Source organism: Mixophyes fleayi, unplaced genomic scaffold (genome assembly GCF_038048845.1).
Source record: "Mixophyes fleayi isolate aMixFle1 unplaced genomic scaffold, aMixFle1.hap1 Scaffold_29, whole genome shotgun sequence".
NCBI classification, from domain to species: domain Eukaryota; kingdom Metazoa; phylum Chordata; class Amphibia; order Anura; family Limnodynastidae; genus Mixophyes; species Mixophyes fleayi.
This window is the reverse complement of record NW_027446953.1, coordinates 362,967-435,055: the sequence shown is the minus strand read 5'-3', so window position 1 is coordinate 435,055 and position 72,089 is coordinate 362,967.

The window sequence follows — 72,089 nt, the reverse complement described above, 5'->3', positions numbered from 1 at the left end:
ACATGGTACAATTATTTATATTATTTCTTATACTGTATTTCATACATTGAAGGATGTTGACCAAGAACCAAACAATTATCAACAAAGTTATTCTCCTGGGATTTTCCAATGATCCAAAGATAAACACTGCACTATTTGTGCTATTTTTTCTTATCTACACCATAACTGTTACTGGAAATGGTCTTATAATGTGTATGTTCTTAATCAACCCTCAGTTACATACCCCTATGTACTTCTTTCTCTGTATGTTATCCATTCTGGACTTGTGTTATTCATCAACTGTTGTACCCAGGTTATTAGCGGACCTCTTTTCTACTGACAGGACAATCACCTCCATTCCATGTGTTATTCAGATATATGTCATTCTTCTTGTGGAGGGATCTGAGTGTCTTCTACTTGCCCTCATGGCTTATGATCGCTATGTTGCTATCTGTCAACCACTCTATTACTCTGCTCTTATGCATTTGAGCATTTGTTATAAACTGGCAACACTGATATTGATTGCAAGCTTTATGATGTGTGTTGTTCCATCATTTTTCTTGCAGATTACTATATGCTACGACCAGATCAACCATTTCATGTGTGAGTTGTTGGCTGTACTAAAGCTATCATGTACCGATATTTCATCACAAGAACTTGTGGTTTTCTCCATCAGTTTTATGTCTCTTCTCCTCCCTCTTATGTTTATTATAGTGTCCTATGTTTGTATTATATCTTCTGTGTTAAAGATTCGCTCTGCAGGAAGGTCTAAGGCTTTCTCCACGTGCACTTCCCATCTAGCTGTGGTGGCTCTGTACTTTGGGACAGTGATGCTTATGTACTTTGGGCCCTCATCTCAGTACTCCACCAATCAGGAGAAATATAGTTCCATCTTTTATGTTATTATATCTCCAATGCTGAACCCTCTAATCTACAGTCTGAATAACAGGGAAGTTAAAGAAACATTTAAGAAAGTGTTGTCAAAAATGCACTCAAATGTTTAAACCATTATGGCAAATCAAGAAACATTCAGTGCATCTGACCTGACTCCTGTAGAGAAATGTGTGTGTTGTGATTTATATCCTCCTAAATCACCATAATTTTACTCTGTGCTGTGCAATAATCAGACAAATTAGAAATATTGATCATCCATGGCTGATCGGACAATGAAGATGCAAAGAATGTCAAAAAAGGTGATTACTGATATTATTTGGATTACCTTTCAACCACGTAAGTTAAGCTCATGCCTTTTTCAGACAGGGTATAAATTAAATAAACCTTTGAGCACTACACAAATGTGATTGTTCAAAAATAAAGTGTAGCTTTGTGCCATGTAAAAGTGCATTTGACATCAGAATGTTCATCAGTTATACTGGTTCATTACATCGCTACTCTGTACTTTATCTAGCTATTATTCTGAGATTTCCTGATGGCCTCGATTCAGTTCATCGCATTATAGAACGGACACATGCAGCTCTGTCCTCCATCATGTAATCACATAAGTGAACTGGCCTCTCTCTCTCAAAAGATCAGAACACCCATCTCCCGAAATACTCTGTACTGCTGAACATTCTGATGATTGCGTTAACTGCAGATATTCTACTCCCTCCTACTACATTCAGGAAATGAGGATTTAACAAATAAGTGCTCTTATTTTTGTAAGCACAATTTTTTTTCAGATATTTTTTCCTATAGCAACAGCATCCCATCACTACCTGACTTAATGTGCACAAAGCAGAAATTATATATGAAACAACAAAGGAATATATATTTTAAAAAGAAAACCTAATTGACAATATTTTTACTTTAATTAGAATTTCCGTTACACATCATAAGATTGGGAATGAAATGTAGCGTTTAATCTGAATTGTGTATTTTTAAACATATTTTTATTTAAGGACCACTAATCCCCCACACTTTTCAGGTAGGAACCATGAAGTTAAAATCCCTTCTTTACTGCAGCTTTAAAGTGTCAGAGTTTAGCATAAAAAAGTGTTACTTACTCCATTACATCACAGGAATGAAAGAGAGTAGTGTGGACATATTTAGTTAAGTCTTTGACTTAACTCAGTCCTGTTAATTTAGATTTATCACCAGTTTTATCTATGGGGGAATAAATATATGCATTAAAGATTTTGAGTGGGAGATATAGGGAATGTCCTGGAAAAATCAGTATACATAGAAACCTTAAATCGACTACTACTTTTAGCCGACCTCTTTCATTAATTCAAACCTTTCCTTTTTTCTCCAAAAAAAAGGATTTCAGTTTAGCCTAATTTATATCTTACATTAAACATGAAAGTCGATGATGTTTTATTACATGTGTCACTTTTCTGTGTTTAAATGATTTAGAAAAACATTGGTGGAAGTGAGCCATGAAATGTACTTTTGCATAAAAGTGCAACTGAAAGGTGCAAAATGTTCAATATTGAAAGTATAGGATGAGATCCCACTTCTAACACCATAACAGTGATGGAAATATCAGGTCCTTTGCAGGGAAAAAATAGCTACATGCCCTCCAACAAAGGAAAAGATTTACGAAAATCCACCATCTCTATTTTGGTTAATTTAATAATCAGTATGTATGTATAATCACACTCTCTCACTAATAAATTTATTATTTCCAAACAGGATTTAAGATTTATGCTGGATTTCAAGGATTTTTGGCCAAAATTCATCCAAATTCATGTGACTTTTAAAGACCTATACAGAATATAGAGGGCATTTTTTTGACCAGTATAAAATACAGAGTCATTCTACTAGGCAGTATGCAATACAGAGAACCTGCTTGTGACCCAAATACAGATGTGAATGTGATAAAAGATAAGCTGAAGGATCTACAAAACAGATCTAGGACACACAGATACAGTTAACAATGCAAAACTAAATGAATATGTGACTGCAATATTTATAAGGATGTGTCCATCATCACTATATCAAGATCTCCTGATAGACTCATGATGAAACTCCCAGACATAACCTACTTACAGTCCATCTTTTCCACACAAAATAAAAATTGATCGAGGCAGCCAAACAATCAATTACTTTAGCTGAAACTTTGATGGACCCCTGAATATACCATAATATATCACCTGCTACGTTGGCAGAAGGAAGACTTTTCTGGCCTTTAACCACAGCTTTGAGTGAAGACAATATTCTATACAGATTGGGCATCCTGGTCATAATCCACCAAAATGGTATACTTACCACAAAACTCTCTCCAGAAGAAGAATTGAGAAATCTCAAGGATTGGAATGGACACTAGATGGTAAAAAACCTTAACCATATTTGTTAAAGTAAAATCAGATTTTGTTTGGTTTTTCTCTTCTTACTTACAGGTTTTCTGACATGTCATAATATAAATTAGACCTCACCAAACTGAGTAAATGAATCTAAAAGGCGTGACAATCTATTAAAAGTTACATAGTGCCTGATCCAAGTCTGAACACAACTTGCACGTAAGCTGCATTTAAAGAATGAGCACAGAGCTAAAACAGTATTCAAATCCAAGCCTATCTCAAGATACAGTTACATAAGATTCTGGGTGGAAGTATTGGCTGCCTACACAGTATTTGCCATATGTAGAGACACAGAACAAACTGCAGTATACGCACAACCTTATGTACAATAAAAGGTCAAATCAGAACATATAAACATTTTTTTTGATCATAAAATAAAACAACAACTATAAACATTCTAATCATGTATATAAATATTAAATTTCAAATATAGATTTTAAGAATTGTTTACATTTATTACATAACTAAAGATGCTTTCAATAAGTACTGTATATACACTGCATTTAAGTGTCTATCCTACTTGCGTACTTGCTCTGTGACAGCTAGTGGTACATACGTGGTACATACGTGTATCTTTTAAAGCAAATACTATGCTGTGTCAGTCATCACTATCAGTTGGTATTTACATCTGCCCTGTAGTGGGTTTAAATGATACAGCTGAAAATAAATGTACCCACGTGAAACCCAGTATTTGAATCAGCCGCATCTGCCTCATAAAGCCCTTTCTTTAAATGGCCTACGTTAGTCTGCCCCTTTCTTCCCCTGTTCCTCTTTCAAGTCCAAGAAAGTCATAAGTGTCATTTACATTCAGACATGAAACGCATGCAATTAAATTCACTGGCGTGAAGCCTACTTCTAGGATGTAGTCATGTTTTCAACGATAAAAAAATGTTGTCAATTAAAACGCAGACACAAAAATGGTTAATGTAACACTGTCAACACAAGAAAAATGGCGTCATATAAAATGGTGACACGTTAATAATGTCGACTAATCAGTAATGTCGACAAATGCAAAAATGCCGACATCTGAAATGGTGGCACATTATAATGTAATCCCACTAAAAATCCGACAACCAGGTTTATTCTTATCACTGTAAAGTAATTGACATCCAAAGAATAGAGATTAGTTTAGTACATCTGTTAAATTGTTTTAACTCTAAAAGCCTGTAAACAATGTAAAGTTTTATCATGTGGACTACCAGTAATCTCTATGACACCCAATATTGATTTATTTGTTAAGTATTGTTATCTCCCATTCTGAGAATAGCTCATACACTATGACCCCCTAAAGATAATATGCAAATATTTAAACCATCATATCAGTGTAAATGGATTTGCATAATATTGTTAAATTTTCGCAACTCACATCAGCCCTAATAAAATCCCTTTGTACCATTTCTCCAAACTGATTGAGCCTGTTGGTTGTCGTGATGTTGGCTTTTCCTGACCCAGTTCCTGACAGCTGATTTTCGAAAATCTATTCTTTTCAGAGAGTTAAACCCAATTCTTTTTCTTATCGTGATAGACTTGTAGGCTTGTAACCCAACTACTTTTTTAAAAGCGATCTTTTTTACAGCTATCATTCTGATTTTATTTTATTAACTAATTCATTTAGACAGGATGTCTAGGGAGCGTAGAAGGTGTGTTCCTCCACAGGAGCAGCCAATGCAATGAATAAATAGACTGACATCTAGGGGTATATTTACTAAACTGCAGGTTTGAAAAAGTGGAGATATCCGAGATGCAGCCAGGACTTTGATAGTAGAAACTTATCAGGGTCCTGCCCATGCCTGCCCATGTCTCCCCCCTCCTGGGTCAAAAAGAGACAGGTGGCTCTCGTGGGCCCCTCCCAACAAATACATCTCCCCCAAGTCACATATCAGCAATATATGCAGGGGTGGCATTTGACCAGCGGGGTTGCCTTCCCCCCTTTCTCTCCAACGTGGACGATCTGCCTTTCTTTGCTCCCCCTAATCCTCCGGAAGGGCAATATACAGACGTCACATTGCACAATCTGCCTCTCTTTGTTTCCCCAAATCCTCAGGAAAGGCAATATACAGACTGCATTATAATTACACCTCACACGTTGAACCTTTTCTTCTTTTGCTTCCCACTCAGCTGGGATAAGTGGCACTACAAGTCTCAGCAACAAGCACACTGCTGCTCCATATACTGTCCCGGACAGAACTACTCAGCAAACAACTTGCTTTACCTCCTCATTACCCTTGGTCTCCTGGGCACCTAGAGACGGTCAGACATGGTGTCCCAAGGGTGTTACTCCGGCTGGGCACACTGCACTCAGTCCCTGTGTCCTGCAAGCACTTTCTCCATCTGTTGTGCTCGAGCCCCACGTTGGGCGCCATTATGTAACCCCCTGTCACTGTGTGTAGTGTGGGGTGCAAAGGGTACACAGTGCACCTCCTTCTCAAGCCCTGGCTAGCTGATGGGCATGGGTGTAAATGATCAGGGGGTCCCTGCACATGCAGGTGTTTCTTTGTAGTTAGTGGGACACAGGTAATGTCACTTTGGTGCAGTGTAATAGAAGTCACAATAATTTGGGCGCCAGACCATCTCTATAACAAACTGAACTTTTATTTACGCTCTTCCTCCAGCACGATAATCATAATGGTTGCAGAATATATACATCTCCTTACTCTCTCCAGCACAGTTCTTAATGAGAAATACGAATATGGTTGCAAATATCTTATCACTCCTCCTGCACAGTTCTTAATGTTATCCAGATGTTAAATAACATAATTTACATGTCTCTTGCACTCCATACTCACTGCAGATCACCCTTTCTGCAGGGGCACATGCATGGATGCTAATAGGCAGGCAGCTTCTTCTCCATGCAGCTCTGACACACTCTGTGTACCTCTCAACTGCAGCTCATCCCTCCTCTGCGGGGATAATGTCTCCTGTGCTCTGACACGTCACTCTGTGTACTCTCAGCCTCAGGATCTGACACCACAACTACCATGCCTCTTGTAGCAGCCCTCACTCCAGGGCCTCTTCCATGAGCATTGTCCCCCTCTCTCTTGGGTTCACTATAGTGGCATGGAGTTCTCCCCCTCATCCAGGGCACACATTCCTTGCCCTGGCTCAGTCACCACGCTCAGACAGCCAGGCAATGCTGGGGGAGCCTGGAGCTTCCACCCCACTCTCCCAGGTCCCCAGCTACATCTCTCCTCTCTCCTATCTCCTCTCTGTCTCCTCTCCCCTCCTGTCTCCTCTCTGTCTCCAGGCTGGGCTGGGTTATCCCCATGGTAACCTGTTTATGTAACTTTCCATAAACTATTAGCTTACCCTCTAGGTGACCCCTCCTGAATTCACTGAGGTAAAGGTTTAACTAAAACACCACTAGGGGGGTGTTACACTCATATTATACATCTGTCACTATATCCCCCTCATATTATACATCTGTCACTATATCCCCCTCATATTATACATGTCACTATATCCCTCATATTATACATCTGTCACATCGCACATTCTTTCTCTTTGTGTACTCTGTAGGATTATTTACAATTGTATTAATTCCTCAATATCTGCCTCCACTGCATATTAGCGACAAGTAAACTTTAAAGGCAGTTAAAAAACAGAGGCAACTTACATAAAAAAGGGCATTAGCTGTGTTAAGGCTTCTTTGTTAGGTTTTGCAGCAAAATCTGGCACCGTCTGTATGACTTTGTTCATGACATTTCTTAAGTAGTTCTGAAGTTGTTTCCGCCGTTCCTCCACAAACTTTGCATCCTGGAGAAAAAAATAAATATATATATATATATATATATTAAACATAGAGTAATATGTAGCCATGCACAAGTAGATTGATTATCCATGTTTAATAGCAGTACATTAACTCTCTAACTCTGAAGATGAGGTCAGTTGTCCTCAAGATGACCATAATCAGTATGAAAGCATTTCAGAGGGTCCACTAGGCTTGGTTAGTTCTTGCTCTTTGACTACTGTACATAGAGCTGCAAAATTAAGTGAACTCAATACGGCAGATACGTCAATGTGATATTTAAACAAACTAAAATGGCAGTTAGTGAGCAAACCTGTTGGTATTGCTTTACTATGAGCACAGTTGCATAGAGCAAAACATGTCATTTTTTCCAAATTGTCCAGTGATGTCAGTAAGCTTTTCCTTAAATATAAACTGTTGTAATCCTCTTGGTTACTTTGGCCTGTACATGTAGATTATGCTTATAAAAACATTAATTAATAATTCCATACATACATTTCACTTAAACAGAGACAAGCAACTGTATTTTGTTACTTCACAATTAGATTTTTTTCAACAAGGCAACTGTCTTGAGGCTACCGAACTTGGCTTAAATATTTCACTATCTTGATGCCCCTATGGGAGTAAAGTAAACTTTTCCTGGGAGTGTGTAGCAGAATAACTGTGATCTTTTGTACATATTCATTTAGTATGGGATTTGTGGGAATTTACAGGGGGAAAAAGCAGATCGCCGAGTACATCGAAAAGTCCCTGAAACGACAAAAAAAGAGATAAGATATAGATTATATACTATTTATTTATTAACCAAATACACTATTGGTTGCGAGAGAGAGGAGAGAGATAGAGAGCACCAGCATACTCCATGACACTTCATTATGATTGGGGACAAGGTAAATGTACTGAGAATTGAGAATTACCTCAGAATATAACTATAAAACAGAAAAGAGCTCAGTCAGGGGGTAATATCATACTTGCCTACTCTCCCGGAATTCCCAGGAGGCTCCTGAATTTCTGGGAGTCCTCACAGACTCCCGGAAGAATAGGCAAAACTCACGCATTTGCCAAAATTCATGGCAGTGAATGGAGGGGAGGGGGGCCTTAATCACAACCTTAAGCTCAGCACCTCCATTCAATGCCGTGAATTTCGGCTTTTTATAGTGGGGGCAGGGAGCTATAGTGATGCGACAATGTCACAACGTCACCACGCCCTCCTCCTACCCCATGTCACATGACCATACTTACCAACTTTCTGTTGGTGAAATCCGGGAGCCTGCAGAGGAGGTGGGCGTAACGGGGGGCGGGGCTCCAAATGGTGTCATTTTGGACCCGCCCATATGACGTGATGACGCAAAATGCGTCATTTGACAGCGGGGGGCGGGGCCAAACGCCGCGATTCACCGGGAATCGCGGCGTTAGGGACTTAATTCTGCCCACTTCACTAGGAAGTGGGCAGAATTATCCAGATGCGGGGGATTGCCACACTCGCCCGGGAGACTCTCGCAAAATGCGGGAGTCTCCCGGATATTTCGGGAGAGTTGGCAAGTATGCACATGACCTCTCCCCCGGATCTTACAAGTTGTCATGTATGGGTAATATACTGAATTGCCTCAGAGTATAGCTGTATAATACAGGGGAGAGCTCATCTTGAGTCCATTTATGGGGTTGCTCCTCAGCCAAGGTAGTGGGCTCCCTCACAATTTTGCCTAAGAACACACGCCACCAAAACTATCATCCACGCACTTATCATCTCCCGCCCCATTTATTGTGACCGCCTCCTCACTGGCCTCCCCCACTCCCGTCTCTCCCCCCTCCGCTCTATACTCAATGCGGTCGCAAGACTCATCTTCCTCTCACGCCACTCCTCCTCTGCCTCCCCTCTCTGCCTTGCCTTACATTGGCTCCCCTACCCCTACAGAATCCTTTTCAAACTCCTCACCACCACTTACAAGGCTCTCTGCAACTCTACTGCCCCTTGTATCTCTAACCTCCTCTCCATTCACACTCCTGCCCGCTCCCTGCGCTCGGCCAACGACCGCCGCCTCTCCTCCATTATTATCACCTCTTCCCACTCCAGAATCCAAGACTTTTCCCATGCAGCCCCCCTTCACTGGAACGACCTCCCTCGTTCCATCCGTCTCTCTCCTACTCTGTGCTCCTTCAAACGTGCACTCAAAACTCACCTCTTCCTCAAAGACAACCAACCATCTACTTAACCCCCATCTCCTTCCTTTAGCTCGTCCTCCCTTCTCTCCTCTTGCCTCAACTGGCTCCTCTTGTGCCTGGTCTGTTTACCCTCCCTTAGGATGTAAGCTCGTATGAGCAGGGCCCCCTCCCCTCCTGTCTCCATACCTGTTCTTCCGCTCCGTCTTTACTGCATATGACTAGCCGGAGTTTCTGAAGTATTGGTACTTTTTGTTCATTGTTCTGTATGGTTTCACCCTGTATAGTCTACTGTTAGTACTGTGTGCGGCGCTGCGGATACCTTGTGGCCTAACAAATAAATGATAATAATAATAATGAATAAAAAATGGTTCCAAAACATCCTCCAAGAACAACTTCTCCCAACCATCCAAGAACAGTTTGGTGATGAACAATGCCTTTTCCAGCATGATGGAGCACCTTGCCATAAGGGATCAAAACATCGAAATTTTGGGTCAGTGGCCAGGAAACTTCCCAGACCTTAACCCCATTGAGAACTTGCGGTCAATCCTCAAGAGGTGGGTGGACAAACAAAATACCACAAGTTCTGACAAACTCTAAGCATTGATGAGGCAAGAATGGGCGGCCATCAGTCAGTATGTGGCCCAGAAGTTGATTGACAGCATGCCAGGACGAATTGCAGAGGTCTTGAAAAAGAAGGGTCAACACTGCAAATATTGACTCTTTGCATAAACTTAATGTAGTTGTCAATAAAAGCCTTTGACACTTATGACATGCTTGTAATGTTACTTCAGTATACCATAGCAACATCTGACAAAAATGTCTAAAAACACTGAAGCAGCAAACTATGTGAAAACCAATACTTGTGTCATTCTCAAAACTTTTGGCCATGACTGTAATGAGAAGACTCTCTGTATTGTGCATCTCCCAAACTCACTACATTGTTAAAGTAAGATTATACCTGATCTGACAGTACTTGGGTCATTCCTGTCTGCACCCACTCATTGGAAAAACAGAGCAGCAGGAAATGAATGGATAAAAATGCTGTACATTTATAAAAACATCCTACCCCCAATGTTTCCGCCTTCAGCCACGAGACTTTGATGATGTAATTGAAATACTCAACATTACACATCACTAGATTGTCACCATCAGGCAATCTCACACCTGTAAATAAATCACATATTCCTATTATCTCTCAAATTGCCGTCCCGTCTCTCCAAGCTTCTTGAGAGAATTACACAAACTCTTTCTTTCCTCACACAACCTATCGCACCCCCTTCAGTCAGGATTATTGTTGGGAGAGGAGCGCTATGCTCTGTCTCCGTTCGTCCCTGGTGGTCTAGAGACAGGAAGTGGGGCCTTGTCGAATTCCAACCGCACAGCGCTAATGCGCATGCGCTACGTAGAAGCTGCGTGTGTGTGTGTGTCCGGCTGGGTGTAATGGCAGCAGCATGTAAGAAGTTATGTATGTGCCAGTAATATAACAATCTGCACGTATGTGCCTCAGCCTCCCAAGTACTATATGTGCTGAATAAATGTACTACACTGCTGTGTAGTACAAACCTCCACTGAAAATGCCTATCTATAAAACCTGTGTCCTATAAGATCTACTGAATACTGTCTTATACAAGACTATTGCTCAAGCCTGTACGGTATATACCCTGTATGCTGTGCAACAGTTACTTCCCTGTATCCTGTTATACTAAACCAATGTTCCTGGTAAAGTTACTGACGTGTGGATTCACCTCCTTCTCACATCCCGCTGAAACCTGTTATAGACACCTGCCAATAGGTTATCCCAATAATTTTGTTATCAACACTCTGCAGAGACTGCACTGTAAGGTTGTCAATAATTTGATCACTGCTTAATCTAGAGGCCTTTCCTCACTTCTACTTCTCCTGGACCTCTCTGCTGCATTTTACACTGTCGACCACTCTTATACATCCGCTACAATCCCCAGGTCTTCAGGTCCTATCCTAGTTCTCATCCTACTTACCAAATTGCTCTTTCAGTGTTTGTTTCTCTGGATCCACCTCCTCTCCACTTCCTCTGTTGGTTGGAGACCACAAGGGTCAGTGCTAAGCAATCTACTATTCTCTATACCACTTCTCTTGGAAACTAATAATCCTTTTGGTGTATCACCTATGCAGCAGCTCATAAATGAGAAGGGGCATGTGCATGGCTTATTGGGCCTTAACACATACTCCCATGGTGTATCCTGCACTTTAGATGCTCTTGGTGACCCCCAGTCTCCTCCCCCGAAAATATCCCTTCAATGTCATGTGTAGGTAATGCTGGTACATGCGGCATTGAAGGAGCATCTATCCCAACTGTCTTGGAATCAGAACAAAAGTCCTAATCAGCAGGACAGTTCCCACACACCAGGACTGTCCTACCTAACTTGGGACACTTGGAAGATATACTGGTTGAATGTGATGGACTTCATGTCTTCTTACCTCCTAAAGTGTGAGACCATCCTAACTACTAGTCTTCACTGTCCATCACCTGCTCCATTCCCAGATCAGTGAGTTCAGGATATCTCAGTATTTAGCTGGTCTAATCGGAAATCAGATCTAGATCTTGCTCATCATACTGAATACACAGGCGTGTACCTCAAACACACATTATCAGAACAGGCTTAGTGACTCAGTCTATCTAGACATTGTACATAATACATTTTTTTTACATAAAATAAAATTATATAGGAATGTTTGACCAGCTAATCTAGCAACAATGGTGTTTGCCTTGTATCCAGGGTAAAGAACAGGTATTTCCAGGTGTGTTAATTCCATACACATATTGGCATTTATTGGAGGCAGACGCAGGCTCGGCTGACTGATAACACACAGTTGTTAAGGTTGAAAATTGACATGTTCATTAAGTTCAACCTTTTATGAAAGTGTCATTGTTCTTGTGCTGATATCATCCGGCTGCTCCTTCAGGACAGGCAGGAACTGAGTCATACTATACGGGTCTGAACTTACAGGGTGCAGCTTATAGAACAGTAGTGACCTCATAACGCAATGGTGCAAAGGTCAAACAACTGAGATGCATGGAAAATATTCTTCTGATTTATGGTTAAAAAGTAACATTATGCTCCGAAATTCTGTTTTTTTCGTAAAAATTATTTTGCTAAACATTTTATGGTAGTTTAAAGAGCAAGTAAAACCACTTTTTGACATTAATATATGCATATATTAAAGTCTGTGTATTAATGAGCTTAGTAACTGGTGTTTATACCTATATGTCCAGGGCTGCCATCAGAACATGTGGGGACCAGTACAAAGGAAACAGGCATGGCCCCCCCATGCTCGGCCCCCATCGGAGCCACGTGCATGGAGCAAACGCATGCTATGCCCCTCCCATGTCGGTGGACTATGTTGTTCTCTCCTATCTGTTATTGCAGCCTTCACAACTTGCTGGTTTCTTGTCTGGATCCTGGAATGTTGGGGCCTGTTTCAAAAATGTATAGATGCATGAATTATGGAGAGCCAAGAATTAAGTTAACACAGTACATAACACAAATCACGCAGTTTATAATATATAATATATACAGCCAATCCTAAAGGGACAAACATTACCTGTACAATGAGAATGAAAAAACATCTCAAGAACAACCTCAGCAAACCCACCTCACTCATTCCAGAATACCCCCACATGCTCCTTACTTGCTCCAAAATGCACCCATATGCCTTCACCTCTTCCCACATGGCTCTTAGCTGTGTCACAGACCTCCACACATGCCCTTTGCATGACCGTCAGTGCTCCCCACATGCCACCCAGACCTCCACACATGCCCGTTTCACACCATCAGATCTCTCCACATGCCAGCTGTCAGTGGTTTGGGCAGTCTTTTTCTATCCATAAGAACATCCACTATCCAGTAGAACAATGAATAACAATGCTTGTAAATCACCTTATTATCATTAAGGGAATATGAATGAAACTTATAGAGAGAGTATATCATTTAATAGTTTCTTTAATCCTCACCTCAAAAGGCCACTTTTACAGTAAGAGCAGAAACAGCAAACATTAGGGTAAAACAGAGGCGATTTTACGTAATATTGCTCTTTTTTCTGAATAGAAAATGTCTCTCACACTAACGTTCCTTGGCTGACTCACATTCTCTCAGGATCGCTCTAGTTTTGCTTTTATAACTTCCTCTCGGCTGTTGGTGGTGTACTGGGAGCGGGTCCGGCTGTTGGTGGTGTACTGGGAGCGGGTCCGGCTGTCGATGGTGTAGGGGGAGCAAGCATGGCTGTTGGTGGTGTAGGTGGAATAGGGCCGGCTGTTGGTGGTGTAGGTCGAATAGGGCCGGCTGTTGGTGGTGTAGGGAGGGCTGACTCGGCTGTTGGTGGTGTATTGGGAGCAGGTCCGGCTGTTGATGGTGTAGGGGGAGCAGGCACGGCTGTTGGTGGTGTAAGCAGAACAGGGCCGGCTGTTGGTGGTGTAAGCGGAACAGGGCCGGCTGTTGGTGGTGTAGAGGGGGCTGACCCGGCTGTTGGTGGTGTATTGGGAGCAGGTCCGGCTGTCAATGCTGTAGGGGGAGCAGGCACGGGTGTTGGTGGTGTAGGCAGAGCGGGCCTGGCTGTTAGTGGTGTCGGGGGAGCTGGCCCAACTGCTGGTGGTGTAAGCGGAGAGGGTTCGGCTGTGAGTGGTATCAGCAAGAACTCGAGATGCTCACTTCAGCCTGGGAGCATCGCCAGGCAGTGGGCCCCCTGATGGCTACAGGCTGTATGTCCACCATTCTCATAAACCCCTCTGCAGAAGGTTTCCATGGTAGGAGGGCGGAGTTTCTAAAGCTAAACAGGCAGAGAGTGACTGACAGACCTGCAGACCGCAGTATGGTAGATTTATACAAAGGACAGCTGAAGTGACTGCAGCTTTTTCCATAAAAGTTGGAGAATCTATAATGTTCTTAAATATATTTTCGGATGAAACGACTGAATCATTTTACACCATGTTCGTTTGCAAAGTCTTTATTTAAGATGTAAAAACGCCCTTAAATTCATTTTTCAGGCAGGATTACTTGATTGTTAATTCATTTGGAAAATTAGGTTAAAAAAAACTGTATTACGAGTATTTTCTAAATATATTGTTTTATTGTGGTTAACAAATCACGCCCACTTTTACTCATTAGCATAAAAAAGGTGGATTTGAGAGCAAATGTTGTGATAACATTATAGAGTATGGAAAATAAAGATGGACTTTACTAAAGACAAGACTAGAACATCACCCCCTGGGCCCTAAAGATGTGGGCGGAGCTTCAGCTGTAATGAAGGGGGGGGGGTAATACTTAATTATACAGCTGCAGTGCCCCCTCCTCACCTGCCTGTACCTTACATTCTCCCCCTCACCTGAAATAATACAGTATTAATGGCCACACACTCTTTCTGTTTACAGATAGTCCAGAAGAAATTCTGTTTTAAATGCACCACTTCATGTAAATTCAATAATCTCATTCTGCAAAATTAAATCTTGACAAATTATTCAATAAATATAAAAAATAGATGCTCCTCTTATGTTTATGTATCTGTCATTTATGTATATTATCTGTAAGATGTGAGTCTGGCACTACGGAATCTGTGGTGCCCCCAGATTATCAGTACAATTATCCACTAAGGACATTGATAGATTTGTATTTAAACCACTTCAATGTGTCTGTTTACTAGAGATGTTCACTGACCCTGTGTTTTGGTTTTGGATCTGGATTAAATTCATGTTTTGGTTTTGGCAAAACCGCCTTTGCGTGTTTTGGTTTTGGACCTTTATTTTTTAGAAAAAATAGCTAAAATATGTGTAACACCCCCTTGTGTATTAAGCGTTGTGAGGGTATATATATATATTGAACCACGCAGATGCTTCTCACCTTGGTACTTGGTTTTCAGTGCCTCCACCCGAATCTCTGCTTTCTCTTCTGGGGGGTGTTCCAAAGATACACCAGGGGGAGATTCGGGAAACCCCCTGCCCAGTATTAACACTCTGTGACAAAATGTGTGCTGCAAAAGCCAGCCAGGCACATTTATTTAAATGGAAAATCCTAAATGCAGCTTTGTAATTTTATATAAAAATATACTTTGGTATAATTTGAAATAATAGTGCAAACAATACAATACAGTAATAAAACAGTGTGGATGAAAGTGGCGCACCACTTCTTACTATGCACACCAAGTTAACACAAAAACTTGCAATAAATCAATAACAGCATACAATATAATATAATATATAACAATATAACCATTAACTGTCACAGCTTTATACACATGAAAAATATATCAGATATCTTACTTGCTCCTGATACTGTGAATATCTTGCAGGGTGAATTTATATATTTTCCCTTATAGCCCTACAATGTACTGCCAAACACACACAGCAGTATTCAAACACACCACACAAATAGAGCAGTGCACTGCAAGTTGGGGCCCTTCTGTATGTATGCAGCATGGCATGGAAACATCATGTGTCCAGTTTGCAGATGTTGGAGGTCTTTAAATCACTTGCAGTGAGGTACAGCAGTCACAGTATGCAGACCCTCCTCTAGCAACAACTGTAAAATCCTTTCTAATTTGTATCCTGGGACTTGTAGTTCCACAAGTGCTGATTAGACACACACTTGGTGCATATTTACCTGCCCACCCATCTATCCCTAACTCTTCAGCCCTTGTGGCCAGATATAGTCCAAACCCCACTTGAACAACAACAGATAGATAAAAATAACCAGTAACTTATCTGCACCAGTGTGTCACAGGTCTGAACTTGTAAAATGTCCTTCTTCAGAGATGCATGCAAACCTCCTCCTACAGCTTCAAACTGTGGCTTCCAGCAGGTTCTGTTCAGAACTGCACCCAGCTTTGATATCTCTGCAGACTGCTCTCTCTGCTCAGATCACTCATCCAGTGCCCTTCTCCCTAGGGTCACCTATCTGAACTGGTCACACAGCTCAGTCTCTCCCAGGATGCTCCTCTCTCCCTCTCTCTCTCCGCCCTCAGGTTTCTCAGTCTTCTTAGGCTCCGCCCCCTCTTCATAACAGCTTTCTGGGAGATGTAGTTCCTTCTCCTTGACTGGTAAATAGCTATATGCATCTCTTTTCTTACTGATGCAAGTGTGATTATTAGCCCCTGGGTGCTCAAGTCCAACTGCAGCATCCCCAGGGGTTACATATGCTAAAATCACATAATTTTGCTCTTTTTTTGTTCCTACATTATTATTAACCTCAACAACACTAACTTCCAGTCATTTCCAGTCAATTTTGACCACCTCACAGGTCACAATATTATTTTCATCAACTCTCAGACAAAGACAGCAGCGAGCTGGCTGGATGGTAAGTGAAAGAGCAATGACACAAGCACACGACAGTTCATAGCACATCTAGGAAACTTTGCCACACAGCAGTGGCAGAAAAGAAAAGTGGTGCAAGATGGAATTGTCCATAGAACCTCCCACCCATCCTTATGTAAGATATTTAAAAGGACATGTACAGTTTAACAAAGCAAGTGCTCCAGCGACAAGACGTGCAAATTTTATGGCTGAAGTGCTTGGTTTATTAGGGCCCCCACAAAACAAGCTAACAATGGGCTTAAGGCACCTAAGCAAACAGTGCTGTTAATGAACGCTACTGTGGCAAATGATGCACCAGTGGAAGCAGTTTTTGCCAGTGATAAAAAGAAGGCCATTGTAATGCCTGGGCATAAGACCAAACAATACACCTCTTATGTGTGGAATTATTTTTACACAAATCCTGACAACAGTTGTCTAGTCATTTGTAGCGTTTGTAAAGCCACAGTCAGTAGAGGTAGGGACCTTAGCCATATAAGAACCTCATCCATGTTACACCATTTGAAGCGAGTTCATGGAAATCTTTTGTGAAAATCAGAAACTTATGCTAAAAAATAACAACAAGCAGTCCAGCATCATCTACCTCCCTTCTCTCAGCTAGATCCCAGCACCTGCAATCTACACCCCCAACACCTTCATCATCAATATCCTCACAAGTGATCGGAGTTAGTCCTGCATCCAAGTTGCTAAGGTGAGATGACTCCTCCCCTATCCAGGACTCCTCAGAAGAATCCTTGAGCGTTAGTCCCACTGCTGCTGCTCCTGCTGCTGGGAGTGGATCTTCAACCCAGAAGCAGACCAAGAAGAAGACTACTAGAAGTTTACAACAATTGACTGTTAAACAATCCTTTGCATGAGGAAGCAAGCATGACAGCTGTCAACCAGTCGCACTGCGGATCACAGGCACCATGGCGACTATACTAGTATTAGATCTGCGTCCAATATCCACCATTAATGCAGCAGTAATAAGACAGTTAATTGAAGTCTTGTGGTTCCGTTACCAAATTCCATCTCAACACCATTTTACTAGACAAGCAATTCCTCACCTCTACCAGGAGGTTAAAATTATTGGGCTACAAGATGCCATTCTATCCACTGTACACTTTACCACAGATATGGGGACAAGCGGAACTGGGCAAACTAAAGATTATATGATTGTGACAGCTCACTGGGTTGGTAAATCGCCTTCAGCAGCAGGAACAGCAGCAGCATCTAACAAACAACTCCAGATGAGATGTCATTGCAACATGGCTTATACTGCTTGGACTCTCCTGAGGATATGTGATTTCTGATAATGCCACCAATATTGTTAGAGCATTACAGCTGGGGGGAATTCCATCACAGTCCCTGTTTTCTTCACACAATCCACTGGGTGGTACAAAACTTTTAAAAAAATGACAGTGACATGCAGGAGATGCTGTCTGTGTCCTGAAATATTTAGGGTCATTTTCGGAAAATGCAGCAGCTGCAAGAAGAAAATAATTTAGGGGCAATGTACTTTAGACCACCACAGTGGAGAATACTTTCCGTGTTGTGCAAGGTGCTGAAACCACTTGAAGTAGTCACATGTGAAGAGTGCAGACACTGTTAGCTTGAGTCAAGTGATTCCCCTAATTAGACTTTTTAAAAAGCAGCTACAGAAATTGAAGGAGGAAATGAGACAAAGCAATTCCGCTAACTATGTTGGAGTTGTAGATTAAGTACTATATTCGCTTCGCCAAAATCCAAGAGTTATTAACATCTTGAAATCGGATCATTACATTTTGGCAACTGTGCTTGATCCTTGGTCTAAGAGCTATGTCTTCTCTTTCTTTCCAACTGACCCAGATATCAAGAGATGCAATGAGCTCCTGGTCAGCAAGCTGACAGCTCAAGTGGTACATGACACAATGGCGTCTCCTCCTTCAGTTTGTCTGAAAACTGCCATTAGGAAAAAACATAGCTTTCCCAAAACACCCAGTGGTGATGCAGATGAGTCAGCATAACATTTTGACATTTGATCTGTTCTAAAAGAATTGCCCAGAAATTGTGTAAAATGAACTACACATTCCTTGAGGAAGGCCATTACCTGCAATTACATCAAAGTACACAGACTTCTGTGATGATGGATTTCAGCGGGGATGAATTATTATTGTTTGAGGATGATGTACACACTGATGAAGCTGAATATGATGACAGTGTAGATTACAGGTGCTAAGATCTAGCTGAGAGAAGGGAGCTAGCTGATGCTGGTATGCTTGGTAATATTTTGGGTAGAATGGCATCTTGGCAATTTTATGTTTTTCTACAGTAAACTTTCACCTTTATTAGAGAGGTGTTTTTTTCTTTAAAAAGGTGCAAGCTTTTTATTTACATTTTCGCTTCCCTGACTTAAAACCACTATGCACATAGGCTTTAGCACATGAGGTAGAGGGATTAGTATCATCATGACTGAGACTGGAGAGTGACAGAACAATGTGACTGAAGACTGGAGAGTGACAAGGACACTGCCATCCCTCCTGTTTCTGTATGAGCTAGTTCACAGTAGAATGTCAATGGAGACTTTTGAGAACACTGACAGCCCTCTTATTACAATTTCTGTTTCAGCACTGAACCCTGCCACCTCTCCTGTTTCTGAGTGAGCTATGGTACAGTAAAAAGTGACTGGGGACTTTTGATAACACTGCCAGTCCTTTTATTTGTATTTCAGCAATGACAATTAGCAATGGAGCTGTCATGTTTGTGTATTATCTATATAATACAGTACAATGTGACTGCAGATTTAGAACAAGACTGCCAGCCCTATTATTTCTATTTCAGCAATGACAATTAGCAATGGAGCTCTCTTGTTTCTGTGTGAACTATAACTCAGTAGAATGTCACTGGAGACTTTGAAGAACACTGCTACCCCTTCTCTTTCTATTCTAGCTATGAAGCTGCCCAACTGCACTAGAGACTGACAAGAACCGTGCTTCCCCTTCTGTGTCTCTCTGTGAAATGGCACTGGATCGCCGTGAAGGGCGGTACTTATAGAATCCAAAACTCGCGAGATCCAACGACGTAACGATAATGTTTTGCCTCGTTTTCAATACCGAGGGCACGGGAAAGTACTGATCCGGCTTGGCTCGGCACTCGGATCTGCTAAGTTCGGGTGGGTTCGGTTCTCGGGGAACCGAGCCTGAGCATCTCTACTTGTTAAAGACTTTGGGTCATTGTCCTCTTGGACTATAAATCTTCTCCTGGTATAAGGTTTCTTGGAGATGGCTGAGGGTTTTTCCTCTCTCTTTTCCAGTTCCTGAAGTAGAGAAGCCCCCCATAGGATTATGCCAATAAGATTAATACTTGTAGCTCCTGTATTTAAACAGGTAAGGTTATTCAGATTACAGTATATACGTTATAATACTAGAATTCTCATATCCAGTTACACAAATGAATGGGTGACGTGAGATAATCTTTTGATGCTCATGAAAATGATCCAGAAAGTAATGGGGATGGGGCACCATTCCCTGCACGTATATGGTTGTAGTGTGAGGGTGTAGACGGATAGTGCGCAGCTACGGAATTCTCTTAGTACCAAATAGGTTCAGGGTCTTGTGCATACATTGATAAAGGATAGTGTGACTGGATCACTCATAAATAACTTAACTGGTATGATTTTATTTAAGGGAAATAGCGCAGTGTGCTGATTTATATAAATTGCCAATGGACTTGCATATATCTAATACAATAGGCCTTTGTGGATGGAGGTCTTGTGTGTATTGGGATGTATTTAGTATGGAAGTGTCAATTTGTAAGGTTGCTAGTGGACACCTCCAATTAGGCATATGTGCAAGGGAGTCTGATAGCAGCAAGTGCTAACGAAGTTTTGTGATGAAGTGTCAGATGCCTGCTCAGGACTAAGGCCCAGCAGGAGGTCGTTACTATGGGGCCTTTGTCCAGAGTGAATTTCATAGATAAGCGGAAATTTGGTTAGCTTTGGAATGCATGTAAATCCATGTTTGTGTAAATAGAGTATATCCTGATGCTAAAAAAGCCTTGTCTGAACTGTATAAAAGATGAGCTTTGTGAGCATGTAAGTGTTCTTCTGATTCCAACAATTGACCTGATCACTGGGACCTCTAACCAGTGTGAGCAAATAAACATCTTGCTTCAAAGACCTGCTTGGAAACATCTTCAACATTGCTGTATTCCTGTGACCTGCAGATTAGACCCTAAAACTAATCTGTTCTCCGGCTGTCTGAGGTTTGGACCCAAGCTTTTCCAGTACCACCACTCTGCCCGCTACCCAGCCCAGTGTGATAGGCCAGGGGGGATCCATCCACAGCAACCCTGATCTATCATGAGAGGTCAGGGGTACCAGCCCAGCTACACCAGCAATGAGGTACGCTAGCAGCGTCAACTACCCAGAAGAAACCCAGTTCTGGATGCCGGTATAGGAGTCCAGTGGTGGCAGCTCGTATAAGCCCTTCCTACTGCAGCAAGAGGGCGCATTTGGGATAACTAAAGGGAACGGTGGCAAAGTAAGCCCATCCGGTTCCCAGCAACAACAGACAGGGTGACATAGGCATCCTGCCACAGAGTAGGGTCTTGTGCTATATACTGATCTATAGATCACTCAGGATCATGTTACTGTTTTTGATATGAGGAACTGGCCAGAATAAGTACTTGCTAGCCCATACCCCCAACAATCCCAATTTTCAGCAGTAAAATGGTGGTGACCTACGAAAATATGGGTGCGACCTTGGGTAAATGTGTACAGGTCAGGATGTGGGTTGATCAGGTGAGGTCAGATTTCAGCCAATCGGGAGCTAGTGACAAATTTTTTATTTTTCAAATGTTGGAGAGAGTTAGCCATGAGTCCTAGGTGTTGGGAGGAGCCCCACAAAACTGCAGTAACATATAGGCGTTTATTGAATAACCAATATAAAAGCAATAATGGATTTCATAGCAACCAATCAGATATCAGCTACAGTCTAGTTTCGTTAGACTATTGGAAGCTAATATTTAATTGGATGATATTGGTCACATGTCGTGTACTACCTGAACTATATTTTTTAGGTAAGCCTTGTGGTGTTTGTTTCCCCTTGGCTCTCGCACAGGTTATTACTTCTCAGTACTTTCCTGTTATCTGGAGCCATTTAAAAGAAAATAAAATACAACCAACATTTAAAAATGAATTTATTCACTCTGCCTTCTACCGAAAGAGAGGCTGTGGCATTTTTGCAAAAGACAGGAATACTGCCATTTAGGATGCTGGGTCAAAGAAATCATGAAATACTTTATGGTTTGTGTATTTCCTGGAATGGTAGAAATTCTACTTGTCGAAAGAAGGTCAACATCCACCAGGGAAATTGGTTCACCAACAGTGGTCTGCCATTCGTGACAGCCTATTGCTGTTACGAATGGTAGACGCTTTGTCTATTGCTGGGCCAAGGAATTGACATTGGTTAAGTTGTGCAAAGAGGAATTGGGCAAGAACAAAAATACAACCGTCGACAGAAGCAACTACATGCAAGAAATCTGTGCTGAGTACCTCAATCTACGGCCAAAACAGAAGATTGGAGGCGAAGGATTAATCGTCGAAATCGACGAGAGCTTGTTCACTAAGCGTAAGAACAATGCCGGCGAGTACTTCCTCAGCAGTAGATCTTCAGAGGTCTCTGTCGGGAGACGCACAAGTACTTTTTGGTAAAAGAGAATGATCACAGTGCGGAAACGTTAATGACGGCGATTTTGGACAATATCGAAAGAGGCTCTACAGTTTACTCAGATAGTTGGCGCGCAAGACAGAAGAACTGGAAAAGGTCAAATTTCAACATTTCAAAGTATATCATCGCTACAATTTTGTCAATCCTGATGTCCCTACTGAGTGTCGAACCAATGTGGTGATCCACTAAAATGCGGAATAAACAACATAGAGGAACCAACCGATAAACTGAAACGTTTTTGTGTGATAGTTTACAGACCAATTTGTGACCAAGTTTTAGCAAGTCTTACAGAGAGATTCTCTGAAAATAAACAGTTGGTGCTGGACACCCAGTATTTGGTTCCTAGATTTTTTGAAAATATTCAAAATGATCCAACACTTCTTCAAGAGGGCTCCTGCTTGCTTTCTCCTTATGGAGATTTATGCACCCTTTTCCATCTGATTAAGGGATTTTCACGTACATGTCGCTTGAGTACAGAAGTTCTAATAAGGCTCATTTGTGATGAACGGTCTAATGTTATAGCAAGTTGGTCTCACATTCATGTGCCTGATTCCAGTTGTTCACAGTGCTATTTTTGAGACAAGTGAGTGGAGCAAGTGGGCTTATACTAAACCCGAGAAAAACCCGCAGTATTTGGACTTTATCACGTTATTCTTGTATGAAGATTTGTGTCTCCAGTTAAACAGGTTTATTGAGAGACATACTACATCTCTATCTGTACTAAGTCTGAAAGGAAACCTTTAAATGAGGCCATGTGGAATGTTTCATTATTCACCAGCAATTAGGTGAAAGGTGGCAATATGATATAATAGGATTTATCAATCCATGAATATTCCATACTTGCCAACTCTCCCGGAATGTCCGGGAGACTCCCGAAATTCGGTTCAGTCTCCCGGGAGCTCCCGGGCTCGTTGGCATTTCTCCCGCATCCTGGATTTCACCGAGAATCGCGTCAAATGATGCGATTCTCGGTGATTGACGCCATTTTGGAGGGCTGGAGGGGGCGGGACGAGGCCAATCGTGTCATTTTGGCCCCGCCCCCACGGCGTAAATTATGTTTTCGCGGGGGGCGGGACCAAAATGACACGATTGGCCTCGTCCCGCCCCCTCCCGCCCTCCAGTCACGCCCCCTCTCCCGGAAACTTGTTTCCGAGAGTTGGCAAGTATGGAATATTCTATATCAGTGGCAGAGGTTCATGATATTCAGTTATTTATATGATCCCAGGAATCTCATTGGGATATATGATTTTTATATATGTGGTATCTTATTTTTTTCATGATCTGTTGTACTGTGGCCTGATTAAATTTTATGTCCTATTCTAGGGGTCTATACACAGTTGTTTATATTTATATGCATTAGACATTGTATTATTTTCTTTAAGATTTTATTTATATTATAATATTATTATTCATTTGGTTATGTTTCGATTTTTAATAAATTATGTGTGTTTTTACCATTTCACAAGCTCCTTTTTAGACATTGGCTATCGGTTCAGGCGCTGGTTTTCTTGTTTCTGTTTTTCTTTGAGAGCTCACAGACTCTTTTCTACAGCAGCAGCTTCCGGTTTTTGCCTTTTATGTATTTTCTCTATTTTTTCTCTGTATCATCTGTCAGTGCTTGGGGCTTTTTGTTTTTTTTTATATATTTAATGTATAGTTGGAAAGTAAAACCCTTATATCACTGTCTGAGCTTGAGGACAGAGAGCGGGCACCACTAGATACCCTCACAGCAGTTTCGGGCAGTGAACAGAGGATAGCTGAGTTCTACTTAACCTGGAAGGTCCACTGTCTCCTGGGTGTCCCACAAAGTGCCACACCAGAGACAGATCTAGTAGCTAATAGACTGCCATTCAAAGATCTGGCTCCCGGACTCCTGTGCTGAATTCAGTTTGAAGATGGCTCAAGACCCCATTGACCAAGTCTTGGAACTCAGTCTTGGTGGATGATTTAAAGATAAAATCTCCAAGATTTCGTGGCACCAGGACTGTGAGGACTGGAGGGCTTGTTGGCTGGAAGCCAAACAACCTCCCGTCACTGAAATAAACATAAAGAGTGACTGACCCTTGGGTACAGATAAAGGACCAGTCTGGATTGGGGAAGAAGGATGGCAGCTGGTTTATCCCTTTCCACACAATGTGTCTGTACTGTATAAAAGAATATCTCATAGTCCATGTGATTTATAACCTCACTACCTCCAACTGGTGTTTGTAATGAAACATCAGTTGGAGGCAGCGATGACAGAGCTTTGTACTCTGTCGCCTCTTATATTTACTGTTGTCATAGAGCCGTTGGCAGATATTATTAGATGCAGTCCAAACATCGGGGGTGGATAGGTGCTACGCTACGGAATATGTTGGCGCTATATAAATAAATATTGATGATGATGATGTGTCAAGTGAAGTTTATACACTGATACTGTTTGCAGACAACAACTCTATCCTATCCTTACACCTCTCTCCTAAATTTATATATAAGTTAAATTCATATTGGACATTTACGAATACAAAATAAATTACTCCGAATCTGGAGCTCTCCCTTTACACATTTTTAGATAAGGATAAGCAACTATGATTATTTTTAATTGGTGAACAAAAAAATTAAATATGTGGGGACATTACAACCAGCTATTCCTCTCAGTATAAGAAACATTTTCCTGCACTATTTTCTGAAACGCAAAAGGATCTACATCCTACTGTGTGCGGCGCTGCGGATACCTTGTGGCGCCTAACAAATAAATGATAATAATAATACATGCTTGGAGTGGGTGCATTATCTCCTGGTTTGGTCGCATTGATTCTGTTAAAATGAACATTCTTCCTCGGATTCTGTACCTGTAATAAGACAATCTCCAAATTCCAGAAGACATTCTAAAATGGGAACAAAAGTCTTTAGAGTGGATACATCTCAATTAGGGCTACTGTTGGCTCTTCTGATCCTGTTCCAGCTGGCTCCAAATTAAAATATCTCATTTCCATAGTGTCAATCTTTTGTACACCCAAACTTTCCAGGTCGATTGTTGCATTTGGAGATCATATTATCCCTTTTTATCAGATCTTTATTACGAAATTTAAATTAACTACAAAACCTTCACCAATAAACCTGATATGAGACAACTCTGAATTCCTACCGATTTCCCCCTCTTTATATAACTTGGAGGAAGATCTATGAAGGGCCTAAATCAAGATATGACATTGCATACTATTATAATCCCTGCAAGAAGTGTATAATTTCTATCCATTGTAACCTGCTTTGCACATCTAATACTGAACCATCATTGACACATGAGCTCCACGGGGAAACAGATTTAAGACCACCCCACCGACCCCACTGATAGAATTGTCAAAGTCGAATAATTGGATAAAAGAAAGTATATTGATTAATATTGTTTTACCGTATGATTGCGATCAGTACGCCACGTGTCATGACGCAATCGCATGATAAATAACGCACACATACACTTACACTTACACATTGACTTATATATAGTTCATATTTATAATAGTTCCAATCCACAGTCGTTTATGAACAAATGTAGCAGAGTTTATAGTTAAATATTATAATGTTATATATACTTTAGTGAGATCTAAGGTTTAGGAAACAGGAAACATATGTCTGGTATCATTCTAATCCCCTACTTATCCGAAGACGTCCGGTTCAATCGCCTAAAGGATCGCACCTTGCGTATGCAAGATATGAATTATAGGGAATAAATGATCAGAATGGTATTGTCTGTGTTATGTAAATAGACCAGTTTGAACTAGTTCTTGGCGGGAAGATTAGTATGCATCTTCTGGAGAGCTGACCCCACCCCTTGATGGCATCATTTGAACTGGCCAATGACCTGCATTACACTGGACCTTCCTGAAGCCTGAACCTATGGAAACATGCAAATCATCTGTATTGTTTTCACTGTATCACTGAGTGTATATAAACTCTGGGACCAGCATTCAGTCTCTTTGACCACAGACTTCAGAATTGAATGACTGTAAGCTGGATCCAGCAGTGCGCAGCACCGCGCAGCGTATGTATCGGCGGTACTTATTTATTCAACTGTTATTCTTTTGCTTTTGCCAATAAATAGCTTTGTGCTTTGGAACCACACAAATCGCATAGACAATGATAATTGGTAAATGAAAAAATAACTTTAATAGAACAAAACAGGAATAAAGTAGCCATGGCTTCCATTACAACTTTAATTAAGGAGAATGTGTTAAACATTTATACTAGATAGTACCTTGTTTACATAAGGCCACATAAAAATATTCCCATCCTCCTATCCTTTGTGGCGGTGGGGATGCTGGTTTAGAGGAGATTTTATTTATATTTGGTGACAAGATTCTAAGCCTCTGGAGGGCAATCAATATTATGCTTGAAAAGATTTTTAATGTTAAATTTTAACACCCCCCCCCCCCCATAGTCTGCCCTGTTAAGCTTTCTGATCCCTGACTTTGGGCTAAAGGTAGTTAATTAGCTTCTCATATTTTTCAATCAGCTAAATCATCCATTGCTAAATATTGGAACAACCTTTGCCCTTGCCGCTGGGGAGAAGATCACTTTACAACTACTAGGAAAAGCAGATACATTTGATTCTATTTGGGGGCCTTGTTTATCATGGCTCCGCCCACAATTGCAACCCTGTAATTATTTTGCATTCTTTCAATGAAAGTTCTTCTTTGCGACCTTACTAATCTTTCATAGGAAAATTAAAGAAATAAGGAAGCCCATTTGGGATTTTCTATCACAAGCTACTGGGAACGGTGCACAATTTACATCTTGTTATTGCATGTACAAGGAACTCTTTCCCCCCTTCCCATGCCCTGCACCCCTCGTCTTGTTTTCCTGTTTCTGCCCCTCTCTTTCCTAACTACCTTACCCTTTAATAAAAGTTTAAAAGGTTTCAAAATGACACACTGACAAAGATTTTTTCTGTTTTTAATTCCTTTATTGCCAATGCATTTTATTGATTTAACATTTCCATACTCATTTACATTGATTCTACATGCTGTCATTTTAAAATAAAAAGTTTAAGGAAAAATAAAGTTTTATTATTTTGTAATATTCATTTTTTTTATTCCAATTTCCTCTGTCTCTCCCTTAGAAGATGCCTTTTGAAAGTCAAACACAGAATTGATTAAATAACCCATGCACAGGCTGCCACGGAGGCCAGATTTAAATGCCAGAGAAAATCATTGGTGGGAAATGCGCAATAAATCGTGACAATTCAAAAAAAAAGGTCAATTACAGATTTCTGTGTGAAGAATGAATCATGGATATGAATAAATTCATACAGCACATTAATAAACTCAAAATATGCAGAAACGTTATGATATATTTCACATTGCGATGTGTTTGGGGTTTATTTAGCATTACTGTATTTATTGCAGATATCACAGACTTGATTATTTCTGTTGTCTGATTTGTAAAATGTCGCAAGAGCCCAAGTGCTTTCAGCACTGAGCTGGTTATTACTAGAAGGAGAGCCTGCTCGTTAATTTTTGCGGTCCCCACTCCCTAGGGAATCCAGGCTAGCGTTGAACAGCCTGGGGTTGGTTTGTTACGGCAGGGTAACTCTGCCATGTGTCCCCCTGCTATAGTGCCAACCACCCTGGCTGGTTAGGCTGGCAGCACTAGGGTTAATAGAGCTTAGAGGGGGGACCTCATGCATTTTTTTAAAAAAAATAATATTTTACCACAAAACAACCTCATTCTTTCTGCCAGTGTTTTTCTAACAAGGTCTAAGGGGTCTATTTATCAAGACCCCTCTGAAATAAGGATTTTCTATGGTTGCTTATCACAGCCATAATCTTAATTCGTTGCAATTTGCCTAAAAAATTTCACCAAGCAGCTGAGCTTCATTAATATTCACTAACCTACCTTAATAAAAATATGGGAAAAAATATTTATTTTAATAATAAAAGTATTTTTTCCTGTGGGCACCCCCAGTTAAAGCCACCCTGAGATGTCGCTAGCAATCGGAGGACTGAGGCGGTACAAGCACTGCATGGCAGGAGGCTTCTGGCGATGGCTTCCACCAGCGAGAGGCAGCAATATTAACAGGCCGGGGGCTCTGGTAAATAGAGAGAAGCCTATAACATCCCAACTCGGCATAAAAGAGGCACAGCATGATGCTTGAGAGACTTTTGATTGAACAGTACTGACTAGGCGTTACGATTTCCATTAGACTGGTCAGAAAATGCCACCAAGGACATGCTTGGAACTGTGCTGAAAACTCAGCTGACCTGCTAAAAGCAGAAAGATATTAGGCATGGTCACTGCCTTGATGTCAGAGGTGTGGACAGAGAGCAGCTCAGCTGAATCGACCTCTGGAGAAGCTTTTACTATGTATATTTCTTTGGGAAGGTGCATAGCGGTAGAGTGTGGTGAACCACTGGAACATTTGTTAGGTGTTATAGTCATTCTGTGCATTTCTTAAATAAAGATACTCACCTAGATGTGCAATTTGCCCCTACCCAACGGTGCAGCCCTCAGTTCTATCTGTGGTAGTCCTCACTGCTTGGCATAGGTAAACAGCGACCCAAGACCCATTATCCTGATAAACACACATGCTCGGAAAAGCAGAGATGGGGCCCATGGAGGGGTTAGAAAAGCAAAACTAGGTCCTTCTCAAAATATTGCTATGGTAAAGAGCATCATCATAAGAAACAAAGTAATTATCATATCAAAATGGCCACAAAAAAACAACATATACATATACAGCAACACCAATTAGAACTTCAAAGCAGCAGAGGGGGTGTGATGAGACAAACTGAGACAGCTGCCAAAGGCTGCAGGATTCAGAAGCAGCGTAATGTATGTAATGCCAAAAAAAGTTCTTAAAACAAATTATTTATTAGTGTTTTCTACCTTGTTGGTAAGTCTAATAATAATGATTCACAGTATTTGGTTTTTTTATAATATTCATCAAGTAGAGAAATGGGGCTATATAACAATAGATAAAATTGATAAAATACATTGAAATATTCAAGGGTTAAATTTGTTGATGTACGCTATCTCATTTTGTGCCGATCAGGCAGAGTTTAGGTACTTTGTTTGGCTCCTCACTATACAGATGCCATGACACTCTCCCTGGGTGTTAGTAGTTAAAACAAAACACCAGGCCGGCAATATATGAACTGGGAACATAGTTATTGTAGTTAAAAATATTTAAAAATTTACGCATATTTACTTTTTGTTGAATTATATTACCCTGAGACTTATGACAGTGCCAAGCGGACAAGAAGGCAGGTCAATGTGCACACTTCTTCCTCAGGCAGATAGATGCATGTAATATACATTATATCAAAACCAATTTTTATGTCAGTTTGTGTATGGTATGAAAATAAAAACACCATTTAGTTTATGAAATGCTTAACAGAAGATGGTTTTATCTTACATGACCTCTCTTACCCTTCTCTTACCCTCTTGACATTTAACATAGAATGATTGACACCAGACATAATTGTGGCAAAATAAAGGAGTTTATTTTGGTACCAAAAAAAACTGTATGGTGGAGGACAAAACAGCAGGTAGTGTGGCAAGGCCCAAACTGGATATACCAACACGGATCAAGTACCCTCTGGATATCAAAAACATTTTCACCCTGGAGCACATATCAACCTTCACCGGGTATCAATTATCCCGGGCAATCCAGAATCCGCAACCCCTCTGGGCTGAAAGGAGTGCAACCACAGGCGGACCCACAAGAGTATTTTCTTGTGAAAAAAATAAATAAAATAAACATAAATAAAATATCAAAATAAAATCACTAATTAATTATATTTATGTATGTTTTGGCACAAATATGAATGTAGTAATGTGTTTTGGCATAGTATAGATGATTGTATGGTAAAATAGCTCAATTAAAAAATATGCTAAAGAAAGTCTTCCATCCTCGTCGTCCTGAGTTACCTGCAAAATTTTATTCAAAACGGCCCCAACGGGCTAAAAAAGAAGAATATGTTCAAACAGTTCAAATCCAGTCAAAATCCAATTCTACTCAAAAATGATAGAAGGGCACATGCTTTCACATCTTCTTAACTATAGGGGTATGTGGTAGGCATGCGGTGGCACATGCTTTCACTTCTACGTAACTATAGGGGTATATGGTAGGCTGCAAAAATATAGTGCTATGGATTGTTTCTGGGAGGGGGCCCAAAAACAGTATCCTGCCTAGGGCCTTATGAGGTCTAAATCCGGCTCTGGGACTAATTAGTCCAGGTGTTGATGATACCTTACCTAGGTAATAGATGCATTAGATGGTACAGAGACCTACTTGGTACAGGAGCAGAGTTTTAGTTCCTTGATCTAGAGTTTCACTATGTAAAGAGTGTGTCACCTGCTGGTGTCAGTCCAAGGCTCAGGGTCAGCTCCTGGCCTTAGTATATGAATAGAGTGTCAGCTCCTTGGCTCAGACTCTCTAACAATGAACTGCTGGGCTTAGGATTTGTTTTTTAAACAAATAAACTGTCAGCTACTAGGCTTAGTGCACAGGTAAACCGTCAGCACCAGGCTCTATGGACGCAATAGCTGAGTATCACCGAGCTGTGTCCTCATCTGTCCCCTGGTCATTCTTGGTCTTGCGGAGGTAGCAAGAAGATATACACTCTGAAGAGGGCTGAGGATGACACACACAGCATTGACAGTAAAAGAAGCTTCAGGAGGAGCTGAGGTGCTCAGGAACTGAGCACCCAGTGGAGGAGGAGAGGTCAGGAAGAGCAGAGATCAGGGTGTGTGTGTATTGAAAGGCTGCACCACCTATGGTAATAGAGGAGGCACATGCTGAAAGTATATGGCAATAGGCAGCATGTGGCTAGTTGTGCTCAGTAGTGGGGGCAGACCGTCCAGTACCCTCATCATGCTTAATATGCAAACATGACTGCGTCATTTGTGATTACCAACATTAAGAAAAAAAATGCTAGGAAATCACCTCTGCCGACACAATTCACCTCTCCCCTGCTGGTGCCCAGAGCATCTGCTGTGACTACAGTCATGGCCAAAAGTTTTGAGAATGACACAAGTATTGGTTTTCATAAAGTTTGCTGATCAGTGTTTTTAGACCTTTTTGTCAGGTGTTGCTGTGGTACACTGAAGTAAAATTTCAAGCATTTCATAAATGTCAAAGGCTTTTATTGACAATTACATTAAGTTTATGCAAAGAGTCAAAATTTGCAGGGTTGACCCTTCTTTTTGAAGACCTCTGCAATTCGCCCTTGCATGCTGTCAATCAACTTCTGGGCCACATACTGATTGATGGCCGCGCATTCTTACCTAATCTTGGAGCCCACTCCCTTGGCTGAGAAGCAACTCCACACATGAATGTTCTCAGGATGCTTTACTGTTTAAATCTTCCAGTTTGTTATTCTAACTCAATCAGCATGACAGAGTGATCTCCAGCCTTGTCCTTGTGAACACTCTCACCTGTGTCATTTTGGCCATGACTGTACATCCTCTGACTTCATATAATATAGCTAAAACACTAATGATGTAAATACTATTGGTTGGCCCAGTCAATACACAATCAGCCAATCAGAACAAGCTATCTAATGCTGTTGATAGTCATAATCATTTTGTATCATTGCAAAAGAGGTATCTGCAGATTTATCCACATCTAATTGTGTTGCAATTACATGAATATGCTCTTACTGTTTTCAGCCTACTCTTGCTTGTCTCTGCCTATTCCCAATTCTGCTTCAAAGGGAGCCAGGAGATGCAAGTTAATGATGTGAAAAGAATCTACATTCTGACGTATGTGTACACATTTTTAGTGTACATATGCAGTAAAAATGTGTACACAAAAAACCCCTAGGTATATATCCAGTTCTAAATAAGCGTGGAAGTGTTCGCCAGTTTAATTGAGGAATGGTCGCTTTAAGGAAGCACTGATATTAAGATATCATTAATGCACATAAAAATTAAATAAATCTTTACAGATGTTGATAATTAAGGTTGTGAGTAAGCTGGAATCTTAATATAATTTAGGATATAGCACAGTCGTTCAGAGCCTAACATGACTGATAATAACTCTCATATGATTAAATAGCTACATATATATTAATAATATATAATGTATTACATACAATGTAAAATATTTAACAGATGAAGTCATTTTTATGTTTTCACTACTTTTCTTATCCCCATCAAGAAGAATTGTGCCAGTCTTTCAGTTCTATCAGGGAAGTTTAAGACAATTAGTACCAACAGTCCTTGTTTGTAAGCATCAGTTATTGTATGTACCTGCTGTCATTGAAATACTATTTAAGTGATTAGTATTATTATTATGGTTGATTTGTAAGGCGCCACAATACTCTGCAATGCGGCACAGTTGGGAAAACAGTAAATACATTAAACTAGGACATATAAGGTACACAAAATAAATACAGATGTGTAAACAAAGGGTACAGAGAGCTCTGTTCACAAGAGAAAATACAATGTAGTGTTAAAATGGTAAGACCGAAAGAAGAGGATAAGTGGCTGAAGAGGAGATTGCGATAATGGTGAGGGTGTACCAGTGCGAGTAGTATAGGTGGAGCCGCAGAGGCTCTACTGTAGAGTTCTTTTTCAGTGATCTGTTACAGATTTCAGAGCTGGGGGAGAGGATGATCAAGTGTGGTAGGGAATTGCTTAGGTGGGTATTAGTACGGGAGAAGTCTTGTAGGCTGAAGTGAGAAATGGTTATCAGAGAGGAGATAAAGCAGAGATAAGATCTAAGAAGGCATGAAATAAAATATTTCAAGATGAGATGTATGAGGACTTTGTAGATGATGATAGGTATTTTGAATTGGATCCTTGAGGCTATTGGGAGCAAGTTTAGGGATTAACAGAGTGGTGTGTTGATTGTAGAGCTCCAAGAAAGGAAGATTAGTCTTGCCGCATCATTTAGGGTAGATTGAAGGGGAAACAATAAGTTGATAGGATGAGATTGCAGTAGTGGAAGTTGGAAATGATAATAGAATGAATAAGAATTTTGATTGCAACTTGGGTAACATAAGATTGCTTTCTAGCAAAATCTTGATGGTGCAGGTACCAGGACTGCGAGAGAGACTTGTTGTGAGGAGTAAAGCAGAGGGCAAGGATGACACGGAGGAAGCATGTTTGGGAAACTGAGAATATTGTGGTGTTGTTGGCGGGGAGTAAGATTAGAGGGGATGTGGTGACTCTGGGAAAATGTAAGATGATAAGCTCTGTTTTGTTGAGCTTTAGGTATCTTTGTAACATATATTTAGAAATGGCAGAGAGACAGTCGGTCACGTGAAATAGTAGAGAAGGGGAGAGTTCAGGGGAGGAGAATTGGGTGTCATTAGTGTAGAAGTGGTAATAGTGGCTGAATGAGCAAATTAGTTCATCAAGAGAAGAGGTTTACAATGAGAAAAGTAAAAGGACAAAATATAATAATAATAATAATAATAATAATAATAATAATACTGCGAGTGGAAGGGGAAGATGTACCAGAGGTAGAAACAGTGAAGGAATAGTTGGATAGGCAAGAAGTGAATCAGGAAAGAACTGCGTCATGTAGACCAGTAGAGTGAAGTGTATGCAAGAGGGTGATCAACAGTGTTGAAAGTGGCCCAGAGGTCCAGGAGAATAAGCGCTACTCTAAATAAATAAAAAATGTTGTTGTCCAATTTAGTTCAGCATAAGGTTCCTAATCAAAGAGCAAAACTTTAATTGCAAATGGAAGCAAAAATCAATGCCGCACAGTAACATATGTGGAAGGACAGGTGCTAGGAGAAAACATCAGAAAAGCCACAATAGCTCAAATGTAAGAAGGTTTTGGATCTATAAAATCTTACAAATGATGCACTAACAATTGTGCTAAATCAAGCAGACTTTGAGCACTTTGGCAGTTCCCTCACCTGTTTAAGTATCTAAACACAAGCAGCTCAAGTAGTTTAAAGGCAAGGAAACAGGGGAATTAGTGTGGTATTTGGAGAGAGGGCTGGATCTATAGACAATTTATTTAAGATTGATGAGATGTGCGGATATTTAATGAAAGAGACAGGGCCTATTTAAGGTTTCAGGCTGCCCTATGCTAATATGCTCATAGTGTCCCTCACCTTCCACACTAAGCTAATATGTGGTAGGCAATGATCTCATCTTTATTTTAAAATCCATCTTCCTTCACCCTCTCCACCAATGTTTATGTCCCCATGTTTTATAAACTTAGCTCCTCCACTTGGCTTTTTAAAAGGGTCACAGCCAACTTTGTCACTCATTTAGTTTTCAATAAAATCAGAAATGTAAAGCAGAATGGAGGCATGAATGTGAGCTTCCGAGGGTGAAGATGTGAAGCGAAGGGGGCTGTGATGCCCATGCCTGTCGCCTTCCTTGTCTCTCATAACTGCTTATCCTCAAGCACCCACCCAAGGATGACACATTGCTTTCAGCCTTCACCATTGTAACAAATTGTAATAGAGTAAAACCCTACATTATTTTTATTTCATGTTTTCTTTTAATTTGGAGTACAACTATTGTTTTATATTTTAAAATTAATTTCAGTTAATACCTCTCCTTGTTAGAAATTGCACACGCTACAAATCTTGAACCGCACCCCCCCACCCACCAAAAAAATGGCTGCTGCCTAGTCAGCCTATTGGACAATTAGGTCCTGAGAAGAGGGAGATGTGCCAGTGGAGGAAGACAGATTGAAGTGGTGCAAAAAAAGAACACTGTGTTGTGCTCAAATACTGAAAAGGGTATAGTTCTGAACCTTAAAATAAGCAATAAGCAATAAAAATGTGCTAGAAATAAAATAAAAAAAACATGAAGTACTGCATAAAGAAGTGATTTTTTTAATAATGAGAGAAAATAAATGTAAAAAAGTAAATTAAGTAAATATAATAAAATATATCAGAGTTGTATTTTGAGATATTAGCTGAAAATGTCTCTAGAGTTCCATAAAAATGCTACTTGTCAATCTCACTTTGTCAACGGTCTCTGAAGAGTTCTCTTCCTCTATTTTGTGGTGATGTTTGTTTTAAGGCCAGGTCCAGTAGAATTCCATCACATACACAACTTTAGGCACTTGAAAGATAGAGGAGCAGAGTGTAAAACTTTTAATTTGACACTTGTTATGAAATGTATGCAATTGCTTTCACATTAGGTGAATGGTATAAAGTCATTTTGATTAAGCAGTAGCTGTCTGCTGACAGGATAAGTTTTGAGTCACTTGGCTTGTAGCTAGTACACACGTCGCCCTACGCGTGAATGCATAGGCTGCATCAGGGAATGCTGTCCCAGTTAATTAATCTATTATCTAATTGTCTGTAGTGTTTCTTATTTATTCAGCTATTCCATCAGAAAGAGAATTGTAGATAGTGTTTTGGATCTTGTTAGAGCTTTATATATACACATAATAAATATAAAGTTACAAATATTTTATACAGTAATTCAAATATGGCACTTTTTTTGTCACAGTACTAAAAAGTGTAACTAAAATGTTAACAATGTACCAGTGTAATGTATTAATTTGCCATTCTCAACAACAACAAAACATAACTTCAATAAAATTAAATGTAATAAAAAACATTAATGAAATCTTATGTTAACTTAATGCAACACACCATTAATATTTACAGTTGTTGGGAATTTTAAAACCAATAAAGCATACAAAGAGAGAATCTTGTCATTACAAGCACACGGTCCTGCCAAACCCTATGCAAACTACCACTGTTGGGTAATAAAAGTGGATGCTCTTTGTGCTGTCTTGTCTTTTTGAGAGGGTAAAATATATTTATAATTTTTTTTTTTTTTTAAATGTCCCCTGCTTGCAATGACTAAACAACCACTGCAATATGTAGACTGTGCTATTTTGTGCCAAAACAGAGGGGGGAGTGTGTGAGTCCCCCCGCTATTTTAAAATGGCACCAGGCTACACAGGCTTGGCTGTTGTAACACTGTTAGAAGGGATATAGCGAGTGTTTCATAGTATAAAAAACAACCCTGTTAAGCAATTGCATATGTTTTATAAAAACATTAAATAAACAGTATTGTACTATATATTTTCATTGTCTAAAGATGTTTGTGTGGTTGAAGGGATGAGCTAGAGCAGTGTTGGCTAACCTGTGACACGCCAGGTGTTGTGAAACTACAAGTCCCAGCATGCTTTGCCAATATATAGCAGATTATTGCTGGATGGGTATGCTGGGACTTGTAGTTTCACAACACCTGGAGGGTCACAGGTTAGCCAACACTGAGCTAGAGGCAGGTCAGCAGTGAAGTAGATGGAGCACTGAAGTTGAGAATAAATAGGGTTGAGGGTGCAGGCTGTGTGGTGAGATGATGACATAAGCAGAGAGACTTCATCATTGGTTATTAATAACCTAATGGTAAATTTTAGAGTGCAGGAGAAGTTAGGGCGGGCATGTAGAGTCTGTCAAATGGTGTAAATCTTGTTTGTAAGTAAGTTACAAAGTCAGGAGATGTGAGGGAGGAAGGGAAGGTGGTGTAGGTGGGACTTCAGGTGTTTAAGACCTTTTAGATACTACATATTTATGAAGGTCTCCATTTCCCTTGATAGCTTCTTTCCATTTCTTTTATACCTTGATGGAAACATTCTCCCTGCTCTTCACTCAGTGCTTCCAAATTTTCAGGAAAATAGTCAAGGTGTGAATTGAGAAAATGGACTTTTAAGCTCATGGAGTAACCAAGCTTGTGGAACGATTTCAACATTGTTTCCACCATTTCCTTGTACTTTGGGTCCTTTTGGTTTCCCAAAAAGTTTTTTATGACCACAGTAAAGACAACCCATGCTTCTTTTTGAGTTGGAGTCATTGAACTGATGAAGTCTTTGTCGGATATGAGTTTTCTACTATCCGGGCCAACAAAAACCCCCTCTTTCAGTTTTGCCTCTGTTAAACCTGGAAACTTGGATCCCAAGTACTTGAAGCATTCGCTATCTTTGTTCCTATGCACCATTTATCCAGTGTTTCATCTATCTTCTTCTCTTATTTTACATACAATATTTTACCAGAATAGAAAATGTATTAATTCTGGAGTTCTAACATATAAAGAAATGACAGGTGATGGACAACCGTATAGTTGTTTGATACTTAAGTAGTTTATTATAGTACAGATGCTTATATTTTCATATTTAGCAACTTCTTCTTCGGTCAGTGGGTTCAGCAGGAATCACTGGCTGTAAAATAAAATTAATAATATTGAATGGAGTTTCAATATATAACAGCGTGAGAGTAAAATAATAAAAAAAGCATTATTGTTCTGATAAATATTCCATCATTATACTGTATGCGCTGATTGGTCTGTGACATTCACACAATTTTGGTTTTTTAAAAGCTTCGGGATTTTGTGATGTTCCGATGCTTATTTTTCTAGGATTTGCCAGACTAATGCTCACTTTTTTAATTGAATTTTTGTATTATATTTATTGGCGTTGGCTTTAGCAAGGGTCCATTGTATATTAGGTGCTTATTTTCAGATCACACATGCGCAGTAATGACAGAACCCAGATTTGTTAGGCAAGGAAAGTCATTACCGGGTCAGCCTCCTATCGGATGCGCTGTCCAGGGATGATTTTTTTAATAAATGTTCACGAAATATCATTGTGATAATGGATGATATTTAATGGGGGGCATATCTGGCCATTAATAAATAGACCCCTTCTTGTCTTTTAGAGATCCCTGTGGTACTGAGAGCACTTCCCTATACCATCACTGCCGACATGCTGTACATGATTTTGTCAGGTTGATATGATGTTTCAGAATAGTATCCCTATCAATTTAGCGTCATGAAGATCCAAACAAAACAATACAAATGGCTGAAAGTAGAGGAAAGATAGTGATAATAATAATAATAATAATAATAATAATAATAATGGCAATCATGATTTACATATGATTATAATACATTATTTATTGAATATATTGAATATACCAATAATATATATATAAGAGCTGTGTTTGTGAATAATAAAAATAATTAATAGTAGTTTTATTTTAAAATTGCAAAAACTGACCTCATTGTCTTCCCTTCATCAAGAGATCCTTCCACTCTCATCCTCTCTATCACTGTTGACAACACCACCATCTCCTCTTTTCCCCAACTCCACTGCCTTGATGTCATTCTTGACTCCTCCCTCTCCTTCACCCCTCACATTTAATCTCTTGCCCAATCCTGTTGCTTTCAGCTCCACAACATTGCCCGTATCAGACCCTTCCTCTTCCAGGATGCCACCAAAACTCTTATCCACTATTGCAACCATCCCTGTACTGGCATTCTCCCCTCCTATCTTACTCCTCCTCGATCCGTGCTTAATATTGAAGCTAGACTTATATTCCTCTCTCGCTACTCCACATCTGTCTCCCCTCTCTGCCAAGCCTTACACTGGCTTCCCTTCCCTTACACAATCCTCTTCAAACTTCTCACCTTCATGTACAAGGCCTTATCCAACTCAACTGCTCCCTACATTTCCAACCTCATTTCCATACATGCTCCTTCCCGCCCTCTACGTCGGCCAATGACCATCGCCTTTCCTTCCCTCTCGTAACCCCATCTCAACTTATCCAAGTTTTCTTCAGTGCTGCCCCCCACCGCTGCAACAATCTCTCTCGTTCTATCAAACGATCCCCTAGCTTGTATGGCTTCAAACGGTCATTGAAAACCCACCTGTTTAGAAAAGCCTACCAGTTCTCCACTTAACCATTTCACTGTGTAATATACCTCATCCTCTTTGACCCTCCATCTCTCCCTCTCTTACACCTTGCCCTCAGATCTCCTTACATTGGCTCGCCCCATGTGTCAATCGTTTGACTGTCCCATTCCCTTTAGATTGGCATCCCAATACAAATTGTGACGTCGGATGCATCTCCACTTTTCCTGTTTCAAAACTTTGATAAATCTACCCCTCGTTTGTTTCTTATGGATAATCTCAGAACATCCTGTTGACATAAGCTAGATAACGTTAGATTACCTTGGCCTTTTTGGATAACGCTTACCAAAATACATTTCAAATAATCAATAACTGTTTGCGGCAATCCACAGAAGTCTAACACAGCAAAAAACCTTAACGGCACTTTTAAGTTAATGTATGTACCGGACAGGGATCAACCAGGAAGACTTGATAGCAGAGGGGCATTCAGTCTAAAGACAGCGGCAATTAGATGAAACTTGTGACTAACCAAATACATGGTGTCCTTTTCTACCCAGAAGGCAATTGTTCTTTGACAATCACGGTCAAGCAACTATAGCCTTAAATGCGCTATTAACACATGGTCTCCCTCCTTCCACAGCGGGTAAGTAATGTGATCACTGCTTACTTCATTAAAGCAAGGTCAGGAATGTTTCAGCAGGGTTTTATTAATCATTAGAGGAGTAGTGGGTCACTGGTACTTACAGTGAGTCTGAGGGACATGAGGAATGTGAGGTTTGCATGGGGGCTGAGGGGTGTTATAGGGCAACTGCTAAGTATGAGAGGTGTCGGAGTAAATAGGGTACTAAAAGGCATATGAAGGTGTTCTGGCTGAGTGGGAGTTGCGTGCAATCTGATATTTTTTGGGAGGTGCGTGGGAAGTCTAAAGGGTGTTTTGGGGCTATTCTTATGGAATTCACTGTCTCTTTCTTTGATTAAATGTACTGTTTTAATTAATTATTGAGACTAATGGTTATGTGTGGATCATTTGAAAGGTACCAGGCCGTTTACTTTTGCAGACATGTTCATTTCCAACGGAGCAACAGAACATTTTGATTCCTCCATTTATAGACCCACATTTTCAATCTCTAGTTCCATTGAATGCTGGCCAGACACAGTTCCGTCCAAGACAAGATAAGTTGGGGCCTTTTAGTGCAGGCATAACTTGTAATGACCTAATACTATCAGATTATTGTCAAGGATCACTCTTGTTTTGGGGGAACGCAAGATGCAATACTGGGCCAAAATGGTCAATACTGTCAGCTATTACACAACATGCAAGACCACATTTAAACTTAGTATGCTCCAATGCTAAAATAGGATTAATGGGAATTGTACACAGGCATTTCTATACACTGTAAATTTACAGAGAAGTGCAGCATTGTGATTGTAAAAAACTTTCCTCTATTCAGATACTACATTGAACTGGAAACTCACTCCCCAAGCACACAGAAGCACTTCCAGCACTTTATCTGTTAAAACACTGGGTGCAGGGTGTTGGCAGCTGGAATTCTATGAAAGCACTCACATGTGCCAGGGGAACAGGGTTCCCAATTGAAAACTATGTCTCAATAGTAAATCTGTTTTAATCAGATCACTGCAGTTTAAGTGTTTTTGACAACAAAGGTTTTTCTTTCTTTTATTGATGGTGGGAAATTGTATACTACACTGATCATACACGTGTTTGTGTGTACTTGCATTCATATTTACCTGTTTACACACCAACACTGTGGGGACCTGAGTCATAGTGGGGACAAATATTGAGGTCCCCACAAAGCTTCTCAAGGCTAATCAATGCAGGGGACCTTGCTGATATGCTCAGCATAAAAATCTGGTATGTCCCTGCGAGTCACATTTGTCGGAACAAAAGTGTGCGTGTGTCCCATGTGGAGGGGAGAAATGTTGTGTGCATCCCACCGCTAGAGCCAAGTATCCTGTCCAAAATTATAGCAGGAGTATGAAAAGGAAATAACTGCATCCTGCCAGCGCTTTGTACACCAAGCAGGTAAAGACACAGTCTAATCCGTCTACTGAAGGCAATGCGGGGCGAGTCAAGCATGTCAGAGCCCACCGGTAGCTCCGACTATAGCCCAGAGATCAGTGGATGTGAGTATGCCCCTGATACTTCGGAGTAAAGCGGTTCAGATACCAGCGGTGATGCCCCATTGCCCACCAGCGCAGCAGAGTGCAGGTACCCAGAGATGATTTCAATGTACGACCATTCTCGACCTTCTGCTAGCCGTGTTTTAAACACAGAGGGTCGAGAGACGACGCAGTGTCTGTCCAAACGCTATCCAGAAACAGTGATGGCTCCAGGGCGTATAACAAAAAGCAGTACTGCCTGTACTGTGAGAAGCCCCTCTTAAAAATTGCCCGGCACATGGAGCATGTTCACCACAATGAGACTGAAGTAGCCTGGGCCCTGAAATTCCCCAAGCACTCGAAAGAAAGATGCAAGCAAATGGCACATCTTCGCAATAGGGGCAACTTTGTACACAATGCTGAGGCAATGAGGGCAGGCCATGGCGTTCTGGTTCCGTGTAAACTTCCAGACTAAGAGATGGATGCTGAAGGCCTCATGCACTGTGTAGCCTGCCAGGGCTTGTTTGCAAGGAAATACCTGCGGCGACACATGAAGAGATGTAAGCTAAACCGAAGGGGCAACAAGCTCACACCTGGCAAGAACAGAGTCCAGTCACTGTGCGCCTTTGCTCAGCCTGTTCCACCTGCTCTTGAGTGACATGACCCACGATAAAGTCTTACTCACAGTCAAAAATTATCGATGCTTAGAGAAATGGCCAGGCTTCTGCTACAGGCCAGAAGAGCTACCCCTTTGGAGAGGATGGAAGACTTTACTGCACGTAGTAGACACTGTGAATCTGGTAGCTGGCTATGACGAGGAGACAGGTATTTAAGACACCCTCGCTGGCACTAAAAATCGGGCACGGCCTGCGAAAGATAGCGAGCATTGTGGAGTGCCGAGCCACGATGGAGGGCTGCACAGCTGCAGTTGAAAACACACAAAATTTCAGGAAGCTATATGAGGTGAGATGGAACAAGTTGATCTCATCGGCTGTCTTGAAAACTCGTAAGGAGTCCAAGTGGAACATGCCTTAGCTCTTACCTTTCACGGAAGATGTGAAAAAGATGCATTTGTACCTCGATGAGAAGCAGCAAGCCTACCGAAGTGGACTATCCACCCAAGCTATGGTTAACCACTGGGCACTACTTGCCGAAGTCACCCTGGCACAGGTGAACTTGTTCAATGGAAGAAGGAAAGGGGAAGTTTCAAAAATGTTGCTGACTAACTTCTTCTAAAGCGATACCTCCGATATCCACGAAGATGTATCCCTAGCGCTTTCCGAGGTTGAGAGTAAGCTCTGCCGGCACTTCACTTGCATTGAAATCCGAGGTAAACGAGGGAGAAATGTCCCCGTCCTGCCGATACCAGCCATGCAAGTAGCAATGGAACTTCTTGCAGAAAAGCTTGACAAATGTGGAGTGGATAGCCAAAATGTTTACATGTTCGCCAGACCAGCTGCCTTGTCATACTTCAGAAGCTCGACTGCATATGACTGTTTGCCCGAGAGTGTGGCGCCAAACATCCCCACACGCTGTCTTCCACGAAGCTTCGAAAGCACAAGCGTTTAGTCGACATTTCCATATCAGAAGAGAGGTGGTGTATGGACCTGGCAACACAGGACCAGTGCCCAGCCATGACTTCCACAGGTAGGTGTAGCACACCGTTTTGCTAGGCAGAAGAACTTTGCCTTCTCTATATTTTGCGGAGCCATAATGGACCACTCTATTTCCTTTCAGGTTGCAAAGAAGTGCAGAGGAAATCCTGGGACAGAGAGGAGGTCCAGGCTGTGAAGAAACACCTGATGAGGTGTCACTGTCTGCCTCCGTCTGCTTTGCAACATCTCCCTTTTGAATGCTGCTTGCATCCTGCAGCCCCTGTTTGTTTTGAACTGTGCAGTATTTGTGTTCATTTTATGTGTTAGCAGCAGTACCTCTGATCACCAGAGGTGCTGCTATTGTGTCTGCTTCTAGTCCCTTAGGAGTTAACCATGCTGCACTAATTATCCCTGGCACCTGGGTGTTCACTATGTATACCTGTCTCTCCCAGCAGTCATTGCTGGTTATTGATGTTACACTCTGTGGTCACTTCCTCCTGTTGTGCTCCTGGATTTATGCTGCTTGAAAACTATCTCAACATACGTTATGCTGACCTGTTTCATCTGTGAATCTGGGACTTACCTGTGCATTTCCCTGTACTTGCTGCCTATAATCTTTCCTCACCTCCCATGTACCTGCAACTGCTGTATATCTGGTAATTTCTGCAAGCTCATTATTACATCATCTGTTCATACTCTCCAGCAATAAACATTGTATGTTTTTTTCACCTTAGCCATGGCTCCTTGAATGTATTCCTACATTGATTCGTGACATGAGGTTTATACAGACATGCCGGGAGCGCGGAAAGCGAGACTGTGTTGCATGCCTCATGGCTGAATCATCCATACTGAAAGATCGGAACTGGTCGGGGGTGAAATTCTACATAAAGAACAACTTTAAAGAGGGATCGAACTTGTTGAAATGATGCAAAGTGGGTGAACAGGGCTGTAGCCTCCATGGCCTCGGTGTTAGTGTAAGAGAACATGTGGATGTTCTCAAACAGTCAAAATACATGACACTTTCCCCCATCTTGCAGTCCGTGTCAGCACTTTATGCAAAGACATTGTAAATCTCATGTGGTAACTCTGGTGACAAACTGCTCCTACACATACCCCGATTGTTCTGTCGACAGAGCATTACGAAAGGGGTGTCCCTATACACCATATTCCAGACATGGGTCCTCAGGATGCAATAAAATCAAGTGTGTGTGTGTTGTCGAAGTCGTATAATTGGATGAAGGAAAGTATATTGGTTAATATTGTCTTATTGGTCGATTGCACTCAGTATGCCACGCTACACGTGGCATACGGTGATCGCAAGGAAAAATACGCACGTACACACTCGCATTATAACATTTAGTTATTTATATAATTCATATTCATATTGGTTCCGTTACACGGTAATTTATGAGCAGATAGTATTTAGTTTATTATTAGTTTATATAATAATAATATGATTAAATGTACACTTCAGTGTTATTTAAGGTTCAGGTAATAGGAAAGGTATCATGTCTAGTATCATATTAAACCCCTATTCATCAGCAGCTGTCCGGTGCATTCGGCGAAGAGATCGCACATTGCATACTCTAGTTATTGATGTTAGGGAATAAACCTTTTATATGATACTGACCATAAAATGCTAATAGACTAATTGTAACTGGAGATTCAGGCGGGAAGAACAGAGCTCATCCCCTGGAGAGATGACCCCCACCATTGGATTCCTTAGATTGAACCAACCTATGACCTGTTTATATAATTTTATCCCCAGCGCAAGAAGAGGAAAGAAAGGAAAAAATGGATGAGAAGAAATATAAGCTGGGTTTTGATTGTGAAAATATTGTGTATTAATAAATGGTCACAAAGTTAAACATATGACATATAATGTAAGTGGCTGATAAACAAATAAGATAAAATAGGCTCACAGTATCGCATGAAAATGTGTCCTAAAATTAAAACAAAAGTATCTTAATGCCAAAAAACTCCTATACCTGGCATGAGGAGATCTTGTGCCAGGAAAAATAGATAAACAAAGGTTAAATCCACAGTGCAAATCCGTTTTCAAGACTGGGAAGGGTAGGTAGTGCACTTACCTTCCTCCCCAGATGATCCAGCCGAATCTCCTGTTCTCCAGTCAACTGAGTGAGTCAGAGTCCCGCTCGCTGCCGCTCTCTGCCTGTCGCAAGTTCTCCGTCCGGATATTGCTGCTGCAGGGTCAGCCAAATCTGAAAGAGTTTTACGCTGACAGTCTGTATAGATCACTGTCAGCCTGCCTCGGCCAGTAGCTTCTCCTCGAGGCCCGCTGTAACAGGGAAACAGTAGGCGCATGCGCATAAACTGAATGGTCTTTTCCACTGCAGTAAGATGTATGTGAAAAATAGTAGTAAGTATGGTATCCTACGCGTTTCACCCCAATAGGGGCTTCCTCAGGGATAGTGTTTAAGGTAGTAGATGGGGAGTAGTATCTGTTGCCTTAAATAGTGTTCTCCTATCTAATAGGATATCTCCTATTGGTCAGATTTCCATCTGTCAGGTCCTAGAGCCCTCCTCATAGCCTCCTCTTGAAAATCATAGATGAAGCAGATCGTGAGTCAATTAATCCAATGTTGGTGTATCTAAATCCGTATTTGAAGTAAAAGGCTCTAGTGGATAAAGCAGGTGGTATTTGGATAAATGAGTCAGAGGTTAACTAGATAAATGCCCAAAGCTAAATAGAAAGAAACAAGCTCTGCTCCTATTACTGAACTTGGACACTTAAGCAGATATACATCTGTTTGTAACATAGGAAAAAAGATTATAAAAAGTGATTGAGGTCAAAGTCAATGTTTAGACCTTGTGGAGATAGGGTCTTGAGAGAATATATGAAACGGGTTTCATGTTGGGAGATCAGTCTAACAAAGTCTCCTCCCCTCCATGGTTTTTTAACTTTGAAAATGCCTATAAAGCTAAGGACTGAGGGATCATGTTCATGGCAAACTGAAAAATGCTCCGGAACGCTGTGCGTTTTAATCTCATGTAGAATGTTACGTTGGTGTTCTGCTATCCTTACTGAAAGTTTTCTGATTGTGCGGCCTATGTATTGTTTGCCACATGGGCAAGACAGAAGGTAGATGACCCCAGACGTGTCACATGTTATTTTCTCCTTAATTGGAAAAACTTCTCCTGTAATAGTGGAAGCATATGATGTAACAGGTTTGGTTTGTTTAATTTTACATCTTCTGCAGGCCACACATCTATTACAGTAGTAGAAACCTGAGGTTTTCTCATTCAGCCATGTTCCTTTAGTCGTATTTACTGGGGCGTCTCCACTATGGACCAGTCTAGTTTTCAGATTATCTGATTTCTTGTAGACAAAGGAAGGTTTTTGTGGTAAAATTTGCTGGAGATCTTTGTCTCCTAATAGTATATGCCAGTGTCTTTTAAAAATATGTTCCAGTTTCCTGTGGTCCCTGCTGTACTTGGTGATAAAAGGAAGAACTGGTCCCTTCTTGCGATCCTGTTTAGTAAGTATGTCCTTGTTCTCAAATAGGACACTTCTATCTGTTGTTTTTAGTTGTTCGTATGCCGCTTCAACTACGTCTTGGTTATAGTCTTTCTCCAGAAACCTTTCTTTCAGAATGGATGCTTGTTGTTCATAATGTTCTACATTTGTACAGTTGCGTCTAAGCCTGGTGAATTGTCCCTTTGGAATGTTGTTTAGCCAGTTGGGATGGTGGCTGCTAGACGTTTGGATAAACGAGTTGCAATCCACCTTCTTAAAATAGTTTTTAGTCAGGATTGTGTTATCTTGCACAAAAATTTCTAGGTCCAGAAACTCAATTTTTTGTTCACTGATGTTATGAGTGAATTTGAGGTTCAGTTGGTTTTGATTTATATACAAAAGGAAAGCGTCCAACTGTGTCCGTTCCCCCTTCCATATACAGAACACGTCATCTATAAATCTTCGCCACATCACAATGTGGTCCAGGAAGGGGTTGTTTTCCCAAATGTGCTGTTTCTCCCAGTGGGCTACAAACAGGTTCGCGTAACTGGGCGCAAATTTTGCGCCCATTGCTGTCCCGCGAACCTGTTTGTAGTACGTCCCACTGGAGCAGAAGTAGTTATGATTAAGAACAAATGACATCCCTTCTATAAGAAACTCTGTCTGTTCATGAGGAAGATCTGAAAGATCATTCAGAATATGCCTTGTGTGGTCACAACCAGCTTGATGTTCAATCACTGTATAGAGTGAGACCACGTCACATGTAAACATAATGTAATTTGGTTCCCAGTTTGTCTTTGCAAGTATTTCTAAAAGATGACTAGTATCTTTCAAGTAGCTCTTCTGCATTACAACCAACGGCTGGAGGAAGTGGTCTATATAGCTGGAAAGATTGGTTGTAAGAGAACCAATACCAGAAACTATTGGTCGACCCGGTGGATTATGCAAAGTTTTATGAATTTTAGGCATGTGGTAAATTACGGGAATCCTAGGATTTTGTATGGACAAGTATTGATACTCTTCCTTATTGATAATGCCTCTAAGGGCAGCTCTACTAAGGAGTGACTGAAGGTCCTTGAGAAACATAGTAGTTGGGTCTCCTACAAGTGGTTGATATGTAGTATCATCTGACAGTTGTCTTTGTAGTTCTTGTTGATAGTCTGTGGTATTAAGTATAGTGATACCTCCCCCCTTGTCAGCTGGTTTAATAGTGATCTCAGGGTTGCTAGCCAGTTGTTTAATGGCCAATCTTTCCGCTGGAGTAATGTTTGAATGGTAGCCAATCTTGTGGATTCTAAGATCTTCCAGGTCTTTTTCCACAAGTTGTTCAAATGTTTTTATGAACGGGCCCTTTACATACCGTGGATAAAAGGTAGAATTATTCTTCAATTCCGTGTGTACAAAGGAATCATTTTTGTCTTTGTTTGACACATTACTTGCTATAGATCTAGAGGGGTCTGCAAAAAACTTCTTAAGGGTGATCTTCCTAATGTATTTGTGGATGTCGATAAAGGTATCGAACTTGTTAAGTCCTTTGTCGGGAGCAAATTTCAAACCTTTGCCCAATACCTGCTTTTGTGGAGCAGTGAGTTGGGTCTGACTAAGGTTGAAAATTCCACTTTGAATTAGGTCTGTTTCCTTGTTTTTGGTCTTGCCCCTATGTCTTTGACCTCCTCTGCATCTTCTTGATTTATAGAGTCCCTTCTTCTTTTCAGGCATGGTTGTATGGGTGCAGTCAACAAGCTCGATGGAGCTAGGGGTGAGATGTTCTTGGCTAGTTCTAAAAAAATGTCTATGTTTTGTTCAGTATCTGTGACATCTAAAGACTGCCGCAGGAGTAACTGATCATCTGCTTCCTTAGTGCTCAAAGTTGTAAGCTTATGTAAAAATTCTTGTTTAGTATTATTAAGCTCACTAAATGCTTTCTCTGATCCTTTATGGAAGCCTCTTCTTACTACATCTTCATACTTTGCTCTTGGCAAGTCTCGGGTTAAGGCATCACACTCCCAACTGTTGGGATTAAGGGGTTTATACACCCTCTTCTTGTTGGTATGTGGAGGTGGATATTTGATTAGAGGTGACTTGGCTCTATGGTAGGTACCGCTTGAGCTGGTATTGTCACACGAATATTTTGTGTTAGACACTTGCCTATAGTGGTGTTTGGAGTTTACCTTGAAATTTGTATTAGGTGGGCCTAATTTAGGATTAGTAGGCTGTTTCCTGGGATCTGTTGGGTGGTGTTGTGTGTCTTGCCCCACAGTACAGTTTGTGTCGTAGTCTTTTAGATCTCTAAGAAATTTCTTTTCTTTAGTTTTAATAATATTGTCCTCTATTCGTTGTAATTTATCTTTGGTTAGTGTTTCAAGGTTAATAAAATCTTCAAGATCTTTCATAGGTTTAAATCTTTCTTCGATAAGTAGGATTTCTTCCTCTATTTTCCTGAGGGATTGCTCTCTATTATCTATAATGAGTTGTATGAGTGAGCATGAACATATCTCCAGTATGTCATTCCACTTAGAAAGAAAACCTGGGTCATCTAGATTAAGGGTAGGTATTTTCGAAATACGTAAACCCCTAGGAACTATTTTATTTTCCAAATACTTTGTCAATGTGGTATGCTCCCACCATTGTTTAATTTCCAGTATCAATAGTTTCTCATACCTCAAGAAATTATCACAGAATGTATTCGCGTGAACCTCAGGTTCTAGGATTCTCTCTTTGGTAGAGAATATGTTCCCTATCTTGAGTAGCCTATTCTGTCTCTGAATGTGGAGCATGATAGATACAGAAAAAGCCGGAATATGGCAGCGGACTCACCCCTGGGACCAAACAGATAATATAACAAAGTAAAAGGGGGTCTGCGCTTTCCTAAAGAAAAGGATAGTAAGGCAGCCAAGGGGAGAGAAACTGGAGATGGTCTAAGTCTCCTAATTAGAAGGTTGTATAATTTTATCCCCAGCGCAAGAAGAGGAAAGAAAGGAAAAAATGGATGAGAAGAAATATAAGCTGGGTTTTGATTGTGAAAATATTGTGTATTAATAAATGGTCACAAAGTTAAACATATGACATATAATGTAAGTGGCTGATAAACAAATAAGATAAAATAGGCTCACAGTATCGCATGAAAATGTGTCCTAAAACTAAAACAAAAGTATCTTAATGCCAAAAAACTCCTATACCTGGCATGAGGAGATCTTGTGCCAGGAAAAATAGATAAACAAAGGTTAAATCCACAGTGCAAATCCGTTTTCAAGACTGGGAAGGGTAGGTAGTGCACTTACCTTCCTCCCCAGATGATCCAGCCGAATCTCCTGTTCTCCAGTCAACTGAGTGAGTCAGAGTCCCGCTCGCTGCCGCTCTCTGCCTGTCGCAAGTTCTCCGTCCGGATATTGCTGCTGCAGGGTCAGCCAAATCTGAAAGAGTTTTACGCTGACAGTCTGTATAGATCACTGTCAGCCTGCCTCGGCCAGTAGCTTCTCCTCGAGGCCCGCTGTAACAGGGAAACAGTAGGCGCATGCGCATAAACTGAATGGTCTTTTCCACTGCAGTAAGATGTATGTGAAAAATAGTAGTAAGTATGGTATCCTACGCGTTTCACCCCAATAGGGGCTTCCTCAGGGATAGTGTTTAAGGTAGTAGATGGGGAGTAGTATCTGTTGCCTTAAATAGTGTTCTCCTATCTAATAGGATATCTCCTATTGGTCAGATTTCCATCTGTCAGGTCCTAGAGCCCTCCTCATAGCCTCCTCTTGAAAATCATAGATGAAGCAGATCGTGAGTCAATTAATCCAATGTTGGTGTATCTAAATCCGTATTTGAAGTAAAAGGCTCTAGTGGATAAAGCAGGTGGTATTTGGATAAATGAGTCAGAGGTTAACTAGATAAATGCCCAAAGCTAAATAGAAAGAAACAAGCTCTGCTCCTATTACTGAACTTGGACACTTAAGCAGATATACATCTGTTTGTAACATAGGAAAAAAGATTATAAAAAGTGATTGAGGTCAAAGTCAATGTTTAGACCTTGTGGAGATAGGGTCTTGAGAGAATATATGAAACGGGTTTCATGTTGGGAGATCAGTCTAACAAAGTCTCCTCCCCTCCATGGTTTTTTAACTTTGAAAATGCCTATAAAGCTAAGGACTGAGGGATCATGTTCATGGCAAACTGAAAAATGCTCCGGAACGCTGTGCGTTTTAATCTCATGTAGAATGTTACGTTGGTGTTCTGCTATCCTTACTGAAAGTTTTCTGATTGTGCGGCCTATGTATTGTTTGCCACATGGGCAAGACAGAAGGTAGATGACCCCAGACGTGTCACATGTTATTTTCTCCTTAATTGGAAAAACTTCTCCTGTAATAGTGGAAGCATATGATGTAACAGGTTTGGTTTGTTTAATTTTACATCTTCTGCAGGCCACACATCTATTACAGTAGTAGAAACCTGAGGTTTTCTCATTCAGCCATGTTCCTTTAGTCGTATTTACTGGGGCGTCTCCACTATGGACCAGTCTAATAGTTGTAAAACATTCTTGATGCAACAGCCTTTATAGTAAATGTATGTTAATAAAGAAATAAAATATTGGGCAAAATCTCAAAATATTGGTGATGTCTTCCTTCTATTGTGTGGTAATCATGATTTAAAAAAAAAAATCAAACATGAAATTGTAATTGGGGGTTATTCTATAACAGAAACTGTAAAAGTTGTTTTAGATTAAAGCAATTTTCTTTAAAAATTGGCCACAATTTTAACATAATTTGAGTAAATGAGGGAGAATGGGAGTCGTTTGGTTCAAAAATGATGTTTTTATTGAATTATATAGAATGCGGTTCAAAAAAGTCTGCTGATAACAGGATAGTGTATGTATTTATCTAAGCCAGTGAACTAAGAATAGGGACGGACTTTGCAAAAATGGCCATTGTGATGATACCAGGACATTAGAGTAGGCCCCAGGGTGGGGTATGGCATATCGATGCCGAGTGTCCAAACTTGATGATAATTTTTAATCTACTGTAAATAAAAGATAGAAAAAAAGTTTGAACAGCTCTGTTTGGAGCCTGGCTGCAGAATGAGACAATTTAATTGATTGGAACTCCTATTACTCGCTCAGCCAATCCTAAGTGATTTTCCCTATACTAACCTCATTGTGATTGGTTGGTGGTAAGGGGAGACCTTCCTGCTTTGATCATACCTCAATATAGGTTCATTAAATCTCTATTAATGTGGGTAAAAAAAAGTTACCAGGGCTGTGCAATGTATTGATGTCTATGGCCAATTCATTCCTATGACCCATTTATTTGGAGGAATTTCTAAATGTAGTGCACAATACCACTGAAACGTATAACTCTGGGAATGAATGAGCCATAGAGATCAATTGGAAGAATATAGCTCATGTAAACCCCTAGTGGGTATGTACTCCGTGCACTCCTGTAAATTTCAGTGGAAATGTTGAAGTGCGTTGATGTGACTTAAAATGCCCGCAATGGAAATTTATGCATATGCAAGTATGAACACATACAGGCTTATTTATCAAACTGAGAAAAGCCATATCTCCAATGAATAAAAAAATGTAATAGGGACAATAAAAAATAATTGTTTTTATTTTACATGCGTTGCATGTAATGCACTTGTGCTAAAAACAAAAGTCCGATGCAGGATTTGAACGCTGTGGGTAACTGGCCCATTCACTTGGGAGAGCATACAGCGATTAGCGCTATCAGACCTGACACACAGCAGGAGAGTTAGAGCGTGCCAGTTCTTGTTCTGGTCTGATGCTCTGCCAGGCAGAAGGAGGCAAAGGGGTTCTCTTCACATCCGTTATTATCTGTTTAATAAAATCATCTCTATCCCAATGTTGACAAGTTGTCTCTAAACAAAGACACATTAAGGGACAAATAGAAAATCCAGACGTAACCCTGAAAATGAAGTATAATTAGAAGTGGTGATCTAAGCTCCCTGGGTAAAGTCAAATTTGTGTTCATAATTTCTTAGACTATTTGTCTTTACCTTGCTCTGAGATCCCTGATCAAAAGACTTTACTGTCTACAAGGGTTTGGGTCACATGTGTGGAAGTGGTGGGAATTGGAAGAATGAGCACACTGCACTGTTGTGAACAAGGTAATTGCTATGCTTAGAGAAAGGAAATACATTCTTATAGCTCCAAGGTCAAACGTCCGCATTATTGTATTATTTCCAGCAGACCTCCACGGCTGCTTCTTAAAAATAAAATTGTATATACATTCTGCATGCGTGTATGTGTGTGTGTATGTGTATGTGTATGTGTACGTGTATATATGTATATATGTGTATATATATATATATATATATATATATATATATATATATATATATATATATATTTATTTATTTAGTGTTTGTGTGTAAATATATTTGTGTATACATATATTGGCTGTCCACCAGTAAATACACTAACAGCAACATTAGAGATGCTCACTGACCTCCGTGAACTGGTTTTGGATCTGGATTAGCTTTGTGTTTTGGTTGTGGCAAAACTACCCTAGTGTGTGCTTTGGTTTTGGATTTTTGAGGAAAAATTCTAAAATATGGTAAAATCACATATTTTTGCTCTTTTTTTTTTGTTCCTACATTATTGTTAACCTCAATAACACTAATTTCAAGTCAGCCACAATAGCAGAGCACAGATCAAAAGCAGAACGAGGTCTGACATGACAGCCTGATTCCAACAGCATCATGGGTAAACCCGCTGCAGGTCAGCCTTGCTGTCTCACAGAGCCGGGTTTATGGGCTCAATTCCAATCATTACCCTATCTGTGTGGAGTTTGTATATTTTCCCTGTGTTGGCATGGGTTTCTTCCAGGAGCTCCAGTTTCCTCCCACCAAGGTCGGATTGGCCCACAGGGGTTCTGGGGAAATCCCTTGTGGGCCCCCGTCCCCTATCCAATGATGGCAGGAATATAAAATAATATAAAAATAAATGTTATACAGGCACCAGCGCGACTTTAATAAATGGAGCGCAGGTGCCATTTTCTGGCATACTTGATCTGGAAGAGAGTCGGGGTCACTCAGTCCTGACCCTGACCTAAAAAACCTTGATATCTAGGTGCCGGCGTGACTTTCCTAACTTCCGTGCCAGCACCATATTTTTCCTGCGCACTTCAGCGGGAGGGGTACTCAGGGGTCACTCAGGTCAACAACATTAACTGGACACCCCATTTGACCCCCACTTATACTGCTCCTCCGCTGGGCAGTGGTCCTGAACACCTCTCCTTCTTTCCCCCCCGCACATGGATCCGACAGTCTGGGACGGAAGTTAGGAAAGTCACGCCGGCACCTAGATATCAAGGTTTTTTAGCATATATAAATCCCTGAAGTTTGTATATGCGTAGACATGTTACAAACGTATTGAATTTATTGGGTTTAACATGGAAAAGCAGTTCCTTTTGTAGGTCGGGAGGAGCATCGCAGTAAGTTCTGCACACCAACAAAAACTATTCCAATCAATAGATCATTGTTAAAGTAACTAACGTAAACTTGGTGATTGTTTAAAATATTTGATGAAAAAAACATCATGAAACAAATTACTGTTCTGCATTATCGCAATGTAATCGTCATATTATAAACTTTGGTTGAGTTGTGCAAGTTCTAAACACAATATGATTTCAAAATAAAAATTTCTGTAATGTTTTTTCACATAATGGCACATTTTGGTGGGTTGGTGGTTGTCATTTTCAAGCAAAGATTTTTTTGGAATCACCCTAATGATAAGGTACAGCTAACATCATCAAAATTAATATTCTCCCGCGTGTGCTGTATGTTTTGCACACTTTACCGATTTACATTCCTAGTAAGTGGTTCTCGTGTGGGGCGGAAGGAAACCTCGCTTTAAGCATGACATTTTATTAAGGTGTAGGCACTTAGGTGGGCTCCAGCTCCCTCACTTCGAAACTTACTATGGTGCTATCATGCTTGGCAGAATACTTCACTGGACAAGGGCAAGAGCGAACAAGCAGTGGGTGGCAATAGAAGAATGGTCTCTCAAAAATCATTCTAATGTCATTCCTTGGCTTATGAGGCTACCAAACATTCAGCATCCCTTACTAAAACCAACTGTGGTTTGTTGGACCAAACTTTGGACACATCAATACATCTCATCAATTTCTCTCCCTTGACCCCACTGCTTGCCAACCAGTCCTTTCCTCCAGAAATCCAGAAAAAGGAGGTAAAAAATGGTCACGGGTGGGGATCGTTAGCACAGGCCAGCTGATGGGTCCACCTGGTGTGCATTTGAATATATAAAGGCCAAGTGAAGTTTGCCCAGCTCAGAGCTTTGGCATTATTCGCAACTGAAACATTTCTTAAATACAGGGGAGTTGTGCAAAGGTGCTAGCAGGGAATTGACATTATTCAACACATGTCCTTTCTGGGATTTACAAACTCCTGATTGAAAATGGTTTCGCCTCTTTGCCAAAGTTTACAAAAGACTGGGAAAAAGATATGGGAAACTTGGTGCAAGATAAACACTGGAATAAGATATTTCAGATTACCCAAGCTAGCTCTCTTAGCATATCAGTGTTTGAGACACAGTATAAGGTCCTCTCCAGATGGTATCGTTGTCCTAATGTCCTTACTAAAATGTACCCTGGGACCTCTGGCACTTGTTGGTGATGTAATCTGGCTATTGGGACACTATTAAACATTTGGTGGGAGTGTTCATCTTTAAGGCCATTTTGGCATGGAGTCATTGCAACTTCAAAAGAATTTCTGAAATCCGAGGTGCCAGAGGGCCCAGATTTTTGGCTATTGAATCAGACAAAGCTTCCAATTTCATTGTATAAAAAAATCCCTGTTAAAACATCTAAATAGTGCTGCAAAGGCAGTGATTCCTGTGCATTGGAGATCCTCCTCTCCTCCAGCTCTAAAAAAATGGCTCATCCGCATCGAATTCTATAGATAAATGGATAATCTGATTCTATGTTCTTCTGATAGGTTTATTGACTATTGTGCCACATGGTTCTACTGTCTGGAATTACTAGACCCCAAAATTAAGATAATTCAATTCAATGATTGATGTGGGTTGGGGGTTTGACATTCATAGAATAGAGTTCAACTGACATGTTAGAGGGCCCTCATGTAAGATGAAAGTACTAGCTAATAATTGTTTTTCAAGTATAGGGAGATGTAAACAGTGTCTCTGATCAGGAAGAGGTAAATGGAATCACAAGCTAATTCAATTAGAGTTACTGTAAACCAAACAATTCCCTGCATTAATGTGGTATTATGAAAATCAATCCTATCTTGCTTGCTTAGATAAACTCTGCAATAAATTGACCACACAAATTGTTAATGTGGCTAGATACCTGATAGCAAATCATTGCAAAAAACTAGACACCCGCCACTTCTTGCTTAAATGATAAGACCAATTAATTCACCCAGATCTGGAGCCTATGGTATTACTATATCACTTCATCTCCCCAAAAAACCTGCCCACTAGTGGACTCTCAGGCCTGAGTTGTTAATTGGTATGAATTTGTCTCAACATTTACCAGCTGAATTCTGATGATTCTTCTTAAATATTTGGTCACCCACCCCCAGGCTTATAAGTCCTGGGGAACTTGCATTATTACGTGAAATGAATTATAGCCCACCACTTGACATTTCATATTTTCCTATGCTTACTCTCCTGGTGGGAGTGTCCAATGGTGAATTTGATCTAGAATACATGCAGTGTGTTAGGTATCAATTTGGGATAACAAGACTCTTCAATTTCATTTTGAGAGGTATAGGGAGGTGCTGAACCTCCTGGGTAATTTCCTTTTCCAAATAAAATGAGATATCGTTGACTGAACTGACATAAAGAATGAGTATCAGATTGGGAGGGATATGGTTTTGAACAAATACCATCATTTTAACTGAAGTGATCAAACCCAGTTGTGACTGCAGATATGAGTAATTATGGTTTTACAGGTGTTTGAAATTCACTGGGTTAAAAAAGCTCAAATAAGCAATTTATCTTGCCATGAGTACAGATCTAAGGATCTTTTTAGAGTAATGAGTTAGTGTCATGGATTCAGAGTCAGGTTGGGGCTTGAAGTCTGCTCAGGTGGATACTACCCCCCGAGAGGCGCAGAGTCTAATGGAAGAGAAGTTTTCATCAGGGATCCCCGCAAGGGGATATGGACTTAGCAGCTCTCTAACTGCAGGTTGTGGTCCTCTATGGGGGGCGATGAGCGAGACTAGATGGATGGTCAGGAGATAAAAGTAGCAATGCGGATATGTCAGAGAGCTGAGGCAGGTCCTGCAGGTAGATGAAACTTCTAGATAACGAGAGAACAACAGTCTATGGGGTGCTGCTGCACCGAGGTTCTGTGAACAGGATGGCCCTGGAGTAAGATCGGAGGAGAGGCACAATGATCTGCAGAGAGACAGCAGCGTATAGCCCGCGGAGAAGGTCAGTCAGGTATGCACAAAAGAACAAGGCTGCAGGATGAAGTGCTGAGGACCTGATGAGCTGGAAGCCCTGGAACAGGATCAGAAGTGATGCGCAATGATCTGCAGAGTGGTAGCAGCGTCTTGGCTGTGGAGGAGGTATACCAAGAAATTTCACACCGCACTGGGGAAACACAATAGACCCCTCTATTTCTTCTGATTAGTATAATATTATATGTACCTAATTATGACAAAGGGGGTGCACCCACACAGTTTTGTAATTCACAATAGACAGGAAGACAGGAAGTGTGTGTATTCAGGGCATTCAATGGCTTATTCTTTTTACATCAATTAATCTAAAATATGCATTACTGCTTTATTGATATACATTAAAATGGAGAATTATCAACAATTTAATTCCCCACATATTTACTAAACTAGCGAAATGTTAAAATAAAGAATTATGAATATACTATAGATTGGTAAGATGTTAACTGTTAAAATGGCAGCATATTGCTACCAAGCCACCTCGCTACTCACATATATGTGTATAAATTGGCGGTTGTCTACTTTTTGAACATGGCACGTAAAACAGACATGAGCGACTTCATAATAAATTTGTTAAAATTTGTCTTGACAAACAACTATTTTGTACTTGAAAACCAATTTTTTCTGCAGATTAGAGGTACAGCGATGGGCACATCATATGCCCCGACATACACCAACCCCTTCTTGGGATGGTGGGAGAGAGAAGTTGTGTTCAATGAGAGGAATAAAAATACACCAACCATGTCAATGTATGGCTAAGATACATAGATGATGTCCTGGTACTAATTGGATGGCGATGAAGATCTGTTTTACGAATTTACTGAAATTTTGAATTGCATATTTTAGATTAATTGATGTAAAAAGATTAAGTCATTGAGTGCCCTGAATACACACACTTCCTGTCTTCCTCTGTCTATTGTGAGATACAAGTATGCATAGGAGATTAATAGGCTGCAGGATGATGAAGCGTTGAGGTCCTGATGAGCTGGAAGCCCTGGAGCAGGGTCAGAGGTGGTGCGCAATGATCTGCAGAGTGGCAGCAGCGTCTTGACTGTGAAGGTGATACAGAAGTACACAGGAGAGAAACAGGCTGCAGAATGATGTAGCTCTGAGGTCTTGATGAGCTGGAATCCCTGGATCAGGATCAGAGGTGATTTGCAATGATCTGCAGCGTGGTTGCTGAATCCAATGAATAACGAGGTGGAAGCAATAAACAGGAGCCAGAGGAGGAGACATCCTAACAAGTAAGGAGACCTGAAGATCTGCACCTTAGTAGGAAGGCAGGTGCTTTAAATAGACAGGGCTGATAGGCAGTTAGCTAATGAAGTGAATGCAGGAAGTTTTGAAAAGACCAGGTGTGCGCATGTTCAGTTCAGACCAGCAAGTAAATGAAGGGAGTGAAAACCAAGGGCAAAAGGTATGAACAGAGACCAGAATGAATGGTTAACTGGTGCAATGTGTGATAGTTGGGTAGATAAGTGGATATGTCATGTCTTTGTCATGTTTTGTTTAGATAAAATGATATTTTACAGATCAAGGATCATGTGAAGGGCAAGCAATTAAATTTTTGGGCTAGTGATGACAAACAAGGCATCCTCAGCAAACAAACAATAAAAAAAACTTATGAGACACATCATGTAAGGAAAGGCCGTGGACCAACGTAGAGTTCCTTATCCCAGCCAGGGGTTTTATTGTTAATGCAAAAATTAAAGGGGACAGAGTATAATCCTACCTGGTGCCATTAGATACTGAGAATGGATCAGATTTAAAAATGTTATTAAACACTTTGGCTAGGGGTGTATAGAAGTGTATAGAGCGTGGATAGCTTGGAGCCTAGGACACTGGACATCAAATATAGTTAGGTCATGTTGGACCAATGAAGGCGGTGAAAAGCCATCTTGATATCAAGGGATGAGAGCAACATGGGTGAATTCTTGGTAAGAGGAAATCAAGTTAATAATTCACTAACTGTTGTTGGGAGCTTGACTGTCTTGGGTATAGCCTGCTTGATCAATTTTTATCAAGAGTGGAAGGAGAGGGGCTAATCTTGTTTCCACCAATTTGGCATTTATTTTGAATTCTGAGTTTAAAAGGGTGATAATTCTATCAAATCTTTGAGTATTTGGTTGGGGCTAGGTCTTTTTGGACCATGATAAAAAAAAAATAGATTGGAAAAATCAGTCTGTGTCCAGAGCTTTTCACGAGGGCAATGATATAATGGCTCTAAAAACCATGTTCTTTCAAAATCACTTAATTTGATCTAGTAACTGTTATGGGATGGTGTGTAAGTAATGGAGTATTGGAAAGAATGTATGGAGTCTGGGATGGTTGAGGAGTGGCTGGGTCAACTCTAAGATCATATCATTTAGTTTAATAAGATGCAAAGGTGCTGTGTCAGAGGGGGCATATAATTTGTTACCTCACTCATCTCTATTTTTGTAGATTCTACCTTTAGCATGTAGATTTGTAATTTGTACTAAATTTGTGGGCTAGAAGTTTGGTTGCTTCTTGTATGGAATTGTTTGTTTAAGTTTATTCACACCCTGTTCAGTGTGTGTGATGGCTGTAACTTCTTAAGATGGCAAGTAACGTGGATTTGACTTGGTTAGGCATAGTTTTATTCAGGGTGTCTCGTTCAGAAGCTATAGTTTTAGCTCTTTGTTCAGCATTTCTTTTTAAGTGCCTTCAAATTATACCAGTGATTGTAAGTGGATGTGTTGCCTGGGAAGTTATGTTATATCTTCAGCATCAGAGAGAGCCAGAGGGCTTCATGCACCTTAGGCCATTTTAGGAGGTAATCATGCATCCTCCACTGTCTGGAGGAGTTTGTGGTATGTTAGATGGACCATGCTATAGAAATAGGGCATGATTGGACCATAAAATAGGTAATGTTGCTACAGGTTTGTTGTCTGATCCATTTGACCACTAGAAACAAGTGTATTATTCAGTACATGTTATGTGCTGTGTAAAGGAAGGTGTATCCTCATTCTCTCACGTGTTGGGTTCTCCATAGGTCATAGAGGTCCTACTCTGCCAGCAGATGTTTAAATACAATTGTCATTTTAGAAATTGAGGAGTGGTGAGGATACATCCAGTGTGGGGTCAGAGGTAAGTTTAAAGTCATTAATCAACAAGACTTTATGTAAAATGGGATTTGGTTGCTATTGGTAGCACTAATGTGACTATATGGTCTTATATGTGACCAAACATAATGACGTAGTACCCATATTGGTCTGCATGGAAGTAATTTCTAAAGAGGGTAATTACACCATTTGGTTTGATTGTCCTACTTTCAGTAAATATTTGGGAATAGTGGAAGTCATAATTTTTGGGTGGTTGCAGTGGATGTGAAATGAGTTTCCTGGAGGTCCACTATATTTGATTTCTTTTTATATTAACCTGCAAGGTTTAATGACCTTTTAGTAGGGGACTTTAGCTATTTCATGCTCAGAGACATAAATTTAAGACCATCATTTACCTGGTGAGGAGGGCCTTGGTCTATATGAATTAAGGTATGATCAAGCCATTCAGCAATCAAGCTGGCCTCCAAGCTAGTCTGGCCTCAGATCTAGAAATCTAGGACAAAGCATTAAACTGGTCAACACTTATTTTATTGCCAATAATAGAGTGGTTTTGGGTTAATTTTGTGGTGCCGACTCCGAATATGACATTGGTTTTGCTAGATTGACAAAAAATGTAATGGTCAGCCAGCACCTCCTTACAAATCGCATTGAAATTGTCTCAAATCTGACTACTACCAGTTTGTTTATAATAATATTTTCCTTAATGTTTATGCCTCATGTTATTCCCCCTGGTATTTTTCTAACAATTTTGCTATTCTTTTCTAAATGCTGATATGTTGTCTTAGATATGACGTTGTAGATTTTTTTAAATGTGATTCCCTTTAGTTTTAAATTTAGTATGGTCTCTAGGTTTGAGCCACAAACCACAGGTTACATATTTTGCTGGTTTTCCTCCCCTCTATCAAATACTGTACTTTAACACTATGTTTTGGATTATTTTATTTTTTTCATCTCCATGGTCCCCCTTTTTTCTCCTTTCCTCCACTACCCTTAGCCCTTTCCCCCTACCAGTACTCCCTAGGTACCTATTTTCCCTGTCTCATCTTTTGTTCTTTTATTATATATCCCATTTACAGAGTATGTGCTTACTGACCCTAGTACTGTATGGTTACATTTCTCTCTGTTTGAATTCCCCCAATAAACATCACCTAGCATTATCATTTCCACCTCCATATGGCAGATCTAGTGGCAGTGCAGCAGAATTAGTTTTCGACTAAAGCTCCCTCTCTCTTCCTAGGCAACTGTTTTCTGATATGTTACACAGACAACAGTCCCCTTAAGCATAATGAGGTTGCCATTATGTTTAACTCCAAAACCTCTTTTACGCTTAAATCTAACATTTAGGACAAAAATCATCATTCTTTTTGTCTCCCTCATAGATATGTCGGTCATAATTCTATTTCTCTATACCCCAATCTCGATCCTCCACTGCCTATTCTTAACTGAGCTCGGACCACATGGGTCCTCCCACAGCGTTTGTGAAGCTCCTTGCGGAGTACAGTGTCTATGATGTCTGGAGGTTCCATGCTCCTCTGGAGGAAGACTTTACGTATTACTACTCCATACATAACTAATACTCATGAATAGACTTAATCTCATCTGACAAATGGACTCTGGAAAACACTTTTTCAGTCCAGTTCCTCCCGATGTCGTGGTCCGATCATTCCCCTGTGACATAGACTTGGCAGTTTCCTCGACCTCAGGTTCCGCCTGGCTCATGGCACTTATCCCTACATTTGCTGCTACTGTTGGAAGCTAAAATGGCACCTAAGTAGACCTTAGACTTGTATACATCTACTAATTCTCCAGAGGACACTTCAATCTTTGACTTCTGGTGTACCTTGAAGGCTGTAGTACGGGGTGCTACTATACAGATGGGGGCGCAGATTAAGAGGACAAATCTTCACCTTCAACATGAATTGGAGGCTAAGCTTGCCTCCTTAGAGTCTCAACAAGTCCCGTCCCTCAGGGGATCTTAAAACGCAGATAGGCCTTCTGAAAATCCAATTTCAGAAGTTGATGTTGACGCATACTCACAATACCCTTAACAGACTATGCCAGATATTTTGTGTCATGAGTAACAGAGCTGGCAGGCTTTTGGCCAGGAAGATGAGGGATCAATGGGCTCAAAATCATGCAAGAATCCATCAGTATCAAACATATTATCAATGATAAGGGTGAGAGAGTTTCCAACTCATGTGATATCGCGTATGTGTTTGTGACTTATTATTCCAAACTAAACTATATGGACAAAAGTATTCAGTAGCTTGTCCATTACACCAACATGGACTGTAATGTATCCAAATACATATACTTTAATATGGAGTTGGTCCCCCTTATGCAGCGATAACAGCTTCCACTTTTCTTGCAATAATTTCCACAAGATGTTGGAGTGTTTCTGTGGGAATTTGGGCATATGCATTCTGTAGAGCATTTATGAGGTCAGGCACTAATGTTGGACGAGAAGGCCTGGCTCACAATCTCAATTCCAGTTAATCTCAAAGGTGTTCAATGGGATTGAGGTCAGTTCTCTATGCAGTCCAGTCAAGTTCTTCCACACTGAACTCATCAACCCATGTCTTTGTAGTCCTTGAATTGTGCACTGGGGCACAGTCATGTTGGAATAGAAAAGGGCCTTACTCAAACTGTTGCCACAAAGTTGGAAGCATAGCATTGTCCAAAAGGACTTGGCATGCTGAAGCATTAAGATTGCCCTTCACTGGAGATAAAGAGCCTAGCTCAAACCCTGAAAACCAGCCCCATACCATTATCCCTCCTCCACCAAACTGCACAGTTGACATAATGCAGTTGTCAAGCGCCATCCTCACTCGTTCACCTCTCAATGGGGACAGATGTCTTCCTCTACCTCGCATGACCACATCTCATAGCCAAGCATTGTGACGTTACTGTCAGGTTCCACTTCTGCCTGCCAGACGGCTCCTGTGCACATGCGTGCCCGTTGCTATGAAACGGAATGTGCTTCTTCCCGCCATTTTGGCGGTCAGTGACATCACTGACTGCACTCTTTAGTCTCTATTTAAGGTTCACATGCTGCCAGAGTATTAGGTCATAACCTGCTCCAGCAACTGTATACTTGCTTGTCTCCTTCACTATCCTTTGCCTACAGATTTGGATTCTGACTGATACCTGTTACGACCCGGCTTCTTCACTATACTTTGCCTACTGATTTGGATCCTGATTGATACCTGTTACCAATATGACTTGTTCACTGTTCTCTTCACCACCCACCTCACTAGCAACTGACTTGGAGGCCCGCGACCTGCACGCTTCTTGCAGCTGAGCCCATACTCCCTTGCAGAAGTCCCTGGTGAAATCCAGGAGCGTGTTTACACTCCACACCTTTTTGCTCAGTAATGCCAACTGCTGGTAGGTGACTGCCATCTCATCCTAGTGATACGTGACAGCAGTCAGGCAGGTAATGTTCTCCCGGCATTTGCCAAACCCAAACTCACCCATCTGCCTGCCAAATAGAGACACGAGATTCTCCACAGAACACCTTTCCACTGCTCCACAATCCATCTGACGCTTGGCTTTGGTCTTGGTGATGTGAGGCTTGCATGCAGCTGCTCGGTTATGGAAGCCCATTCCATTAAGCTCCCGCCGCACAGTTTTTATGCCTACATTAATGCCCATTGAAGTTCGTAATTCTTGAGTTATGGAATCAACAGAGCGCTGGTGACTTTTACACACCATGCGCCTTAGCAGTCGTTGACCCCGCACTGTGATTTTATGTGGCTTTCCGCTTCGTGTCTGAGTTGCTGTTGTTCTTAAACGCTTCCACTTTCTAATAATACCACTTACAGTTGACAGTGGAATGTCCAGCAGGGATGAAATTTCACGAACCATCTTATTACAAAGGTGGCATCCTATCACAGTACCAGGCTTGAAGTCATTGAGCTCGTCAGAACAACTTATTTTGTATCACAAATGTTTGCAAATGGAGACTGCATAGCTAGGTGCTTGATTTTATATACCTTTGTCAACAGGTCTGATTGAAACACCTCACTTGAATAATTACTAGATGTTGCCAAATACCTTTGCTCCTTGCACGATTTACACCTGCAACGCAACTAGAGATTCAGGTCGGTTTTGGGTGGCCAAGAGTCAGACAATATGGGACAATAAGGGGAGATTCTCAGAGTAGTTGTGTTCCTCTGGCTGTCAATTTTCTTGCAAAGACTTGGCAGAAGCCTGGGCCCAGGAGAAGATATATATGTGCAGAATGTTGATACCAGCCTCAGTTGAGGTAATAATTTATGGACAGCGGTTCAACTTCACTGTGAAGTATAAGCGGTATACTATGGCCCCACTCACTAAGGGCCGCTGTTGCCAGTAAGTGATAGGAGCTGCGGCGGCCACAGTCACCGCAGCGACTCGTTTATTACCCCGCTGAGCGTCCCGGCTGTCTCCTTGGCGACTGGGACGTCACTTCCGCCAGCAGGTTCGACCGTTGCCAAGGCAACGGCCGGACGCCGATCCCCTGCACAGCTTGCCCCGTCAAATAGGACAGAAGGGCGCAAGTGCTGAAATCTCCTCAGCCTGTGGGCTGATTAATGTGGCCTTATTTAATTATTCATGGCATGTGTATTGTTACAGGGCTTAGCCTTGTCTGACCCAGTCTCCTGGCCTGCCACTGTGGGCCTGCATTACCAACCCACACTACACCTGGAGCTAAGTCCTGGGGGCATCTGAGTACCGGTGAGCACATCAAGCTCTATGGGAAAGGCGGCTGCTATAGGTGAAGACCTCCGCCATCTAGTTCTGTGGGTTGGTGACCAGACCAACAGCCTAACAGTAAGATGCATTTAAGTCTGGCTAAGGTTCTTGGAGACTAGTCCAGGAAAGGCTGCACGGTATACCAAAAGCTTTCTGATTTATAGAAGTGTTTTTGCTTTTTTATAATCTGCTGTTAAGTATAGAGATGTGTCTGATAAGTGTTGTGGATTGGGCATCCTATGTATCTGATCAAGCAATAGGCTCTGGTCTAAGTCCTGAACTAAGTGAGACCAAAACATTTCCAATGTATAAGTTTGGAGATCTGCAGCTTATTTCAGGACCTCTCTTAATATCACAGTATTGTGGTGGGATGATGGATCTATAATCATTGTTGCTGAAATCGTCTATGGGGAGACGTATGTGGGGTTAGACGTGTGTGATTTCTGCACTAAGTGGGATTTTCTCACAAAGTGGACGAAAATGCACAGTTAGACAACACAGTTGGACAAACATTGGACTACATTTGACTTGCTTTTACTCCCATCAATAAGCAACATCTGCCACAGCCTATTTCAGCACTACTTGTCTATTTATATGGATACTGCTAAGAGGTAATTCTTAAAATACCCTTGCTTTTTGCTTTTACCCCTTTTATCACAATGTTTCACAAATTGCTTTTCTTAGTCTCATTTCATGGCATGATCTTTAGGACTGTGTCATCTTTCACCCCTCCACCAACACACAAATTTGTTCATATTGCACCTGCATTACTCCACTCACCTCTATTTAACACCCATGAACTGTTGTCCTATTTATTATCTCTAACAAGTACAGCCTCCACCTGTCGCCAGAAAATAAAAGGCCACACATCTTACAATCCCCTTGCCTATCTTTCGCTCACTCTGCTTCTATTAGCTGGTGATATATCCCCTAATCCAGGTCCCCCACACTCCTCACACACACATACATCAGAACACTACCGTTCTATAGCAAACCTCAAACACATCACCTGTCTCCCCTCTCTTCCCAAGTCCTTTAAATGTGCCCTTTGGAATGCACGCTCTGTTTGTAACAAACTTACCTCCGTTCATGATCTCTTCCTCTCAAAAAACCTCAACCTTCTGGCAATAACAGAAACATGGCTTATGCAATCAGACACTGCCTCACCTGCAGCACTTTCACATGGTGGCCTCCATCTCACCCACACCTCCAGACCTGAAGGCAGACAAGGAGGTGGGGTTGGACTACTTCTCTCCCCACAGTGCACATACACAGTTCTACCAAATGTCCCATCACTCACGTTCACATCTTTTGAAGTACATGCTATTCGCATTTTTAATCCATTCTCCCTACGTGTTGCGGTGATCTATCGTCCCCCTGGAGCACACCAACAATTTATTGAGGATTTCTCTGCATGGCTCCCTCACTTCTTATCTTCAGACATCCCCACCATCATCATGGGTGACTTCAACATCCCCATTGATAACCCACCTTCCAAAGCTGCTTCCAAACTACTCTCTCTAACATCCTCACTTGACCTCTCCCAGTGGATTGAATCATCTACTCATAAGGATGGCCACTGCCTTGATCTTGTTTTCTCTAAACTATGCTCAGTTTCTAATTTTATTAATACACCCTTCCCCCTCTCGGATCATCACCTTATCAGCTACACTCTCACCCCCACTGCTCTAACCTCTCTACTGTCTGACTCAACCAAGCCTCCTCATACTCGTAGAAATCTTAATTCTATTAATCTTCAACAATTTTCCACCTCTCTCCAACACCTTCTCTCCCCTATCTCTACATTCTCATCCCCTGAGATGGCAGTACCTCATTTTCACCTAACCTTAGCAACGGCCCTTGATCAAGTGGCTCCAGCGACACTTCATACTACACGTCGACTTCGATGTCAACCGTGGCACACCAAAGCAACACGAAATCTTCAAAAACTGTCCCGTAAAGCAGAACGTCACTGGCGTAAATCTCGAAGCTCTAATGACTTCTTCACATATACTTCTGTCTACCACTCCTATCGAAATGCTCTGGACACTGCAAAACAAACATACTTTCAATCTCTTATCTATGCTCAGGCTTCTAACCCCAAACGCCTTTTCAATACATTTAATCATCTTCTCAATCCTCCCACCCCGAACCCTCCATCTACTATCAGTGCTCAGGATCTTGCTTCCTACTTCAAGGACAAGATTGACAAGATCAGACTAGAAATGGTATCCTCTTCCTCAACAAGCCATCAGCTCATTTCCTTCCCACTACCCTCTGACACCCTTTCTTCATTTGACCCCACAAATGAAGAGGAAATTTCTACGCTCTTCTTATCTTCCTACTCTACCTCCTGTCCTCTTGATCCTATTCCCTCGCAAATTGGTAGATCCCTGTCTTCTGTGCTCATTTCACCTCTAACTCAAATCTGTAATCTCTCACTCTCTACTGGCATCTTTCCATCACTATACAAGCATGCAGTGATTACTCCTATTCTAAAAAAACAAAACTCCGACCCAAACTCTCTCTCAAATTACCGTCCCATCTCTCAGCTCCCTTGCCCCTCCAAGCTTCTAGAGAGACTTGCCTACACTCGCCTCACACGCTTTCTTTCCGCAAACAACTTGTTGGATCCTCTTCAGTCTGGCTTTCGTTCTCAACACTCCACAGAGACTGCGCTGACCAAGGTTGTTAATGATCTGATCACTGCTAAGACTGAACGCCATTACTCTCTCCTAATTCTCCTTGATCTCTCGGCTGCATTTGACACCGTTGACCACTCTCTTCTCATACAAACACTGCAATCCCTAGGTCTTCAAGACACAGTTCTATCCTGGTTCTCATCTTACCTCTCTAATCGCTCTTTCACTGTTAATTTCTCTGGAGCCACCTCTGCTCCGCTTCCCCTATCAGTTGGAGTACCACAAGGCTCGGTGCTAGGTCCTCTGCTGTTCTCTATATATACCGCTTCTCTTGGAAATCTAATAAGTTCCTTTGGCTTTCAGTATCATCTCTATGCGGATGATACCCAAATCTATCTATCCTCTCCTGATATCTCGACATCTGTGTTGTCCCGTGTAACTGACTGTCTTTCTGCCATTTCATCTTGGATGGCCTCTCGTCAACTCAAACTTAATCTTTCTAAAACAGAGTTAATAATATTCCCACCCGCCAACAAGAGCATACCTGACATTTCTATCTCTGTTGATAACATGACCATAAATCCCACCCCACAAGCTCGCTGCCTAGGTGTAATCCTTGATTCACGCCTATCCTTTGTTCCCCACATTGACTCTATATCTAAATCATGTTACATACATCTAAAGAACATTTCCAGAATCCGCACATATCTCACACAAGACACTGCTAAAACCTTAATTCATGCACTAATCATCTCCCGCATTGACTATTGCAATTCCCTCCTTACTGGTCTTCCCAAAAACAGACTCAAACCCCTAAAATCTATTTTACATGCTTCGGCAAGACTGATTTTCCTTGCAAATAGCTATTCCTCTGTTGAATCACTCTGTATGTCTCTACACTGGCTGCCTGTCTTCTACCGAATCCAATATAAAATACTTTTACTAACCTACAAGGCCATCAACAAAGCTGCACCAACATACATCTCCTCTCTTGTCTCAAAATATCTCCCAACTCGGCAACTCCGTTCTGCAAAAGATCTGCGTCTCTCATCCACCCTCATTACATCCTCCCATTCCCGGTTACAGGACTTTTTTCGGGCTGCACCCACTCTATGGAACTCTCTCCCTCGCACAATAAGACTCTCCTCTGTTCTACAAACTTTCAAGCGTTCTCTGAAAACCTACCTATTCAGACAAGCTTATAATATTCCTCAACCACCATCTTAACCTCACTACCTTTAGCCTGTTACACAATTTCACACAAGACAACTACCCCCGGAATAACATTGTTGTGTGACAGGATCATTTAGCTTATGAGTCACCCTACCTTTGCAGTCTGGCTGGGCCAAGATGCAAAATGTATACTTAACCTCATGTGTCAATCTCCCATTGTCCCATAGATTGTAAGCTTGCGAGCAGGGCCTTCTCACCTCTTTGTCTGTTTTACCCAGTTTGTTTATTAGTTTATTACATTTGTCCCCAATTGTAAAGCGCTACGGAATATGTTGGCGCTATATAAATAAATGATGATGATGATGATGATGATGATTGTTTGCAGACTTGTCTTGGATTTTTTGTAATTCTACTTTTTTCTCTCCAATCAGATTTTTGTGAGAGCAGACAAATTACTCAAATTCCCTTCTATAGGTTCATAGGCTCATCTGTATGTTTGATCCATCCATCCAACTCTGTGATTACTGTTTCTCAATATCTGCCATAATATCTGATTCTAAAGATTGCAGGAGCATTTGCACTGCTCTGCATGTTAGGGTACATGTGCACTACTGAGAAATGTTTTACTGTCAAAAACAAGTGTCACAGAGAACAGAGAGAGACACTGAAGGGGGGACAGAGAGACACACTGAAGGGTGACACAGAGACACGCTGAAGGGGGACACAGAGAGACACGCTGAAGGGGGGGACAGAGAGACACGCTGAATGGGGCACAGAGAGACACACTGAAGGGTGACACAGAGAGACACGCTGAATGGGGCACAGAGAAACACACTGAAGGGTGACACAGAGACACGCTGAAGGGAGACACAGTGAGACACGCTGAAGGGGGCACAGAGAGACACACTGAATGGGGACACAGAGACATGCTGAAGGGGGCACAGAGAGACACGCTGAAGGGGGCACAGAGAGACATGCTGAATGGGGACACAGAGACACGCTGAATGGGGCACAGAGAGACACACTGAAGGGTGACACAGAGAGACACGCTGAAGGGGGACACAGAGAGACACGCTGAAGGGGGACACAGAGACATGCTGAAGGGGACACAGAGAGACACGCTGAATGGGGCACAGAGAGACACACTGAAGGGTGACACAGAGACACGCTGAAGGGGGACACAAAGAGACACGCTGAAGGGGGACACAGAGAGACACGCTGAAGGGGGCACAGAGAGACACGCTGAAGGGGGCACAGAGAGACACACTGAAGGGGGACACAGAGAGACATGCTGAAGGGGGACACAGAGAGACACGCTGAAGGGGGACACAGAGAGACACGTTGAAGGGGGGACAGAGAGACACGCTGAAGGGGGGGACAGAGAGACACGCTGAAGGGGGGGGACAGAGAGACACGTTGAAGGGGGGACAGAGAGACACGCTGAAGGGGGACACAGAGAGACACGCTGAAGTGGGGGACAGAGACACTGAAGAAGGGGGACAGAGACACGCTGAAGGGGGGAACAGAGACACGCTGAAGTGGGACACAGAGAGACATGCTGAAGGGGGGGGAACAGAGAAACACGCTGAAGGGGGACACAGAGAGAGACACTGAAGAAGGGGGACAGAGAGACACGCTGAAGGGGGGGACAGAGACACGCTGAAAGGGGACACAGAGAGATGCGCTGAAGGGGGGGACAGATACACTGAAGAAGGGGGACAGAGAGAGAGACGCTGAAGGAGGGGGACAGAGTGTGAAATGGCGAAGAGAGGGCAGAGTAATATGGTGAAGGGGCACAGTGATATGATGAAGGGGCCCAATGTGATGGTGAAGGGGCCTAAATACATCTTACATCCTTTTGACCCAACTACTTAAAAAATGGGACTACCCGGTAATTATTTTGGCTTAGGGGTGCCTTGGAAAGATTATAGTGACCCTAAGGGTGCCTCGAACTGAGAAAGTATGGGAACCACTGCCCTAATCCCTTCTATACTATGCACAGTGATTCACCCTCACAACTGTTCCAATCCCCCAATTAGTATGTAAGCTCTCTTATGAGCAGGACCATCCCTACCCTTTGTTTTCATGTCTACATTTATTCTGTCTACTTTTTATGTCCCTGTTTTATGTATGTCCCGTTTTCCTTACTGCTGTACAAATCTACGATAATAATAATAACAGTACTAGTGCAGCCAATTAATTAACGAATGGTCTGCATGTTGCTATGTCTGGAGACTTTTGCCTGTAGGCCTCCGGTCATAGCATAGTTTTAGAAGGGCCCGGTTTTTTTACCTCATATTCCACAATAGGCTACCATTGTAAGTCGCTGTAGAGTTTGTACCAAACATATTACTCATTCTCTGTGCAAATCACGAAATTTACAGGTCATTACATTTTGTGACATACAGGCATTCCAGTCTGGGTCAGCAGCTGGTACCTGCTTCCTGGGCTCTGCAGACCATGGCACCCTCTCATCACACCACATTGGGATAAATAGTAACCGCTTCTTTGGATATACATTGTCCCTTAAGGCTGCTAGCTACATCCCTAGCAAAGCAGCTACGCCATCATTATGGACTAAAGGAACCAGTGCTCCTAGTTCCCTTTGGTCGGACGCTGGGCTCTGGAGGTCCCTTCAGGTCTCTGTGTGGATGCTGCTGGCTGATGATCTGCCTCTAACCTGTGCTGTTCATGCCAGCTTGTTAGTGTTTTGTTTAATCTTATCATCTCTCCTCGCTCAATGGGGGATACCAATCCATTTTGCTTGGCACAGCGGGCAGCATGGTGGCTTAGAGGTTAGCACCTCTGCCTCACAGCACTGGGGTCAAGAGTTTGATCCCTGACCATGGCCTTATCTTTGTGGAGTTTGTATGTTCTCCCCGTGGTTGTGTGGGTTTCCTTCGGGTTCTCCGGTTTCCTCCCACACGCCAAAAACATACTGATAGGTTAATTGGCATCTATTAATATTGACCTTAGTCTCTCTCTGTCTATCTGTGTATGTATGTTAGGGAATTTAGGCTGTAAGCTCCAATGAGGCAGGGTCTGATGTGAGTGAGTTCTCTGTACAGCGCTGTGGAATTAGTGGCGCTATATAAGTAGCTATTTCTGCTGCTACTGATGATATGACTTGGACATTCACTGGGTAAATTAGAGTTGGAAGTAAGTCCGACTTGTGTAAGCGCAACAATCTCCTTTTAGAACTGTGCATGCACTGTAGAATGTCTCCATCTGCTTTTACAGGAGAACCCCCCCCCCCAAAAAAAACCTAACTAGCCCTAGTGCTGCCAGCATAGGCCGATACTGGCAAAATCGGTGACACATAAAACATGGGTTACCCCTGAATTTACCGTTACCAGACCTAGGCTTTGCCAGCAAGGACTGGAGGCACTATAGCAAGGGATCCTGCAGGGTGGGGTCCCCCTGCCATAGTGCCAAACCAGCCCTATGCCAGTCAGCATGGGGCTGTATTCCCAAGGGCAGAGGTGGCCAAACAGTTGATCGCGGCCAGTTAGTTGGTAGATGACGGCATTAGTTTCCAAGTTGTGCCCCAACTCCTTTTAGAAGTGAAACTTATATGGTAGCACATAGTAAAAATGTATTTTGCTTAGATGAAAACGGAAGTGACATTATTATTATCGTAGATTTGTAAAGCGCCACAGTGCTCCACAGAGCAGTACAGTAGGAAAAACAGGACATACATAAAACAGGACATACGTAAAATAAGAACGGACAAGTCAGACAAAATGAATGGAGACAAGAATACAAAGGGTATGGAGGACCCTGCTCATTAAAGAGCTTACATTCTAAAGGGAAGAGGGCACAGCTGAAATAAGAGTAGTGAGTGGGGCTCAAAGTGGAGATTGGGATAGTTGTCAGGGTGCATTAATGTGAATAGTGTTATCAAAGATAAGGTCCCCTCTAAAAAAAGAGATGGGTTTTCAAAAACCATCGTGCACTTCCTCTGCACACTAAGTCCATTTGTACCAGACATGC